This window comes from Nothobranchius furzeri, chromosome 17 (assembly GCF_043380555.1).
Source record: "Nothobranchius furzeri strain GRZ-AD chromosome 17, NfurGRZ-RIMD1, whole genome shotgun sequence".
NCBI lineage: Eukaryota > Metazoa > Chordata > Actinopteri > Cyprinodontiformes > Nothobranchiidae > Nothobranchius > Nothobranchius furzeri.
In genome coordinates this window covers 23,839,352-23,911,440 of record NC_091757.1, presented here as the reverse complement: position 1 = coordinate 23,911,440, position 72,089 = coordinate 23,839,352, and the positions used below count along the sequence as shown (strand labels likewise).

Below are 72,089 nucleotides of genomic sequence, written 5' to 3'. Positions count from 1 at the left end.
CAACATGTGCGGCCGAACAGGGCGGCAGTCTGCAGGGGGCGGCATTTAATTTCCTTTTTTTTTTTCCTAAAAAAATTTTTTTTTAGCATCAACCAATACATAAACAAAACATAGAAATCGCATGTTCTTAATAATAATAGTGATGATAATAATATTTCTGTAATAAAAGCACAACAAAGTGTAACCCATATCAACTACTCCCTGTCACATGACCCACGTCAGCTGATGTGAGGTCCCTCTCCTGATTGGCTCCTTCCAAGTTGCGGCAACCATGAAAGCTGCTCCTGCCGTAAGCTTGTTGCTTGTAGAACGGTGTTGGAAAACAAAGCGTTTTTTCCCCCTCAATTCATTTATACTCTCATTTTACCTCAGCGGTAAGTGTTCTTAACATCTACCAATAACACCCTTTTACTTGTCAGTGACCAGTCGATCGTTTTCGCTATAAAAAAATGACCTTGTTCGGCGGAGTTAGCAGAACTCCGGTTCGAAAACGCTGTTTTTGAAACACTTTTATTTACTTAAGCACTTTAATGGGCTTAACTTGAAACCAAGAGCAATCGAATGATTATTGTTATGTGTTGCCTTGAATTCGGCTATGCTGTCTGTCAGACAGTTGTTTTCCTTTATTGTTGTTTTTGTATTTGTTTGTAGCAAACGCTACTGGAATGCACAGATTGAGCTACGTAGCCAAGATGATTAATAATTGACCTGTTGTACATTCGTGATATGTTTACCGGTAAACTGAATAGAACTTGATGTGCTAATGAACGTTTCTCTGGCCTACAGGTCAGGTTTTTTTCCTCATGTTGAACTGATCTTCATATTGAAGTGGCGAGCTGGTAGGACCATTCTTTCTTCTTGGAATCGGGAAATTAGCTATTATTTACCCCATGAAAAACGGAGGGGCAGCGGGCCGCTGGAGGTGCCCTGCTAGTATGATCCCGTTTAAACTGTAAACTGCCATAAAATAAAAACTATAATAGCTAGAGCGGTCTTTTTTTAGCTGAAAGTTGAGACTCTCGCCTTTCAGCACATCTGTACTGTACAAGTCGATGATGCCGACATGTTGCGTTAAGTGTGTCTATTTCAGTAGAACTTTGACAAGTGGTGAGAAGGTGGCCAGGAGCTGGATGTTGTATTCAGTTAGCAAACGTTGTTATATATACACTCCACACAATCTGAAACAAAGTTGTAGGTGTACTGTTTTTTCGTGTGTGTGTGTGTGTGTGTGTGGGGGGGGGGTCACAGGGGTATCTCGCACAGGGCGCCATTTAGGCCAGCTCCGCCTCTGCCGCTCGTGGAGCTCTCGGACTCGGAGAGAGACCTGACTGCAGAAATACTGCAGCTTAGTGAGTTGGTTGATAGTGCTTGATGTTAGAAGTCTGTATGCCAACAGATCAACTCGCTCTTTTTTTTTTCTGGTGAGGTGCGCTCGAGTCCGTAAATTACAGTAAGTATTTTAAACCCATATGCTTAAGTAGTTCTTTGTATGAAGTTTTCCTCTAGGTGATCCAGAGAGGCTTGACCTTTGGGTAAGCAACCAAAGAAGAGAGTGCTGGACTCCCAATTCATTCTCCCGCTTGTGCAGTGAACACTTTGAGAGTCATCACTTCACCACGGACTCCAGGGTACAAACACATTACTTCATATTTTGGTTGAGATTTAAAAAATTGAAGCATTAGCTGTATAACATACCGACGTTACATTGCTGTGTAACTAGAAGAAAATCTTCCCCACCCTTGAATTGTCTGTGACTAAGGCTGTTTAGATGGGAAACAATCATGTTATTAATTTCCATCTAATTCTATGGTTAATTACTCAGAGAAACAAATTAATTTTTGGACAGTCTTTAATGTGTAACTTTATGTATTTGGGTGAATGACTAATATTCATGTTAAACTAAGACGTTAGGCATTTAAGGAGAAAAAACAAAATAATAAACATTCTACTGGTGTCAAATAAATCAAACTGTAATTAAACTATATATTTTCAAAGTCTCGATTCTGGATAAAATCCAACAACATATGCTTTATAAATAACAAACACTCCACATGCCTTTTACACACACACACACACACACACACACACACACACACACACACACACACACACACGCATGCACGCAAGCACATGCACACACACACACACACACACACACACACACACACACACACACACACGCATGTACGCAAGCACATGCACACACACACACACACACACACACACACACACGCATGTACGCAAGCACATGCACACACACACATACACACACACAGTGCTCTGGTGTACCAGTGTGTTTTTGAGATTCAGAAGCTGACCTTGTCTGATGTGTGTATATGTGAATCTCTTTTTTTAAAATTAAGTAATTATGTTTTTTTATTTTAGGGGAGCGTTTGCCTGAAGGACACAGCCGTACCTACAATCTTCTCGTCCTTTAAAGGAGACATAACATGAAAAACCCACTTTTTTATCCATTAACACAGCGTGTTTCACATTTTAAGTGTCTAAGAGAGCAAAAAGGCTTATATTATTCCCTGGAGTTGCTATTTAGATATTTAATAATTAAGTTTTGGGCATATTTGTCCACCCGTTCAGTTTTTCAAATTATCTATTACATCAGTAATTTATTTCGTCAGGATAACTACCAAATATGGTAATGGCCCTCGGCTAAACACAGAGCCAATCTGCCATTTTTTCTTCTCGCTAAGATTTTTTGTAGTCCTATTGGAAAAATGCAGAATATCTGGTTATTTTAGCCACACACAGCTCAAAACTGTTCCTCGTTTTAAGGAAGGGTGGTGTGGCAGTATTTAAACCCAGGAGCTGATGACACTACTGCTAAAAAAACACAGAAGAAAAAGTAGTGTGTGTGTTTGTGTTTGTGTGTGTGTGTGTGTGCGCGCTAGTGGTTCGTTCGTTCTGTCTCCAGGCTAGTGGCTAAGTACCGAGGGCTTCATCTATCTAAAAGGAGTCATTTCCATCTGAATGTGGCAGCACCGGGACACAGCAGCAGAGCGGTAAGCTTCATATCACTCTAAAATGTCGACAAACTTTACTTTAGATTTACGGGCATTAGCAGCACTAAAGCGTTAGCATCCGGCTTGCTATAGCTAGCACAGTATGCTAGTAAAGTTAGCACCCAGATTAATGTGGATTTGGCTGATTTTCGTGGAATAAAACGTGATTTCTGATCAACGCCTTCTTTTACACCAGATGATAACCTCCCACTGATTGTAACAGCAGAGAGCCTGTGTATTATTCTACGTGAGTGTGATGTAATCTTAGCATCCAGTAAATAAAGTCCCATATCAGCTAAAATGCAGCGTGACAAAGTCATTAAAGTGCGTCAACACAGTGGATTTAATAGTTTTAAAGAACAATCACTGAGTGAAGTGAGGTTAGTTTTTTGTCTCACTGCAGATATAAAAACTAACTCTGCATCAGTCAGACGCAGCGAAGCTCACCATCTGTATGAGCGTGAGCATCGGAAAGCTGATAAAATTGGCTGTAAAATAATTAAAACAAAAGTAAAAATGCTCCTTTGCTTTTTAGAGTCCACATCCAGAAGACTGGAGCCGTGTTTCACTGACAGGCTGTCAGACTAACGCCCTGATGAGCTCAGCTGGGACAAACTGGTCTGATGTTTAGGTAAGTGAAGATCTGCTTCTCCAAGTCCTTGAGATGCTAGTAAAAAATAATTTAGCCAGCTTGCAAATGTTACTTTTCTTCTCCTCTAAGGAACACAGAACGTTCAGATGTTGGAGCTTCACGTCACCTACTGAGGAAGGAGACCCACCAGTAAAGAGACGGTAGCTGGACCAGACCAAAGTGAGTGATGACACACCTCAGCCACCCTCATCATTAAGAACACCTCACCCCCTGAATCACTCCGTCTGATGACAGCAGAGTGATTTATTTGATGTTTTACTTGTTTATTCTGTTTAGAAATTATTGAATTACATTATTTTCTGTAATCGACCATCTGATCTGGATGTGTACAGAATAACTTTCCCCAATTTCAGCAGCAGCTGGCCTACAAAAACAGCTGCAGCATGTAGTAAGTCTGTCTGCACTGCTCTCTAATGAGTTTCCTTTCATAAGGAATCATTTGTATAATTTTAGTGTCACTATTTTATTACATTTGTAAGAATATGAAGTCACTGCAGCAAAGTGAACTTGTGAACAAACACAAACGTGACTATAAACATGAAAGCTAAAGAAACAACTTTCCTAAAGCTGCTTGTAAACAAAATATGTCATTAAAGTTATCGTCTATCATTGCAGAATATGACGATGACATCATGGAACTGGTCTTTGGAAAAGTTTTCCCTGAACCAACTCCGTTTCTAGATGAGGTAGAGAAGATCTGCATCTCACCAACCCTCTGGTCTCAGAGACAACGGAGGTCTCCCACTGTTGTCCAGGACCAGTTTGAAGCCCACATACTGCCCCTCCCTCATCATCAGGAAACATCAATCCGTATCCTGAGGACAACAGAAGACGGCAGGAGGACAGGAACTCTGAGACCTAGACACCACCAGCACCAAGACACAAAGCACCTGTGTGCACAACGCCTGTTTAACTACTAAAGCCTGTTTATTATATTGTTCTACTTATTTGCTGTGAGGTTAATACTTATTGTATATTAATGTAAACAATAAAAACATCACTGATTGTATGCTTTCTTTTAGATGTAATGGTCCAAACTCAGCCTTGTAGACATTTATTGCATCCTGTAGGTAAATACACAGAACAGGCTCAGGTCCAGGATGACCCAGCATGCTCTTCTTCCATTCTGGCTGTTAGGGATTGTATCAATAACTCAATGCCTACTGATGTTTCCACCTAACGGTATTTATTTAGAATGCAGGTAAGATTTAACTATATTTGTTAGCAAAGCAGACTGATCCTGGGAATTTCACTGCAGCACTGATGTCCACCTCTCTGTACACATTAGAGAGAATTACCACTTTACAGCTAAACACATATTTAATAAAGATATAGGCTACGCATTGCAGACAATAAAAACAAAGTTCTAAGCATTGGAATTTTAATGATCACATTAAAGAACATTTGGAGGATTGTTCTTTATTTTTGACTCGAATCTCAAATCTTTAAATTAAAATGTAACTGCTTTTTATCCATTTTCAGCCATTAAGACACCCAATATAAAATAAGACTACTTATAAAATTATTTATAATTATATGTATGTATATATATAGATAGATAGAGATCTTAATAAAATATATTCTTTTAATGGTGTTTTAATGAGCTGTATCATTTTTTAAAACATTTTTTATAGAAATAAATAAGCAAGCAGCATTCCTTGTGTGTGTGTGTGTGCGCGCGCGCGTGCCTGCTCGCTTGTCCTTCCGTCGACCGTGACGGATGTGTGTGTGTGTGTGCGTGCGCGCACGTGCCTGCTCGCTTGTCCCTCCGTCGGCCGTGACGGATGTGTGTGTGTGTGTGTGTGTGTGTGTGTGTGCGCGCACGTGCCTGCTCGCTTGTCCTTCCGTCGGCCGTGACGGATGTGTGTGTGTGTGTGTGCGTGCGCGCACGTGCCTGCTCGCTTGTCCCTCCGTCGGCCGTGACGGATGTGTGTGTGTGTGTGTGTGTGTGTGTGCGCGCACGTGCCTGCTCGCTTGTCCCTCCGTCGGCCGTGACGGGTGTGTGTGTGTGTGTGTGTGTGTGTGTGTGTGCGCGCACGTGCCTGCTCGCTTGTCCTTCCGTCGGCCGTGACGGATGTGTGTGTGTGTGTGTGCGTGCGCGCACGTGCCTGCTCGCTTGTCCCTCCGTCGGCCGTGACGGGTGTGTGTGAGTGACTACAGACAAATGCATGAGAGAGTTAGCAGCCATGAAACAGCTTGATGAACTACTCTCCCCACATGTTTTAAAAATGCTAATATGCTATGCTAAATCTGCTATGCTAAATAATGATTTCTCTATAGAACTACAAAGTCCGGCTGGGGGAGGAGAGTACAGGTCTGCTCTATGGAGGGGGGCGGAGTTTACAGCTCCTCCTCCAGTTTAAAGAGACAGTACCTGAAAACGGCTCGTTCTCAAGACTCTCCTCAGAACAGGGGTAGATGAGGGTCTGTAGAGCAACAATAATGAGGAAATCAGACCAAAGAACTGCAGTTCCACTGTATTTAGACCCCAACTGAAGGATTTAGATGTAAAAAGGAATAACTTAAAAGCATGTTATGTCTCCTTTAAGGTCAAAAAACCTGTTCCAAGAAGGGAAGAACAGGTAAGTAGGAATGACAAGGTAAGTTTTGAGAAGGCTGCAGATGTAGATGCAGGTGTACACAGTGCCATAAAAGTTGGTGTTGATCTGAGCAATATATTGATGTGTGGAGTCACCTCAAGAGGTCTTTGTTACTCCAAATGTAACACATGACGCCGTTCCTCTGCAAGCAGTTGAGTGTGATACTGCTCATTCTGGTCAAAGTGTTCAACACCAGAATGACTCAGACTCTGGTCAGTTTAACGCTGTGCCATTACAACCAAACAGCATCCTGAGTGACCATTGCTATCAGATCACAGAGTCTCCCAAATCACTTAAAAGGAGAGTTCTGTCAGCAAATGAAAAGGTACGTGTAGCTCAGAAAAAGCTTAGATTGCAGTCCCGGAAGACAAGGAGATTTAAGGAAAGAATTTGTTCTTTGAAAAGTGTCACCAAAATTCTTCAGAAGAAACTTCTAATATCAACTGAATGTGCCTCTCTTCTTGATGGTTTGGATGGTATTGTTTCAGAAAATGAATCAGAAGAAAAGATCATCTTTTTCTGAGAACTTGAAGCAATTTGCAACTACACTGCATTTTTACTCCCCTAAGGCTTATGAGTATGCTAGAGAACACTTTCACTTGGCTTTGCCTCATCCGCAGACCATTCGCAACTGGTACAGCAGTATCTCTGCAGATCCTGGGTTTACTCTTTCTTCATTTACAGCTTTAAAAGGTCATGTTCTTGAGAAGAACAAGGAAGGAAAAGAAACTGTTTGCTCTTTGGTGTTAGATTAAATGTATATTCAAAAGCAAACTGAGTTTGATGGGAACCAGACTCATGGCTATGTTGACATCGGAGCTGGTGAGATTGAAAATGTTGTTGCAACACAAGCATTGGTCATCATGGTTGTTGCCATCAACCAGTCTTGGAAGCTCCCGATTGCCTACTTTCTTATCAACAGCATGAATGGGAAAGAAAGAGCTAGCCTACTTCAAGAGAGTCTGTGTAGGCTTCATGACATCGGAGTTAGGGTTGTATCCTTGACATGTGATGGCCCCTCCCAAAACATGGCCATGATCAGGGAGCTTGGTGCCAATCTGGACATAATGGACATGAGATCATACTTTGTCCATCCAGCAGATCACACACAGAAAATCCATGTTCTCTTGGACCCATGCCACATGCTAGGGAAGATGGCCAGCTGATACGTTGGCAGTACAGTGAGGAGTTGCACAAGCTTCAGGAGAGGGAAGGCTTGCGTCTTGGCAACAAACTCAAAATGGCTCACATTCAGTGGCAAAATCAAAAAATGAAGGTTCATCTTGCGGCCCAAATCTTTAGCAGCAGCGTGGCTGCTGCTCTTGAGTACTGCGAGCAACAACTGGGGTATCCACAGTTCAGTGGATGTGCAGCCACAGTTGATTTCCTGCGCACAGTTGATGCTGCTTTTGATGTCCTAAATAGCCACAATCCACTGGGAAAAGGACACAAAGCACCCATCACACCAACAACTAAAGAACGTGTCATGGTCACTTTAAAAGAAACAGAGTCTCTCCTCAGAGGGCTCAAAATCATAGGGAAAGACAACGGAGTGGTACATTTGCATTCCACACAGAAAAGGACACCCATCTATGGTTTCATCACCTGCTTCAGAAGTGTGGTCGGCATCTACGAAGACCTTGTAGAGCATCCAGCTGCTCTTTGTCGATATCTTCTGACTTACAAACTCAGTCAGGACCACTTGGAGCTGTTCTTCTCTGCAATCAGAGCACATGGTGGTTACAACAACAACCCCAATGTGAGGCAGTTCAGAGGGGCATACAAGCGTCTTCTTGTAAGGCACCAGGTTAAAAGGGGAACAGGTAACTGTCTTCTTCGTGACAACACAGCCATCCTTGACTCTACCCCAGCAACTGTGAACATTGCACGCAGGTTGGATGTGGTGCCTGTCGAAGCACTTGTACTTGACGATGACTCCATCAGTGATTTTCCAGATGTCAACAACCTGTCTGAGTACACGGAAGCAGCGATTTCTTACATCACTGGTTTCATTGTCAAAAAGTTGAAGCAGAAGATTACATGTATGCCTTGCTCACAGGCACTGACATCGGACGAATCGGTGCATCCACTCTTGGCTTTGAAGGACAGAGGTGGATTACAGAAACCATCACAAGGCATCACTGCAGTTTGCCATGCAACAGAAAGATGCTTCCAGCGGATTCTTAAAGCCGATGAAGGAAAGGCTCCACGTGGAAGAGGAACGACAGCAGCCATTGTTGCCCAGGTTGTCACTGACTGCTCAGACAAAAATCTCTTCCCGCAGCTGCACAGCCACATGTGTGACATGTGTGCGGAAAGTAGTCATGTCCATGTTCTTGTAAAGATGGCTTCAGCGTGTTACTGAAACATTAGATTAAACCATGAAGCACGGCAGGAGACGGACCGGGTGAAAGAAGGCAAAACTGTCCGCAAGAAGCTCACAAAATGAATCCATTTTTAAGGAGATTGGAGAAAAGCTGTCCTCGTCATATCTTTTAGTCTGTCTGTACATTTTGTTATGTGCTTGTCAGAAGTTGTGACCATGAACATTTCTCTGATATTTGCAGACAGAACATAAATATGAAGAGGCTTGCTTTTATTGGACATCCATTTAAATGTTACTTAGAGCCTGCATGAACGGGGCCTAACCCTAACCCTACACTGACGAAGCTCTTTAGGGTTAGGGTTAGGTCCTTGAACTTTGACCCCAACATACAGGATGCTACACTAAGTTGTAAATGGACTTTAAACAGTCAGGCACGGTTTCATTTACTGTTACATGTATGTTACTATCTATCCCGTAGAGTCTGCATGAACGGGACCTATAAGGTGATATTCTAACATTTATGTAAGTGAACACTTGATAAAGTTCAGAGTAATAGTTACAACATGCTAAATGCAAATGCAACCTTCTCAGTTTTCTGAAATATATTTGATGACAAAATTCTTGATAGCTTGATGTTACATTGAAGAAAAACATAAAATATGTTAAAACTAAAATCATTTTGATATGTTGTTGCACAGATAAGCTGCACTGTTGAATCCCAGCAGTATGGGGGTTTCGGTTTGTTCTATTTTGTTCCTAGCAGGTACTCGTTTTCTCTCTGCGCTGGAGTTCCTGCCAGTTCACCCCCAGTTTCAGCTGCTGAACGTCATCAGCTTATCTGAAAGTACGATTTAAAAGACCCTATCATCTTTGGTGATCTCACGCCTACACAACATCCTTTGTTCTAATGGTGAAATTAATGTAAGCTGATCTCTAATTTCACTCTGGGATTAATAAAGTATCTTTGATTGATTGATTGATTGATTGAACTTTATTCTTGTTCCTACTTACAAAGAAACACCTGTGCAGAGGAGGTGTTTTGAAGGTGACAGTTTCTGCTTATCAACCAACAGTTGACAGCTACAATAAAGCCTGATTCATGCTTCTCTGTCAGCTCCAACAGGGAGAGACACGCACGCACGGATGGAGACGTTTAGCTCTCATACTTCTCTGTCTCCTGGGAAGTGTTGCAAAGCAATTCCCGGCCAGGACAGCAGAGGGCGGAGAGCTGTTCTGTGATATCCTGTCATGTATCGGTCCAAAATAGTGTGTTTATATTGTGTTTTTTGTACATAAGAGACTTTTTAACAGACAAATTTGTCTCTCATTCTCCTCCACCTCTTCTAAACCCATGATTCCTGTCATTTCCGTCTACAAATAAGTAATCACAATCACAAGCTTGCGCTGTCCGTCTCGTTAAACAGATGTTTAAAAAAGTGGGCTCGACTCCGTGCGTACTTGCGTGCCTGCTGGGGCCCTACGCAAGGACGGATAATGGAGTTGCGTGTCTCCGCACTGACGCAGGAGAAGCATGAATCAGGCTTAAGATCAACCCTCCTATATTCATGAAACCAAAGAAGTCCAGTTGCCTTCTTTAAAAATCCTTTTGATGTCATACTGAACAACTGTTGTATTTGATTCTAATTTTAATGATTCTGTTTCAGGTGGAAATGCTGTGTGATTCCTGTGTCCTGTGGCCCATGACCTGTGTCAGCCCGGTTCTGGATGTGGCCTTGCTGAGTTCTCTGTAGCAAGGAGCTCGGCTGTCTGGGAGGTGGTCTGAGTTGGTTCTGTGCTCTGTGCTGGCTGCTGGTTTCCTGGTGCTTGGGGCGGTTCCAGAGTGCACCTGATCCTTGGAGGTCTCACACTTCACAACCCAGCACACACACAAACACATGCTTGTTGATGTTTGTGGTTCATGGTTTACATGTTTATAGTTGTTCTTGATGACTCTTAGAAATGTTTCTTCACAGGTGCAGCTGCTGGTTGCTGTGTTTATGTTGGTTTCCTAGTTGTATTAATTTTTCTCTTATTTACTTGTTTATCCTCTATCAGCAGTCTTTATTCCAGATTGGTTCAGCATTTACGTGCTGATGTGGCGATACATAACCCAAAGCAACATCACTCAAGGGGAACCTCGTACACATCAAGGCTCCTCTTGATGGAGCAAATCTGTTCAGCACATTCTGACAGACAGACCACCTTTCTTCTGTCATGTTGCTGTACAGGACATTTTTAGAGTTTTTCTTTTTAAAGATGAATAGTATTACATTTAAAGAGTAATACTTTCACATTATCATCTTCCCACACTTTCTGTATACCTGTATTTTATTGTTTTTCAATAAAGAATTACAAATTATTTAAGTTTATGGTTTTTTTAGCACACAAATGTCTATCTGTAAAAAAATATCTCCAAAGCTAATATTTACATAACAAGCATGATTGGGTTTTGCAATACGGCAGCCTCTAAGGTTTATTTAGTAAGATTTTTAAACCAAGTAAAGTTAGTAAAGAACACATTTCTATTGGCTGCTAAGAAGCTGTTGGACTTAAAACAGGCCTGTTGTAGAAACAACTTGGCATTAATGATTCTTCCTTTTTTGTCTTAACCAAAGAAATTCCAGTAATTGAGCAAAAACATTTATTTTTTTACGTCACATTTTATAAAATAGCAGGACACAAAGTGTCGGCACATTTAAAAACAATGTATGAAATGGGCCCAGAGAGCTGCAGAGTGAGTGCAACATTGGGGTTTGAAGGAAGAACAGAGTTGTCAACAGTGTTATGGCTACAGATAAATTACATCATCAACACATTAGCTATAACAGTCAGGGATATGTTTATCCTGTTTGCCTGAAAATAAATCTGTCCTAAAGGCCAAATTCAAAAGCAGCGAGGCTCCCACCTGGAAGTCTTTCACTGCTTTTGGAGCTGGCCTTTAAGACAATCTGCAATATTAGTAAAAAATATATCATTTCCCCTATTAGTGAAATGAACTCTGTCTGACAAAATTATCCCTGGACTGTCATGTCTGATGTGAGGATGCACAACGGCACCATTTAAACTAGAAATAAAAGTAGCCATTACACTGATGACGAACCTCCGGGCATTCTCAATTTTAGCAGGTTTTACACCTGCCCTCCGTCTACGCCTTTGGGTGATGGACGACATGATGATGGTCATATGAGGGTGGAGAAGGTGAAGGCGGTGCAGGTCCTCCATCATGTTCACCAGCTTCACACTGCTGACCACCCCCATGTCATTGCCGCTGCAGTGGATGAGAAGGAATAATTAATGAGCATCAGACCCACGTGACCGCAGAGCTAGCGTACTTGCGCCTCAGCCTGAGCCTCGGCTTCGCCTGGAAGCTGTTCCGCCATTTTTAGTCTCTCAACTTGGACCATTAGTTGTAGCGTTTGTGCGTTCTTTTTTGGATATTATTTGTGCAATTGTTGGACAAAATGACTTGCTGTGGCATTAATTGCACTAATAGAGCGTCCAAGGAGTCTCCACTTCATGTTTTTCGGTAAGTAAAATTATATTTATGTATTTTAGGTCACTGCCGAGCTGAGCTTAGATTTTAACATGTACTGTTTAACCATTAAATTTAAATGTAATAGGGTAAAACCCAGTGCATTTAACATAATGCTGCACTTTAGAAAATGGGTTCAAATATAACATGTTGGTGGTGGAGCTGGGGTCCCACTATCGGTATGGTCCCCTCCCCGCAGCTCGGTGCATCTCTGATCGCTGGGGTGCCTTCTGCTGCGCGGGCTGCCGGCTTGTGGAGCTCTCTGTGTTCCACCCGGTTTTACGCAGCGGTCAGCCCGGCGTATCTCTGACTCAGAAGCTCTGGTGTTGTGCACAGTTAACTTCAGTTGTAGCTAGGTAGCTCCTCCTTTAGCTTAGCTCCCACCTCCGCGTTAGCTTGTAGCTACATTGCTTCAGTTCAACGGGTGTCGTCATTTGATCCCAGCGTTACAGCCCCACCCTCAGCTCCACCTCTCTTCCCTTTTGTGGAATTGTCTGGGCGTGATGGAACCTGTGACACGGTCAAAATGGCGGTGGTGGCCGCCTCCCATTTAGCTTAAAAACTTATAATTGGAGCCTATGGAAACAAATTGTCCAGTATATATGTCGATGAGTCAAACTCACGAGTGAGCCACCGTAGCTGCAATACTTTCTCTGAACTGCTTGGCGTTAGAGTCACATTTTTTCATCTTGATTTCAATGGATTTCACACATGGGCCTTTAAAGGTTATAAACCAAGTTTATCATTTTGTAGTAACTGCAGAGTGGACTGCTGAGTCAGGACCATGATCGGCCAGGACCGAATTCACCTGAGCTCATCAGCAGGTGGGCTGAGGACATTTTTGTACACATCATCTGTGTTTTGTTCAACTTCCTCACCCTGTTTGGCGCATGCTCAAGTGATTGAAATATGATATTATATCACAATAAAAAAACACAAGAGGATCAGCCATAGTCATGTGCTGTTTTAAACCACTAATATGTAGTTTAATGCAACATAAACTACAAAGGTGTTCAAGTAATTTCTCGGCCTCTTGGTAAACTTGGTCCCATACGGAGCCGACATATTGGATCTGCTGGACAGTCCTGCCCAGGGTTGCCAACTCAGCGACTTTGTCGCTGTTCCTAACGACTTTTTGACCCCCCTCAATGACTTTTTTTCCAAAAAGCGCCTAGCGACAAACCTAGCGACATTTCTCAGGACCCGTTGCTACTTTCTGTAGAACTTTCTTGTAGATATTCCCCACAGATTAGCAACAAAGAAACCGTTTGTACTCTGAACCGTTCTTCCGGGAGTTAGGAAAGAGAACGATAATCTGCACATGTGCACGACGACTGACCAATCATAAACCGTTTTCGGCCGGGCGAAGACAAAGGTACAGCTGCAGAGCTGGAGACCGCCGACATCTGCTGCTGCTGCAGGCTTGATGCTTTTGGAATTTATTGTACATATCAAAGCAATTTGGGCCATTTTAATCATAATAATTAATAACATTAACACATAACATAGTTTTTATTTTCCTCCCTTTTAGTCCTAAATATATATATCTTTTAGATGCTATGGGGAAAATGAACGCCAATGTGGCGTGATGACGTCATCAATATCTAAATGAGCATGTGACGTCATCTGGCGACATCTAGCGACTTTCGGGGGAACTTCAGCTACTTTCAGTCAGAAACTGTTGGCAACACTGTTTCTATCGGGGGGGGGGGGGGGGCGGGGGAAGAGCGTCAATGGCGGGTAGGCACAGCTGTGCTGTGAATGAGAAGGAGCGGGGCGATTCTGTAGAAAGTGGAAGTGATGTGGAAATGAGTCATGGACAGGAACAGGTAAAGAAAAAGAGAGCATGTCATGTTGAAGGAAGTGAAAGTAGAAAGCAAAGAAGAGTGGTGCATAGCGATGAGGAAAGAGGTACAGAAGAAAGGAAAGAATTTAAAGTTAGTTTGAGATTTCGAGAGGGAAATGGGGTTCAGGCTTTGAATCCGGTGAAGTTGACAACAATATTGAAAAATCAAGTAGGAGACATAAAACTTGCTAAAGTATTGAGAGATGGTAACTTGCTAATACTGTGTAAAAGTAAAGAGCAGAGTGAGAAAGCCTGCAAAATGAAGGAAGTGGGAAAATGTCAGGTAATTAGTGCTAGTAAGGTGGGACTGGGAGACAGAGGAGCAAAAGGGCTGATTTGGGAGATACCGCTGGAAATGTCAGCAGAAGAAATCAAAGCTAATATAAAAGGTGCTGAGATAAAAGAGGCAAAACGACTCACAGTGGTCAAAGATGGAGTAAGGAGAGAGACAGCGAGCATCCTGTTGGAGTTTGAGGGAGAAAATCTACCTGCAAAAGTGACGCTAAAAAAACAAGACATCATATGCTGAAGCAGTGAAAATGGTAACTCGAAGAACCGAGGATCGTAATGAAGGACTAAGGGAAGACTCTGACACTAGGAGGGTTGGAGAAGAGGACGGGAAAGTATTGGTGGATCTAAAGAAACTTGTTACCTTCATAGCTGGAGTGATAAATGTGACAATGGAGGCCAAATCAAAAACTGAAAGAATTCAAATCATCGTAAAAGCAGCAGTGAACCACCTAGATATCAGCGATCTAACATGGGAGGAGGTACAAAGTACTCTAAGTACGCAAGCCAGTCAGGACTTGGGAAATGCGGGGTGATAAATGTTGAGGGTTTTACAATGGAATGCACGGAGTTTAATAGCTAATGGACAGAAATTTAGAAGTTATATTGATAAATCAGAATTTAAGCCTGGTATTATATGTATTCAAGAACCATGGCTAAAAGTAGGGGTTGACTTTAAGATTCATCAGTATGTAGAAGTTAGGTGTGATAGATCAGGGTGGGTGTGTGACATTTATTAAAAATAATGTTCATTTTAGAACTGTAGAGAAAGGAAAAGAAGAAGAATTTGTAATAGTGGAGGTGTTTACTAATCAGGGGAAAGTTATTATAATCAATTATTATGATCCATGCAAAAGATTGGAAGTTGAGGGAATAAGATCACGAGTTGGGATTAATAGCAGACACTTAATTGTGTGCAGTGATTTTAATGCACATAGTACTGTGGGGGGGGGAGGGGGGGGGGCTAGGAAAACTGATTTCAATGGGGACATAATGGAACAAACTTTTCGAGACAAGAGGGATGATGGTGGAAAGAAGGGAAGGGAGGTGGATTTTTAAAAGGGCTAAATGGGATAAGTTTAGAAATAATTGTGAAAAATGGAGGTCAAAAGTAGTGATATCAGATAAAGTAGAGGAAATGGACGAAGTATTTAGAGGTGTGATAACTGAGGCTGCAGAGTTAGCGATACCAAAAACTAAAGGAAACACAAGGGAGAGGAAGGATGTACCATGGTGGTCTGAAGTCTGCGAGAAAGTACTTAAAGCAAGAAATAAAAGCCTAAAAATACTACGGAAAGCACATAATATGGAAAATTTACTGGAATATAAAAGGTTGCAAGCAGAGGTGAGAAGAGTTGTTAAAAAAGCAAAAAGAGAAAGTTGGAGAAATTTTTGTGGAAAAATAGGGAGAACTACGCCGATAAGTGATGTTTGGGGAACGATGAGAAAAATGAAAGGAATAAGGAAAGAATGGAGTTATCCGGTGTTAAAAGTAGGAGATGAGTTAGCTGTAACTAATGAGGAAAAAGTAGAAGTACTTGTTAAAACATTTGTTAAACTCCACAGTACTGACAATTTATCAGAAGAAAGAAGAGGAAGGAGAGAAGTAACTAGAGGAGAAAATGAAATACAAAGGGAGGAGGTGAGGAAGATAATATTAAAAGTACTATGGATATGCCTTTTTCTTTGTTTGAGTTGGAACGTGCATCAGCTACAACAGGTATGACAAGTCCAGGAAAAGATCAAATTTGCTATATAATGTTAAAACAATTAGGGAAACAAATGAAATTAAAATTATTGGAGATTTATAATATGATATGGGAAACAGGAACATTACCAAAAAATTGGAAAGAAGCAGTTATTTTACCAATAATTAGAGTAGGAAAGGAATCAAGTAGTCCAGCTAGTTATAGACCCGTTGCATTAACATCTCATATAGGAAAAATAATGGAAAGGATGGTGGTGGATAGACTAACACAGTGGTTAGGGTGTGAGGACAACGACCACATGGCAAAAAGGGCACTGAGTCCGTGTTGGGAAGCGGAGAAAATAAAGAAGGAATATGGTAGTTGGAAAGTACAAGATTGGGCAAAAGAGAGCAAGGTCCAAGATAAAGTACAAATTAAAAAGTTTTTATATACAGTTAATCCAAAATGGATATTTCTGGAAGTGTGTGTTGATTATAGTATTTATGATAAAATTAGGAGCAGTGGGGGAAAAGGAAATTGGGATAAAATTACAGAAGATAGGTTAAAAAGCTATGAGTCTTTTGTGCATGTATTTACAGATGGATCAAAGGACCTGGAAGGGGGAAAAACCGGTTTTGCATTCGTGATACCACACATAGGAGAGAGAGAATTATAAGATACCTTTCGTCAAACTTTTTGACAGGTCTATTGTTCTTTGACCTTTCTGACCTTTCAGTCCTATTGTTCATTTGACCCTTGACCTTGCCCCCCTTTCCTATCATTAATCAAATGGACAGGTGTATTGTTCAATCTTTGCCCCCCCTTCCGTATCATTAATCAAATGGACATGTGTATTGTTAATTGTCCAGATGGCCTAGACCCCCCACGCCGCATCATCAATGGCGTATTGTTGAACGTGTCCAGATGTCCATGATTCCCCACGTCATAGGCTAATGTGTGTAATGGCGTGTGAAGTTTCTTATTGTGTTACCCATCGGTTCCCACAGCCCCCCTCCCTTCTGAGTGTAATCCTATTGTGTATAACTCTTTAAAAGCTCAGATCTGTCCGAATGGTGAAAAGCCGAGCTCTAAGAAAAAATGATGAACCACGAGGAGATGCATGAAGCACCAAGCCACGAGGAAGAGGTGCCTACAGACATGGCTCACTGACAGTGGATGAGTGCGGCCTAACTGCTGTGAATGACAGCCCCACACGCTGGTCAAGTACTTATGAAATGGTTGTACGTCTCCTCAAAGTTAAAGAATCTGTTTGTGAAGTAGCAAACAAGATGGGATGGTCTGCTTGCTCTCGAGTGGGTGGCATAAGCTGAAGTCAATGCAAGAACTTTTGCAGCCTTTTGCTGAACACACACAAACTCTTCAGAGTGACACATTGTCTATGTCATTAATACTCTCTTTGATTTACTCAGCCATCTGGCATATGTTCACGTTGGATTTCGTATGTTCAGTCTTAAACTTTGTGTTTAAATGTGTTATTTACATGCAGCTCACTGACACTTTTTGACCAGAACTAAAACTATTGTGTAAAACTTTCTGTCTAGCAGCACCTCAAATAATGGATGAATCATCAGAGGCTGTAAACACACACACACACACACACACACACACACACACACACACACACACACACACACACACACACACACACACACACACACACACACACACACACACACACACATTTAAAGCACTTTCCCCTTTCAGAAAATGTCTGACTCTCTCTGTTACCAACTCTAAACACCATTCATACATTTCTCTCACTTCAGAAAAGCAATGGTTTGCCATCCTAAACCATTTATGGTTCTGTTGTAAACCACCCTGCATACTCAAGCCTATAAGAATAAAAGTTGATCCTTACCTCAGTGTGACGCTTTTAGTCGACAACTCACAAAGCAAATAACTCTGTATTGTTTTGCAGGTGGGCTGAATTGAAAGAGTGGCGGGAAGTTGGTTCAACAAAGATCTGTTGAGCTTTCTTAAAGTTCATTCTAAACAATTTTACACGGCCAGCGACTTCTGACAAAGCAAATGACTTCTCTTTTTTGCAGGTGGCGGGGAAGTTTTAAAACAAAGATTTGGTTCATTCTAACCTAGTCGGCATGGAAACAATTCACAAAAGCAAATGACTTGCTATTGTTTCAAAGAGCTATTTAGGTGAACAGCATCTTTGGTTCGTCATCATCAGCAGTGAAAGCTTAACCATCGCCTCCTGCCTTTAGTGTCACATTTTGTTTTCACTGTCTCACACACACACACACACACACACACACACACACACACACACACACACACACACACACACACACACACACACACACACACACACACATTGCTTCCTGCCTCAAAGAAAAGATTTGATCCTTTTTGTAGGACCTATAACAGCTGAAATAAATAAAAAGCTGTTTATGAGGTTTGTTTTTTGGGAGGGGTGGATTAGTAAAGTCTCAGAGCAGACGTACCTCTGGTCAAACCTTTAATGTCATACCTCTCAGAATAGTTAAACTAAGGCACATGCATGTCGTAAACGGATTTACACACGAGCGAAGAAGAAGAACCGATGGATACGTGTTTTGAATATAGCCTTCCTCTGCTAAAAACAACGTTCGAATTGAGACATGATGAGATTGGCTTGACAACGCAACAGATTTTTCATAAGCGATTTCAGGAAGAAATGTCCGGTACAAAACCGGTCCGGTATTATTTTCTTGGATCTGCACACACACACACGCACACACACACACACACACACACACACACACACACACACACACACACAACTCTAAACACCCATTCAGACATTTGTCTACCTATACAACAAAGCAAATGACTATGTATTGTTTATAAACATTTTTTTTCGACCAATCGCAACCGTTTTCTATTCAAGATTTTTTTAAACAGCTGTATAAAATGTAAAACCGCATTTTCGGAGTCGTGATTTGAGGTGTAACGAGCTAAGATGACGGGTAAGTTTTTAACTTAAGACGCAAATCTTTTTTTCTCTTTCTGGTTTAACATCTTTATTTTCAGACGCTATTGTCATATCGGACGGCGAGTGGGAAGAAATTCCTATTGAGGAATTAACTTGTAAAACACCGATCCCTCTCGATGATTTGTCTAAAATTAATCGTGCGGTCGAGAATCTGAGTGAGTGGATTTTATAAATATATACGTAACGTTCTTTTCTTCAGCTGAGAAATATCTCATTTTATAGAAAAGGAGGGGGTTCAACCTTACCCCGGAAGTGATAACTTTTACCCAACCACGCCTCCATCCACCAGCCGAACCGTCTTACATCCGTATCAGCCCAGCCATACCGTCAGATCACACGCGAATGCGAACGTGAAAGCTGTTCGTTACAGGAACATCACGCCACAGACGATCCTCGAAGCTGGTAAGTGATTACAAAATAGCGATTAATAAGTCAGAGATGTGTCGTTCATATTTATCGTTTTTATTCTCCAGAGCAACGGCCGACGGCCTACGCACCCCCAATATCTCAGCCCCCACCACCTCCAACCCCTTCTCATGCGCAGACGGATGGTAACGATAAAAAAAACAACTGATTAATAAGTCAAAGATGACTCGTTCACATTTACCGTTGTTTTTTATCCTTTCAGAACAACATCCGACAGCCGCTTCAATATCTCCGCCCACACCTCCTCCTCCTCCTCCCCCTTCTCCAGCACAGGGTAAGAGATTTATAAAAAGGAGGTTATTTACTTCAAAGATGATTCGTTCATATTTTTCCTTATTTTTATTCTTTCAGAACAATCCGACAGCGACTCTGAAACCGCTGAACGTGGTCCTGAGCAGCCAGCCGGTAAGCTGTTTCACAAAACCGCTCTGCAGAGGATATTACATTTTTGAAGTAAAAAAGATGATGTTTTTTATCCTTTCAGAACAACCCACGACGGACGAAGAGAACGCCCCACCTCCTGCACCTGTACAGAGTAAGTTAAATCTATATATAATTTATTAAAAGCTCGTTCATTTTATTTATTTTTATTTATTTTTTCATCAGAAAAACGGTTGAAGAAGAAGAAGCGGGGCAGATTTACGCCATTGCAGAGATTAAACAGGATGAAGCTTGGCTACCTGCTCCTGCAAGTCAATTCCGGCCTGGTGGATGTGATGCAACAAGTTCTGGCTCTGTAAAAGGACGACGCAGATTTTTTTCTTCATTTTTAGTAGGTTTTTAATGTCTTTTGTATCATGAGTGAAAATTGGTTTGATGACCTTTCAGATTTGTTTGAAGTAGATGATGAATTAAACGTAGTTGATGATGAATTAAACGTAGTTGATGATGAAATGTTAGATAGAATTTTAGCCAGCCAAAATCCCTCAGTGGAGGAGGCCGATAATTTGGTGTTAACTGACTGGTTTGATGTAAGCGGGCTGAGTGAAGTAGATGAATTAGCTTCAGATAGTGAGATCTTAGACGATATTTTAGCATCCCAAGCCGTTTCAAACGAGGTCGATCAAATACTAGCAAATTCAGATGAGCCTTCATCAGAAGCAATAAACGAAATTTTGAGACAAATAGAACACCAGCAGCGCGTAAACGAGATCGATCAAATACTAGCAAATTCAGATGACCCATCTCCACAAGCTGTAGATGAAATTTTGAGACAAATAGAACACCGACAGATCGGAGGGAGCGTAAACGCAGCTTTTAACCAGCGTGAAATTAGAGAGAGAGTGTCTTTTCAAGCAATCAACGACCCAGCCGAGTTTTATATTAATCTGATGGAAATATTAAACAGGTTTGCTGAAAGAGGAAGCCAGATCGCGCGTCCCAACGATAGAGTCCAGTTTGAAATTAATACTTTGCACACGACGCACCACGTTAATTTTAATTATGACGGATCAAATATGTTAAATCAGCTTCAGTATTTACTGGATCTGTTAGTCCAATCAAATGAAGCATTAGAGGCCGACAACGAATTTAATTTCAGACTGCAAGTGATAAATAATCCGTCCGGCGGTGGAAAACGAAAAATCGAAACCATTCTGGATCACGAATTAGTCAATAAAAAACGAAACCATCTCATTTGCCCTCCAGAGGCCAATCAGCCGTTGTGTTTTGCGCTAAGCATAGCCGGACTGTTAAATCCCTCAGCGAGAGATACAGAATTATTGAATGTGGCTAAAAATATTCATCAACAGGCAGGGCTTCAGGAGCAATCAACCGTTTCATTTAGCGACGTGATTCAATTTGAAAACATTGTTCAAAGAAAAATAATCATTTTTTACAGATCCGACAGAATCATTTCTAAATTTGAAACAGATTTTAGCGATCGGTCAAATCCGTTGTTCATTTTGCTACTGAATCAACATTATTACGGCATAAAAAATATTAAAGGTTTCTTAGGAGCCAAATATTTTTGTTCATGGTGCTTTTCTCCTTATAATAACGTGAACGGACATCATTGTAAATGGTTCTGTCGCGTATGTAATACCGATTTATGCAAACGAACAGAAACGTCTCTCATCACATGTTCTGATTGTAATCGAATATGCCAAAATGTAATATGTTTTCAAACTCACAAAACACCTGTTTTAAGGCCTCAAGCAAACAGGTTAGTTTCTCCTTGCGAAATGTTTAAAAAATGCACCATTTGTAAACAAACTTATTACATCGCCATGGGTGGAAATGGTTCACAGCACGTTTGCTCAGCGACCAAATGCATCGTTTGCAAACAGTCGGTGGTCACGGATGATCATCGCTGTTTTATTCAGCTTGAAAAAAAAGATGACGGTTTAACGGAAAAGGTTATTTATTACGACACTGAAACGTTTACGGATCAGAATGGTGTGCATACACCTTTTTTAATCTGTGCAAAATCCGATTCAGGCGACGTTTGGGAGAAATTTGGTTTAGATTGCATTAAAGATTTTATTATGCAGATGCGTCGTCCTAAATTCAGCAATTATACATTTGTTGCACACAATGCGCGTGGATTTGATGCTTATATAATTTTGAGCGCTATGTGTCAATTAAAAATTGTTCCCAAAAATATACTCATGCAAGGCTGTAAAATACTGAGTTTTCACGATCCAGACTTTGGGCTGAGATTCATTGATTCCTTAAGTTTCCTCATGATGAAATTAGCCAACCTTCCAGCTGCTTTGGGCTTTACAGATAAAACTAAAGGTTATTTTCCTCACAGATTTTCATCACTTGAACATCTGAATTATAAAGGACCTTACCCAGATGTCAGCCATTATGGGTTTGAACAAATGTCTCCGGAGCATAAAAAAATATTTTTAGAATGGTACACCGATGTGTCTAAACAGCAGCTGTTTGATTTCAGAAAGGAGGCCGTGTTTTATTGTAGAAACGATGTGGAAATTCTGCGTAAAGCATGCGGTATTTTCAGAGAGGAGTTTTTTAATGAAACAGGTATCGACCCGCTGAAATCTGTCACGATCGCTTCAGCTTGCATGCGTGTGTTTAGATCAAAATTCCTAAAACCAGACACATTGGCCATTCCTTGTCCGCTCGGCTATCGACCGCAACAAAAACCATTTTCAAGTTCAAGCATCGTGTGGTTGGAATGGGTTTCACGCAGTCAAAATGTAGACATTCAACACGCTTTAACGCCTTTGGGGGAGTATAAAGTGGGAGATTTTTATCTCGACGGATATGCTGTGATTTCAGGCGTCGAGCAAGGGTTTGAGTATATGGGTTGTTTTTTCCACGGCTGTCCAAAATGTTTCTTACAGTCATCCATATGTCCTCTGAGAAAAATCACTTTTGGTGAAATTTATGACAAAACCGTCGAAAAGCTTCAGTCGTTGGAAACTGTGCATCGATTAAAAATGAATGTCATTTGGGAACATGATTGGCAGGAGATGGTAAAAACTGATCCGGACGTGAAACAGTTTGTCTCAAGATTTGATCCACCGCCGGCTCCTCTTTTACCTCGTGAAGCCCTGTATGGAGGCAGAACTTGTCCGGTTCGGCTGAGGCATTCTGCTCAGAGCGGTGAAAAAATCCACTATGTGGATTTTACGAGCCTGTACCCTTATGTAAACGCCACACAGACTTACCCCATAGGCCATCCCAAAATTCATGTTAAAAATTTCAGAGATCCGAGTCACTATTTTGGTTTGATTAAAGCTGTCGTTTTGCCACCCAGAAAACTGTTTTTCCCTGTTCTGCCTTTTAAAACATCCAAAGGTAAACTCGTTTTTACACTGTGTCGCACATGCGCTGAAATGAATAATCAATCTGATTCTTGTTCACACAGCGCGTCTCAACGTGCTTTGACGGGCGTTTGGGTGAGTGTAGAGTTCAATTACGCTTTGGATTCAGGTTACAGTCTGGTGAAAATGATTGAAGTCTGGGATTTTGAGAAAAGCAGTAAAGATGTGTTCGCAGGTTACATTAACACGTTTTTGAAGCAGAAACAACAAGCGTCTGGTTTTCCTGAAGGATTGATTGACGATGAGTCGAAAAGAAAATACATTCAGGACTACCAACTTCGTCAGGGAATACTATTAGATGCGTCTAAGATTCAGCACAATCCTGCTAAGCGTGCCATTTCAAAATTATGTCTCAATTCACTCTGGGGAAAGTTTGGTCAAAGAGATGATCTTGTACAAACCACATTTGTTCAAAAACCTGATGAATTTTTTGACATTCTGTTTTCAGGGAGATACAATGTTAAATTCTTCAGTTTTCTCACTTCAGGAGCCGTTCTGGTGCAACACAGTTTGGCAGAAAAATGCCTAACGACTCCTGGCAGAAGCAACAACATTTTTATCGCTGCATTCACCACAACTTATGCCAGATTGAAATTATTAAATGCGTTGAACAAACTGGGAAATCGCGTCATTTATTACGATACAGATTCTATAATTTATTCTGTCAAAGAGAATGAGTGTGTTTTACCAACAGGACCGCTGCTGGGGGATTTAACCGATGAACTGCACGGCGATTCCATCACGGAATTTGCATCAGCCGGTCCAAAAACGTATGCTTACAAAACCCGGGACCGCCAGCAGGTGGTGCTAAAGGCTAAGGGTATCACACAGTCATTCATTTCATCTGATCACATCAATTTTGACAGCTTAGCGCTGCTGGTTGAGGGGTACGTGTCTGGAGAAAGGGGAAGATTTTTGCAAACTCGGCAGGAGATCGTCAAGAGGGATAAAAAAGGTCTCACTCTCTCAAATGTTTCATTTGTGAAAAGGTTTCGTGTGATTTTTGATAAGCGGAGGTTATTTGCTGACGGCAGTACAGAACCATTTGGGTATTAAAAATGGAAACTGATTTTGACGCTAGACTAAAATTTCCATTCAGTGTACAAATTGCTGGTCCGTCAGGCTGTGGAAAAACCTTTTTTGTAAAAAGTCTTTTGGAAAATTGTATGCAATGTTTAACTGAAATGCCTGAAAACATCGTGTGGTTTTTTACATCTTATCAACCTATGTATGATGATCTTTGTAATAAAAGTATTCGATTCGTTCAAGGTCTCCCGCTTTCATTCGAGGATGATGATTTATTTCCATCGGGTCATAATCACTTGGTGATCTTGGATGACATGATGTCTCAAACGTCCAGCCATCCTGGAGTGCTAAAATTATTTACGCAGCTGAGACATCACAGAAATATGAGCGTCATTTTAATCACTCAAAATGTTTTTCATCAAGGAAAACATAGTCGTTCCATCAGCTTAAACACCAATTATTTGATTTTGTTTAAAAACCCTCGAGACAAATTGCAAATCAATGTTTTAGCAAATCAAATATATCCTACCCAAAAAAGATATTTCATGGAGAGTTTTCAAGACGCTACGTCAGAACCGTACGGTTATTTAATTGTGGATTTAAAAGCGGAAACGCCAGAATCTTTCCGTCTCCGTACGGGTTTACTTCCGGATCAGCTCACTGCGGTGTATTTGTCTAAAACAGAGCCATGTCAGCCCGGATAAAACGCAACGCCAAGATTCTACGTGCTTTGTCACGTATGAAGCCTCGCCAACGTCGGGAGTTTTTAAAAGGGTGCTCCGAGGACGTTCTGAAGGCTTTGTGCGAGATAGCTTTAAACGTGATCAAAGGAAATATACGTCTGTCGCCGCGTCAATTTCAAAAGTTGTCTAAAAGCAGAACGGTGCTCAGACAGTTGACTCATAACAAAACTAGCCTTTTTAAAAAAAAGAAGCTTTTAGTCGGCCAGAAAGGCGGATTTCTACCCATACTCTTAGCAGCCGCTGCGCCTCTGATCGGCGAACTGATAGGTGGCTTAATAAGGAAATAAACGATGGCTTCTCAAAAAATGTTTATGGTGACCCCCCAACAATTACGTCAGCTTGTTAATCCTACGATACGGGACGTGGCTGAAGAGAATCTTGACTCTGAAATGAAATTAATTATGCAGGAGACGGGATTAACGCCGTATGAGAAAATTAAAAAATACAATGCGCTGCTTCAGCGTTATTTAAAGTTGATGAGAAGCGGATTACACGAAAGCGCACCTCCCACTGAACCGCCCACTGTGACGGCTGAGCCTACGTCAGCTGTAGAAACAGCGGCTGACACACTCATTAATGAAACGCTACAGAATCTTCCTGTACGCGGAAGAAAAAACGCCGAGTACCTGCTGAAAATGACACGATTAAACTGGACTCCGACGGGGGAATTTAAATATAAAGGCGATGTGCAGAAAGGATCGCACATCCTTGACTTGATTAAAAGCATCAGCAACCCGTTAAAAAAACATCCGCAATCAGAACCGACGGGTTGGACTCCTTTCCTAAAAACTCTAGTAGAAAAAAATGTGCCCTTATCTATCGTGTCCAATCCGCTAGCGAAACGTCAGATTACGCAACTCAGGAACGGAGGGATTGTGCTTCCGGATTCTGAAGACAGTGTTTTGAAGAAAAAAAAGAAAAAACCGAGGAGAAATATCATTTTATCACCAAGCTGGAGCGATGTCCCCACTATGAAGAAATGGATCAGCTTTACACCTTAACTCTCTTGTTTGTTCAATAAAACTTTATTCAAAACAAATTTCACAGTCCGTGACATTCTTTAAACATTTCAAGAGTACAATTCACCTGTGTGAAGTATACATCATGACGTTTGATGCAATTTGAAAAATTTTTAACAAAATGATAAACCATAGCATCATTTTTATCTACATTTTTATGATATTTAGACAGAATTTGTTTCAGAGAAAGTCCACAAGCCTAATGACACAGGAAAAAAACACAATGCTGGCCACAACGGTCGGATGCAAAACTCTGTAGCTGACGATCCTGATATTGTATTCTTGAACAACGTTCTGTTAGAAAATTCAGGATGTTTTCAGGGTAATATTTAAATTCAGGCGATAGACCGTAAGAGTCAAAAAATGTTCCGAGGCCATTTTGTTCCACAGCTAGCGCCAACCAGTGTTCACCGGGTAAATGGTCAGGATGAGTGTTTACCACAAAGTAGGCCGGTAGTCGAATGTTTTTTGGGACGGTAGACAGCTGATCAGACGCGTACACGCCACCAAAATAATCTCCCAGCAGGTTCGATAATATGCCGTCCAATTCGTGATTATCCATTAATAATAATCCACCAATACCTCTCTCTTTGAGTTTATCTCCAGAATGGAGTCGTAACACGCATACACAATGAGTGTAGCCGTGGCTCTCAGAGGTTCTCCAAAGCGCATCTCCATCCTCAGGTTGCCGGTGGAAACGGTTGAAAGCGCCTCCGAGTCATCCGCTGTGTTCAGATTAAAGGCAAAGAGTGTATACCCCTGTTGATATTCCAACCTATTAATCGATAGAGGCAAATCTTTCAATTGTCTTGAAGTGGCTGTAAACAGATTATAAAATTCTCTGACCGATGTTCCCTGGTAAAAAGTAGGTTGGAAGGCTTTCGATGGAATCTGTTTTCCGTCTCTGGACAACGCCAGATATTCCACATTCATGTGGCGAAAATTAAAAGGCGAAAGATCTCGACGTCCTGTGTAAGCTTCGTGATCCACTAATCCTAAGACGATATATTTAGGAATGGCGCCGAGAAAGAGGTTCTCCAGATTACATATCCTCGAATTTTGTGGAATGGAATAAGTTTTGACGGTCACGCGTGAGAGCGGGTACATGGCGTTTGCTTTTAGTAAAGCAGACTCGTGACCCAAATGTACGGCGGGTGAAATATTAACTTTCTTCACAAAAAGCGATGCACCCAGCAGTTTCAGCTTGTAGGTGGAATCACGCGCCCCCATCAGGCAAAAAGCATCACACGCGCGTGTCAGTTTAATTCTGAGATCGACAGAATTTAAAAGAAGTCTTTCACAGAAAAATATATCAGAATGCAGGGGTCCTATCAGATCCACTTCTCTGGAGTTTTCTGTAAAAGTCGCTCGTTGATTAAGGCCTAAATTGCGTCCGTTAATTACAACGGTGGAATCGTGCGCGCCTGCGGTGTCTTTGAAGAACAATCCCGCGCTGAATTGAGAATTCAAACTCGCTTCAGAAAAGTTCAGCAGGGTTTCGATGATCGCTCTGTAGGGGTGCGTGGCGCTGGATTGTGAAATCAGACGATCGCCGAGAACCACGTCACATTGTGAGAAAATCGTGTTTATCGGGTAATTAATCAGACCGGTGGCAGCACCATCATCTAGCGGGCTGCCGTCATCGTTTGTAATTTTCACCCGCAAAAATAGAAGAGTGTCGTTTAAATCCAAATATTTTTCTCCATCTCCGGGGACAAAAAATTCTACAGGCCCGCCGTCCGTCAGGGCCGCTATGGGTAAAATTTCGCTGTAGATCTTATCTTCGATAGACAACTGCGTCATGGGTACGGTGAAGAGATCCAGTTCACTCAGCGTACATTCTGACGATTTGTTGTGGAGCAGTGACATGATTAAAAAATATCAGAGCCTGTCTGACGAGACTTCTTCCTCTTTTGCTTGCGTTTTGTAACTGGAGCTTTGATGCGTCGGTCGCTTCGTGATGTAGATGTCTTTAAACGCCTGCCGGGGGGTCTTTTGCGAACACGCCTCGACAGAACCATGAGGCCTGACCCCTCTTGGGCATTAGGGTCATTGATTTTACCGACGGCTCTCGTCAACACATCTGACACGATTCCTGTAGCGGCCTTTTTGAGATGCGGTTTAGCCAGAGCAAATCCTTTTTTAACAAAAGGTGATATGAATCGAAACAGTCTTGAAAATATCGATCCAAAGCCACGTCCGTACATATAAGGAACACCGCTAAAACCTGGTAAACCATGACCGGCCTGAGTGACGTAATAATTGATAAAACGGTTGGGATCGTTTCTCTGCAGGTGATAAATCATGTCTGCAAGACGTACGAGCGTAACTGACTCTCTCACCCTGTTTCACGAGCATTATATTATTGTATTTCTCTGATGTGCGGGCCTGAAATGAAGCCTCACCGTTGTTTTTCCGTATAAGAAGTGAATCGGCTCATTCTGATCAGATTTTATTTCGATATGAATGCTTTCTATATGATTCGTAGAAACGCTGATGTAATCCACAGGATTAAACACATGAGTGACCGTGTGACCGAAGGTCCCTTCAACTTTCACCGTACGTAATAAAGGCGCAAAGACGTCCCCGACCAACTGCTCGGTCACGACATCTGTGTAGCAGTAAAACTGATATAGACCGCCTGTTAAATCGGGTGGGTGAGGCGCCGATTTGATCGGTTCATCGAGGCCTGAAGTACCTTCAGGCGTCAACCACTCACCCGCGTTGAAACCTAACAGATAGGCCAGAGGCGCTAAAAATCTAAATTCTATTTCATCACCGATCTGATATTTGAGAATGGGGTCGGGGAATCTGTGAATGAGATAGAAATCAGGATCAATCTTTCTCATAGCAGTCTCACATTCCATTCTAAGTGTTTGGATAGCTTTATAATATCCGGGAGTAATCGGAGCTCTGTTGATTTTCTTAGGTTCTTTCACTCGTCGCCATTCAACAAACGCACGATCGTTCGGTAAATTAAACCACGAGTGCACGTAAGTGATTTCAGACAGTCCCACTTGCCACCTGCCATTGAGATTGATGTGACGGGCTAGATCGGTTCTGTAACTGGCAATCGTGTTATTTTTAAACACTTCGTTACTGGCGTTAGAGGGCAATGTGATATAAAAACCCTCCTCTTGTCTCAGATCCATTTTTTTATTGTATCTGTTTTTTTAAACGTCGTGCAGGTCTGAGGCTTTAATCCAACTGGAAAATTTTTGAGGCCAGCCAAGCCATTTAACAAAAACTTGCTTCTGGCCTCTGTAAGTTCTGCGCTTTAAAATTTTTTCAACGTGGAAGGATCGTTCGGTCGATAAGTTTACTTTCTGCAATTCGGGTTCATAAAATGACCCTTCAATTTTTTCCCCATCAAAATCTTTGAGTTTATAAACCGGCGGTGCTCGATGAAGACACTGGTCCACTGTGAACAGCTCGTGCGTGAAACTCTGCTCATATTTTTTATCAAAAACACCTCTGAGTTTGGAAATTCTCACAACGTCACCCCTGTTAAACTTCATTTTCTTTGCAGGCTTCGGTGCGGTGGTCCCGTAAAGGTTGCGAAACACTTGCCATTGATTTTCCGTGTTAACTTCAAAGGGGGCCATTTTGATAGAAGTGTGGTAGCTATGATTATAACCTTTCACCAAATCTTGAATCACATCTATGTAGCGATGGGTGTTTTTGGCTGTGAAATATCTCCACATTCTACCTTTTAGAGTCCTGTTAAATCTCTCCACAACGCTGGCCTTTACGCTGCTGGCTGTGGCAAAATGCACAATTTCGTGTTTCTTCATGAGGGCTTCAAATTTCTTATTAAAAAATTCTTTACCGGAATCCGTTTGCAATTTTTTAGGGACACCGCTGTCTTTCAAAACTGAAGCAAAAGCTTCTGTAACATCTTTCCCCGATTTGTTTTTCAGGGCTCGTACATAGGCTTTCTTTGAAAATACATCTATGACGGTTAATAGGTAATTAAAGCCGTCGTTTGATTTTGACAAGGCCTGCATGTCGCATAAGTCAGCTTGAAACTGTTTTAGCGGCCCTGAGACAAAAACCTTATTTCTCGGAAAATGAACTCTTGCAGGTTTGTGAAGTGTATAGGCGTCTTGTTCTGAGAGAAAATCGCGAGCCTTATCTGATGAAACTTTCTCCCCAATATCTTGTTGTAAACCGGTTCTAAACCTTTCCACACCACCGTAACTACCCTGATGTTCTGGTGTAAAATAAACCTTTTTCATTACCTCCTCCATCTCTGATGAATGGTTGGCAAAAATGATGCATAATTGTTTTCATTAGTTCTTTTTATTTCATAAATTGTACACACAATCTAATCAGAACTAAAATCTAATGACGCTACCGTCAGAAATAAAATCTAATCATACTGTAAAAAACAGCAGTCATCAAATATAATCACACAGTCTAAACATACTGTAAAAACAGCAGTCATCAAATATAATGAATAAAATCACACAGTCTAATCTAAACACTAGTCAGAACTAAAATCTAATCATACTGTCGTCAAATATAATAATAAAGTTGTAGAAGAGACCCTCCGCAGCTCGCTCACTCCATCACCACCCCGGACAGCGCGTCCAGGTCAGCTTTGGACAGGCGATCGTACACCGGAAAAATGTCTTTGTGAATGGGCATCACAGCCCTGAATCCGTGCAGCTGCGTCACAGCCATGGTGAACAGAATCTCAGTGTCCAGAGGCTGGAAGCCGTGCAGACTGAGAAAACTTTGAAGAGCCGGAATCAGTTTAGGTGTTAAAACCCTGCGAATAATGTCCGTAAAGTGAAAATCGTAAAATAATTCATTTTCAGCTACGTAAAGACATTCGTGTTGCCGTTGACTGGGATGATCGATCTTGCATCCGTGGCAGATGGTTGGTAAGTGAGCTTTGATCGCCATGTTGACCAAGTGAAGAAGACCCATTTTCACACGGTCTACTTTGTCTTCTGAAAACACCCAGTCAGGCAGACGGTGAGGCTCCTCATCGGTGCTCTGGATGTCGAGGGGTTGCACATCCTCCTCCTCCTCCTCATGACCTGGCGGCGGCTCTGGGTTTGATGTCACCAAAGGTGGATCAGCCCCATCGACCCAGGGCCTGAATGGTACGTTCTCCGGAACCTCCATGATGGTGGGGAGTCGTGGTAGGTTATCCTCTGGAAAACACGATGGTGCCGATGCGGGCCTCGGACTGCCGTTGTATCTCGGCTGTGGTAGTGATGGTAGCGATCTGGACCTCGGACTGGTGTTGTATCTCGGTGGTGATGAATCCGTTAGTACCCAGCTCGGTGGTGGGCTCCAAAGGTCTTTAAGGGTCGTCTGATTGTAGAACCCCGTCATGCTGATGCCTTAGATCGTCTGGATGAAATGGTTTCTAACTGTAAGCTCTTTATAACTAGTGCTGGGTGGGGGGCGTGGTATGATGATGCAACCTCCTCCTCCTCCTCCTAAGGCAGGTCTTAGAACTCCAGCTTTTTTCGCACTGTCAGAATGTCGTTCCAACAGCGGCTGGTACGAAAAAATGAAGTAATACGATCCTCCACTTCATTTATTTTTTCACACCAGGCTTCGAAAGGTACAACCTGTAGAAGGCGGTAAATTCCGCATACAGAATGCACATTCTCCAGCACAAAAAAGAGCTCAAATCCTCTCACACGGACCGAGGCCTTGAACATCCACTCTCCATCAGCATCCTCTTCCCCCTCCCATGAAGCGCTGAATGCTGTCACAGCGTTCTGGATTTCATCCAACGTTGGAAGAGCTTGCGGCCCGCTGCGATTGACAGGCGGACGAGGTCTCTCAGGATCATCTCTGTGCACCTTGCGTGGAACAGCCAGCCTGAGCACAGCCCAATCGTTGTAGGAGAGAACCGCTGGTGAGTTTGATAAATAGGATTTAAGAGGTTCCCCCTCAGCCACATCTTGGATTAAACACAGTTCCTTAGTGTCGTAGCTGAACCGGTACCCAAAACTACCGGTATAGCCGTAAGGTTCCAACTGCCATATTTGCTCCAAGATCTCTTTACCGCCGAAAGGAGGAACCTGCACTCTGCAGATGTAAAATGTAGATTTGCGGGGGGCACCAATTCCAGCCGGCATCTGATGTATAGCGATGGATTTTTCACAAAGCATGGTTTTTGACAGCGGCGTATCCACGCTCTCTTCTTTCACTTTTTGAGTTGAAGTTGAAGCGTCGGATGTAGTAGGCACCTCTTCCTCGTGGCTTGGTGCTTCATGCATCTCCTCGTGGTTCATCATTTTTTCTTAGAGCTCGGCTTTTCACCATTCGGACAGATCTGAGCTTTTAAAGAGTTATACACAATAGGATTACACTCAGAAGGGAGGGGGGCTGTGGGAACCGATGGGTAACACAATAAGAAACTTCACACGCCATTACACACATTAGCCTATGACGTGGGGAATCATGGACATCTGGACACGTTCAACAATACGCCATTGATGATGCGGCGTGGGGGGTCTAGGCCATCTGGACAATTAACAATACACATGTCCATTTGATTAATGATACGGAAGGGGGGGCAAAGATTGAACAATACACCTGTCCATTTGATTAATGATAGGAAAGGGGGGCAAGGTCAAGGGTCAAATGAACAATAGGACTGAAAGGTCAGAAAGGTCAAAGAACAATAGACCTGTCAAAAAGTTTGACGAAAGGTATCTTATAATTCTCTCTTAGGAGTAGTAGTTAGGGAAAGAACTCCAGATCATTTATCTGTGTACACAGTGGAGATGATAGCTATATTATTTAGTCTTCAATGGATGGAACAAAATAGAAGTAAAAAGGAATTATATGTACTGACTCGTTATCTGTATTAGTGTCAGCTTGTCATGTGTCTTCCCTCATGTGTTCTCCCTCCTCTAGGTTCCCATTTTGGGTCTCATGAGCGCCCTCATGTGTCCTTTGTCTGCATCTCATTTATGTGTCTTCTCTTGTAGCTCCAGCCTTTTAGTCCCCAGCTCTGTGTGTGTGTGTGTGTGTGTGCGTGCGTGCGTGCGTGTGTGTGTGTGCGTGCGTGCGTGCGTGCGTGCGTGTGTGTGTGTGTGTGTGTGTGTGTGTCCTCCTCTCCTCATTAGTGCTTGCACCTGTGGCTGTTCCCCACACACCTGCTCCTCGTCTCCTATCGCTCCAGCCCCAGTGTATAAAGCCTCTCCTTGTCTCGTTGTTCTTGTCGGTCCATTGTTTGTGGTTCTGTCAGTCGTGTTTCTCTGTGTATGAACCAGAGTTTTTGGATTTTGGCTCACAGCCTTGGATTTACTTTGTTTTTGGCTCTTCTTTTAAATAAAGGGTTTTACTTAACCTTCATCCCTGCCTAGTGTCATCCTGGGTACTGCATATTTGGGTCCTCCAACACCATATCATGACACAGTTAAATTAATGTCTACCAAAAGTCGAATAGATATATTATATGAGATATATGAGACAAGATTTAGATTAAGGAATTTGGGTACAGAAGTAAAATTTTCATGGGTACCGGCACATAGAGGAGTAGAAGGAAATGAAATGGCAGATTATTTTGCAAAAAAGGCAATAAGAGAGAGAAATAATAAATATTGCATATAGTGCCGCTGAAATTAAATCTATCATCAAAGCACATATGATGGAAGAGTGGCAAAGAATGTGGGAAAGGGAAGAGAAAGGAAGACATTTATTTCAGATACAAGGGAAAGTAGGAAAATGGAAAAATATAAGAATGAATAGTAGAGATGAAAGAATAATATCAAGATTAAGATTGGGACATACTGGGCTTAATAATATGATGCATCTGATGGGGAAACATCCCACAGGTGTGTGTGGATGGGGGGGGGGGGGGGAACGGTGGAACATGTTTTATGTAACTGTATAAAGTATGAGGGAAGTAGAGGACAACTCAGGGAGGCATTAAAAACACAGGAGGTGGAGTGGTAAGTGTGAAGAATTTGTTAAACGGTGAAGAAAGGACATATAAGTTGGTTACTGAGTATCTAACACACATGGTTGGTTCAATAGAATTTAGATGTTTTTACGCTCTCACACTCCAGCACAGTAGGTGGCGGAAATGCACCCAGAAGTTGGATGCCACCCGCCAATGAACACGAAGAAGAAGAAGAAGAAGTTTCTATCAGGGGGAGTTGGCAACACTGGTCCTGCCCGAACCGAGAGTCGCTCTCCGGATGGTGAGGGCGCTCCAGCTCCAGCTTTGGATTTAAAACACTCTCACCGACTCCCGCATGACCGCCGCGTTATTGCGTTAAAGTCTAGGCAGAGCAGTCCGTGGCTGGACGGTTTCGCCGTGGTTGAGCTATGACTTCCCTGACTCAGAGAAGTTCGGGCCTGGTGCAGAGGCGGACCGAAGCATCGCGCAGCGCCGCCGACAAAGACCGTACGCTGGGTGAGGAGGACCACGATGAACCCCGGCGAGGAGACGAGATGGATGGGGACGAGACCGGAGACTCCAAAGAGACGCGGCTCACCCTGATGGAAGAAGTGTTGCTGCTGGGGCTGAAAGACAGAGAGGTAATGGCTGATGACCAAAGGGCTAGCCTTGGCAATAGCATAGCGACAGTAACGGGAGCATGTTTAGCTAACAGCAAGACGGGCCTCGTTCTCTTGCTCAGCCTGGTTAGCGTGTTTCACCCAAGTGGTTTTATATAAACGCCGCCATGCAGCAGCAGAGGAGGAGGAGGCTCCCTTCTGTTAGCGACGGCTCTCCGCGGTTGTGTCTAAAGAGAGCTGGCTAGGCTAGGCTAATGGTGCTTGTTCAGCTAAGATGGAGACAGGCTTGCTAAAGTTCCCGGCAGGTTTAATAAAACCCAGCCTGATGGTGGAGAATAACCTCCTCCATCATTTAACGAAGTGGTTTAAATGTGCTGCTAAAAGGAAGAATCGAAAGTTGACTCTGGTCCTGCTCGGCTAACTAAGATAAACATGTCGCGCTGATTGTGAGAGCTTCCGCCTCTAACGTTAGTTTGGACCACTGAGGTTGTGGGAATCAAACGTGTAAAGTTTTGACAGTTCCTTTAAAACTAGCTGTTGACTGGACCAGTGCATTTGGGAATGGTTCTGTGGGTTTGGGTAAGTGGTTTAGCATGAGGGTTTTAAAACAAGAGATGTATTTTGAAAAGCAACTCTGGGTTTCTACAGATTCTCGAATCACTGGAAAACGCTTGGATTTGACTGAATTGACGGGATCTTGATGTAGCCTAAAACATTTATGTGAAGTAACATATATATTAAGCGTACGTGCAGTATGTGTAGTTGTGAGAGCCATGTTAACTAAAGGTGTAGTTATTGGGTTTGACACTAGATGGAGGAAAACCCTCTGAAGTTCTGAACAGGTCACTGTCTCCACCTCTAATCATGGTGCCAATGGGCGCAGGTGTGTTGGATGGAGACGGGCTAAAGCAGGCTGAATTATGTTGGACCTTAAAGGATTTCTTGACTGTTGGAACAAGTGGACTCTGAAAACTTCTGGATGGAGCTGTAAGAAAATAAAGGATCAACGTTTTATTTCACCCCATTCCCACGCGTCATATGGTCTGTCCTTTTCCATCACGTGTGGTGGATGGGTTTCGTTTGGAGAAACTTTGGCCCCACATTCTAAGTCATAAACTGCCTTTTTAAGTCAAAGGCCAGGAGGAAACGGGTTCCACTGGAAAACTGGATCGGGCTCTGTTCAGGGTTCCCACACGTCCTGGAAAACCTGGAAAATGGTAGACCAATTTTCCAGTCATGGAAAACACGTGGAAAATGTGAAATAAAGGAAAATGTTTGAGTTGTCCTGGAAAAAGATTTTCCCTCCTTGTGAATAAATACAAACGGGTAAACATTTTACGCATGAATTTCTGTTTTCAGCTGCGTGCAGTGGGCATCGGGCTGTAGCGCTTGTCTGCTTTCATTTCTGCATCCAGCCGGCACAGTGCCCATGTGACACTACCAACCAATCAAATAGATTAGAACAGTTCTGCTTCCCAGTGCGTCCATTTGTCTTTGCTGCTAGAGTTACCAATGTTTCATACTCAAGTAAAGGTTTATTTATCCAAGAAGGGCCAAGCTAGCAACTTTCAGTTTAACCCTCTCAGGCTCAAAATAAGTTTTGATAAAAGGTCGAACAACTGAGTCCTCCAGGGGTTCTTCTGAGTTAAATGCTCATGAAACACGTGTGGAGTAAGCAGGTAGGCAGGTTTTAACATCGCTGATCTGCCACGCCCGCCTCCAGAGGGTTAAAAGTGCTGCTGTAGCGCAGTAGATGGAGTCAGAGGTTTTTCTCCCTCTCTCTCTGACAGAAGAGCAAAGGGAGAGCTGTAGTGTGTGTCGTCACTATGGTAACCATAGCGGGAGAATCCTGCATTCTTATGACTTCTCTTACATCCCCTAGATTGAAACTCACGTCCCGCATTATTGACAGAATCCTGTTTCGAGTTGTCTTGCATAAACTTTGTGGAGAAAGCTCTCCTTTGCTGTCAATCAAACAAGGAGGCGGGACTTTTACGCAGGTCTGGAAATTTCTATCCGTTTCAGCAATATAACTGACAAACAATAAATAGTTAAAGATTTGTTCAGTCAAAATAATTCAGTCCAAAACTCATTATTCAATTATGTAAACTGTGCATCTGGATATGAGCAAATGCAATTCATTAGAAAGTTTGGTCATAAGTTTTAAACTTAGGGACTGATGCAGCTTGACTGTGGGAGTTTGGACTTTTACACTGATATCAGTATGTAAAATAGCAGTGTATGAACTAGGGCCCGACCGATAGAAAACTTTTAACAAGGCCGATAGCCGATATAATGGCCGATAAATCTCCCTCATAAAAAATAAATAAATACTAATGTTCTTAAGATTAAACCCTTCATTCTCTGCCTTTTTGATGCTAACTTATTTCTCTATTACACACCAAAGAACGGTCTCAATAACTCACTGGGGGGTTTCCAAGTAATGCAAATAAGATTTATTTAGCAATCTCAAAAACAACAGAACACACAAACTACTACAGAAGATGAGCAGATGCTGCAGATGACATTACCGGATGGATGTTTAGTGAAGTAGGCCCACACCTTACTACGACCCTCTTTTTCCATCTGTAATAAAATAATCAGCATAAAAGTACAGTTATATATCTGTTGATGCCAAGACAAAGTCAAATACATTAAATGTGGCATTTTTATACTTAAAAGTTTAAAAATGATCATGTAAATAAATGATATCAGACATTGTGGCTCAAAACCAATGGCTCTGTTTTTGTTTGGTTCCCCAGCTGTTCAGGGTTTCTCATTTAGTATTCAAGTCTTTTTATTCCTTCCACTGAGTTTTCTACTCGTTTGATGTCAGGTTTTTATTTCTAGTTATTCTTCTTTCCCTTTTAGGATTCTTTCTTCTTTAAACATATTTTCATTAATAGTTCCTCCCATGTTCCCCTGCTGTCCTCTGCTCCCACTCCCAGCTCCTCCTCATAACTAGTCCTCTGTCATCTCTCACTCCTCAGTGCATACGCTTCAGTTTCAGTCATACTCTGCTGGTTTCAGCGTCCTAGCTACCTGGTTTTATTTCTGTCACCTGATTTTTGGCATTAAAATACTTTTGAGTTTTACACTTTTGTGTTTTGATCCTTTCCAAAGCCGACAGTATTAGGAACATATGACCGCCCCCCCCTCCTCTCCCAGCTACGGAGAGGGGGGGGGGGGGGGGCTCCCTGCACAGCGTTTCATAGGTTTGTTGCCAACCCCCCCTCGCCCGTCCTCAGCTGCGACAACGGTCGTGTGCCGCCGAAGCGCCGCGAAACGGGGACCGCCATTCGTCGCCCTGGTTATCCTATTCTATAGGCCACATGGGCCGCTGAAGCGCTGCACGTCTGCGCTCCAGCCCACGCCGTGCAGCGCTAGTTTCGGCGTCTGCACTATTTTTTTCGCGAGCCGCGAGTGAACCGCGTGAGTTTGAAAAGACTGCTGAAGGGCGGAGGAAATAGTCTGAGAATATTCCAGAATGTCTACCAGAAAAAGGCCGATGTTACCTACTTACTGCCCTGCATGACTACAGGGGAAGCAGCGTGAGCTCTGCGTAGAGCGTAATGCTGTGGCAGCTTTATTTTATTTTTTCAGGTTAACTTTTCAGTACGAGGCCACGAGGCACACAATAAACTTAGGAAGCATGTTGAGGGGAAACAGACTTTTGTCATTGCTTATTTTACCGTTCAACTTACCACTGACACAACAAATATGCTTAAAACTGAAGACTTACCTCCTACTTCCTCATCACCGTCGTCTCTGCTTGACTGAATTGCTTCTGCTGCTCCGCTGCATGTGTGCTGTGACGGTGGCTCCACCCCCCGAGTGGAGCCACACAACATGAGTTCATAAAGCTGGCGCCATCTGCTGGATAGGTAGCGCAACTTTTGGCCGATAGTGTTAATGACCCCTATATCGGCCGATAATATCGGTCGGGCCCTAGTATGAACCAAGCCCCCACAATGCGGCTCAGAAAATGGTCTCAACCCGGAAGTAAGAAAAATTGCAGTTCCACCCTCATCCACTAGGGGCTGGTGTCAGAAGCGAGCAAATCCTCATTGCCTCCCATGTTAAAAATACCAATTTCACAGCAGAAATAAACATGTTTACAGCCTGGTACCAGAACATGTTTTTGGTTTAAATGATCTAGTTTACACTCATGACAACTCTGAGGGGGGTGAATGTTTTTCTCACTCTTCTGTTTAAGTGTATTAAAAGCCTAAAATTCTGTATAATTAATGAGCATCAGACCCACGTGACCACAGAGCTAGCTCCGTGGAAAGGCCTCAGTAGAGCCTCGGTCTGGCCTGGAAACTGCTCCGGGATTTTGAGTCTCTGTGTTTGTGTATTCTTGTTTGGATATTATTTGTGCTTTACGAAATTGACGTCATCGAGGTTGGGGTTAGTTAGATTATGTGGCGATGTCACATATGACGTGCCGATTTCTGGTGTGTAGTTAAGCTAATTACGAACTTTTACAACCTGATAAATCTCAAAGTACGTGACGGGCGTGGTCGAAACACCCACCATTACTTTTCATTTAAATTGCAGTACAACATGTGTGAGCCAAGACGTAAGGCAAAGCGGATTAGAAAATAGCTTTTAGCCCGAGGACCCGTAAGCCGACTGGAACGGGAGGAGACTTGGGCTCCCTTTAGTGAAAGACAACAATCTTTGCACAACTCTAAAATCGATATAATGGTGCAGGTACAGTATCATATCTGTTTCTAAATACATCCTGATATGAAAAAAATATCATCCAGCCCTAGCTGTAATAACTTGAGCCGTACTGCAGCAGCTGAAAATGTCCTGGAAAAATTCTGGAAAATCAAGTCAAAAAAAGAGTGGGAACCCTGCCTGTTGGAGGTGCTGCTGGATCGGGCCCTGTTGGAGGTGCTGCTGGATCGGGCCCTGTTGGAGGTGCTGCTGGATCGGGCCCTGTTGGAGGTGCTGCTGGATCGGGCCCTGTTGGAGGTGCTGCTGGATCGGGCCCTGTTGGAGGTGCTGCTGGATCGGGCCCTGTTGGAGGTGCTGCTGGATCGGGCCCTGTTGGCGGTGCTGCTGGATCGGGCCCTGTTGGAGACAACGCGGTATTTGGGTCTTGAACGTGCCGCTTGGGCCTTGTTGGATACAGCTTTTGGTTCACGCTGTTCTGGCCGTTCACCGGCTGGAGCGTTGCGTCATAGAAGAAATATACAGGGCAATAAAGATGTATGTGTAGCGCTTCCAAATGAATGGATTTACTGATGAGCGTTAACAAATTAAAGCTTTTGTAAAGCTGAGTTTGCTTAACATCAATGGATTCTGATCCAGCCCTCTCAGAAATCCGATCTCAACGTTGAGTCTTCAGAGCAAATCCAGACTGTGGTGAAACGTACGTATTTTGTTATTTTTAAGTTCAGTCGGACTCCGACTGTCGGAGAAACAAGCGTTACTGCGATCTGTGTTGTTACTGCCCTTTGATCTGCATTCAGTAAAGTGTTATTAAAGAAGGCACGGCAATTTTTAACCTTTTTTAAATGTGCAAACATTATGTTTAGATAGTACTGCAATAAAAAGAAAATGTCGCAATAATATCGCACACCGCAATATTAAGCCACCCTGAATCACCGCAGGGGGAATTCCTCAACCGCGACAGCCCTAGCTGAGAAAGATCTCCAAACTAAGAGACAGTCGTGGGTTTGATGGATGATGTTTCATTTGTTAATGAGGTAAAGGTAACACTTGAAAAATATGTTTTTGTTAATGATGCTAAAACCCAACATGAGACTTTGAGGGGCTATGTACCCACGGATGAGTTTGAACAGGATGAAAGGTGGTTTAAGGTAAACATGATGGGTGTCTCTGAACTTAATGATTTGGTCAATAAATGGGTGGTTGAGAATGAAGGAAATGTTAGAGGTTGTTTCAACAGATGTGTGGGATTTAAAAAATGAGCCAATTAACATAGAACCCCATGACAGCATTTCTAATGTTGAGAGTAATAGGGCAAGCAAATCTAGCAGGTCCTCAAGATCTGCATTTCTGCAAGCCAAGGCGGAAAGGGCTGCACTTGATGCTCGTGCAGCTGCATTAAAAGGAAACGTGCTGTAGAGGAAAGGGCCGACAAACTGAGACGGCAAATGGAAAATCTAGAAATGGAATTGGAAATGGCTGCAAAACTTGCCGTCTTGAATACTACAAGTTGTAGCATCTCTTCAAAGCATCAGTCCGATGGAATGGAATCGTACATGAAAAAGGGATCAGCAGAGCAACAATTGGACTTGGAGGAACCTGATAAAAGGTGTTACAGCAAGAAACCGTTTAACAGACAGGAACCCTTTAACTACCTCTCGATCAAACACACATGAATCTGGAGATGATTTTCAACTTCTGCAAAAACAAAATGAAATCATGACGCTGCTGTTGAAGCTCAAATATCACACTTTCTACCAACTCGTGAGATTCCTGTGTACAATGGAGACACCTTACAATTCCAAACATTCATTAAAGCATTTGAACAAGGTGTGGACTCAAACATAGAAAATCAAGATGACCGTCTACACTATCTTGAGCAATTCACTTCAGGCCAGCCTAAAGAGCTAGTCAGGAGTTGTCAGCGTTTGCCGTCAGAAAGAAAATACAGTAAAGCCAAGGAACTTCTCAAGGAGCATTTTAAAAATGAATTAAAGATAACTGCTGCTTATGTGGACAAGATGACTGCATGGCCTGCTATCACACCTGAAGATGTTAAAGGCCTTTCTGCTTATACCATGTTTCTGCAGAGTTGTTGTAATGCAATGGAGGAACTAAGTTATTTGGAGGAACTCAACATGCCAGCTAATATGAAAACCATTGTACAAAGGCTTCCATACAAAGTCAGAGAAAAATGGAGACTTGTGGCATGTGACAATTATGAAAACAATCAGCATCAAGCTGAGTTCAAAGATATTGTTCACTTTCTTAAGCATCAAGTGTAAGCAATGTCAGATCCTGTTTTTGGTGACATCCAAGACATAAAAAATAAAGAAAGGTCACAACCTACAGCTCAGCTGAGGAGAAGCAGCTTTGCAACCACTGTTCTTAATTCTGCTAGACCCTCAATTAAAACAAGAACGATTGACACCCAAACTCAAGCACCAGCACGTGCACTAGTATCTTGTTTGAAGTGTGCACAACAGCACACACTAGAGGAGTGACCAAAGATGAAAGAGCTGATGCAAAAGGAAAAGCTAAACTTCTTAAGGAACAGTGGAGTTTGTTTTGGCTGCCTACGTGTTGGACACATCAGTAAGGACTGTAAAAATCGCATGTCATGTAAAATATGCAACCAAAAGCATCCAAGCATTCTTCATATTAACCGGACAGAAGATACAAATGAGCACAACAAAGAAGGGGTTATCTCTGCATGCAGTCAAACGGGGGCCAGAGCTAGTCATGGGTTTCTTCCAATGTTGCCTGTAAAAATCAAAAGTGCAAAAGGAGATAAAACGATTGAAACCTATGCATTTCTTGATGCTGGAAGTACTGACAGTTTTTGTTCTGAAACTTTAATGGATGAGCTAAATATCACTGGACAAAGGACAAAGATTCATTTATACACTATGGGTCAAAACAGAACCGTGTCAAGCTACGCTGTAAAAGACCTAGAAGTCTCTGGACTCCTGGAAAATCAGTTCTTGCAACTTCCAAGCGTGCTCACTCAAAAAAGGATGCCAGTGTCAGGCAACAATATATCCTGAGTATGCCATTGCAAAGTTACCGCACCTCAAACACATACAAATACCTCCCATCGATGCCAGTGTTGATTTGTTACCTGGAACAAATGCCTCCAGGTTAATGGAACCATGGGAGGTGATCAACAGCAGCGGTGAAGGTCCATATGCAATAAGAACCCTACTGGGATGGGTTATCAATGGAACTTTAGATGGAAACAATATTGAGCAGTGTGACAGTGGCAACATTAGAGTGCATGTTAACCACATTGAAGTTAGGTCACTGGAGGAAATCTTAACGAATCAATACAGACACGACTTCAACGAAAGTTTCTCTAATGAAAAGGAGGAAATGTCTAAGAGGTTTATGACCATCATGGAAAAATCTATTCATTTGGATGATGGACATTACAAACTTCACCTGCCTTTCAAAAATGAAAATCCGAACCTGCCCAATAACCTCACGATGGCAACCCAACGCATGATTTTTTTTTGTAAAAGATTCCAAAAGGTCAAAGCTTTCCAGGAAGAATACACAAACTTCCTTTCTGATGTCTTAGCAAAGGGCTATGCAAAAAGGGTACCTGAACATCAGCTAAAAGGATGTGATGGAAAGGTTTGGTACTTATCTCATCATGGAGTGTTTCATCCACAAAAGAAAACACTACGAGTTGTGTTTGATTGTAGTGCTGAGTTTAAAGGAATTTCTCTTAACAGTCAACTGCAACACAGACCAAAGTTGACAAGCACTTTATTAGGAGTTCTAACCAGATTCAGACAAGAAACAATCACTATAATGGCAGATACTCAAGCAATGTTTCATCAAGTCAAGGCGGCTGATGACCATTTGGATTTTCTAGGATTTTTGTGGTGGCCAGATGGAGATGTAAACCAGGAACCAGTACCCTATCGTATGACTGTTCATATATTTGGTGATGTCTCTTCTCCAAGCTGTGCCTGTTACGCATTGAGAAAGATTGCTGAAGATAATCAGCAGAACTTCTCAGCTGAGGTGATAGAAACTGTCAAAAGCAACTTTAACATGGACAATCTCTTAAAAGGTGTACCCAAAGAAGAAGATGGTTGCTTCATGATAACCAACCTGTCAGATATCTGCAGATTAGGAGGGTTTAACCCATCGACATATATACTGGACAATGGGTTTCCATAGGCTCCAATAACACGTTTTTGTGCTAAAATGGGAGGTGGCCACCACCGCCATTTTGACCGTGTCACAGGTTCCGTCAAGCCCAGACAATTACCAAAAAAGGGAAGAGAGGAGGAGCTGAGGGTGGGGCTGTAAGGCTGGGATCAGCTGACGACACCCGGTCGAACTAGCTACAAGCTAACCTGAAGCTAACCCAAAGCTAATGCGGAGGTGGGAGCTAAGCTAACGGAGGTAGCAACCTAGCTACAACCGGAGTTAACTGTGCACAACACCAGAGCGTCTGAGTCAGAGATACGCCGGGCTGACTGCTGGGTAAAACCGGGTGGAACACAGAGGTCTCCGAGAGCTCCACAAGCCGGCAGCCGCACAACAGACAAGCGCCGCTGCGATCTGAGATGCACAGAGCTGCCGCTGGGGAGAACTGGGTGGAAAGGTTTCCATCCCAGAGCTCCACAAGCCGGCAGCCCGCCCAGCACACAGAAGCTGCGATCAGACCGATGCGCCGAGCTGCGGGAAGAACCAGCAGTCAGCCCGCGCAGCAAACAGAAGCTGCGATCAGACCGATGCGCCGAGCTGCGGGAAGAACCAGCAGTCAGCCCGCGCAGCAAACAGAAGCTGCGATCAGACAGAGATGCGCCGAGCTGCGGTGAGGGGAGAACCGGGTGGAACACAGAGGTCTCCGAGAGCTCCACAAGCCGATAGTGGGAACCCAGCTCCACCAACATGTTATATTTCAACCCATTTTCTAAAGTGCAGCATTATGTTAAATGCACTGGGTTTTACCCTATTACATTTAAATTTCATGGTTAAACAGTACATGTTAAAATCTAAGCTCAGCTCGGCAGTGACCTAAAATACATAAATATAATTTTACTTACCGAAAAAAGACTCTTGATGCTTTTATAACTTTCACACAGAGCTGCTACGTAGTACTCTACTGGTTTACGTAGTATCTTTCTCTTTAGCCATTGGCTAAAGTGTATTCAAAATGACTCAAATTCTATGTTTTAAGCGGAAGGTGGCGCTATACTGTGGTATTTAGGCAGAATTAATTATTTTTAAAGAAAATGCACCAAAATGCTAAAATAATGAATACACACATTTAAAACACTATTAGACACTCATTTATACAGTTTATCAGCAAAAAAAGGTTAATTTAGACGTTACTTGCTCTTTAAGCCATATTTTGAAAATGATAAAGTGGGCGTGGCTTATAGGCTTTAAACATGTTCGCCCTTTTACTCATGAAAAATATATATTCTATACAGAAAGTTACAGTTCATATCAGTCATAGTGACATCTACAATCACAGAAAACAAATTTGAATTTTTTCCAATAGGTGGCGCTGTTTTACCCCAAAAATTATTTTGGCATATTTCTCCCCATTTATTTAGTAAAACAAACAAACAAATGATCTCATCCCGTATGTTCATTGAGTCAGTCAAATTTAGATGAGTTTTTAAAAACCTGTTTTAAACATACAAATTAGTAGAAATTTGCATAGGAAGTCAAACGTACTTTCGTTAACTCCTCCCGGCCGCCAAACACAATCAAAACTTTGCCTGACAAGAGAGGAGGAGCGGCTGTCCAAACGGATGTGGACAGATTTAGGATAATGTGCTTATTTTTTGAAATATGACTTTTAAAAAAAAAATTTGAATGAAAAAGGTTTTTTTAGTATAACTTCAAAACATTTTGACATTTTTCAAAGCTGTTCATAACCACATTATCTAAGGTCAATTCAAGTGTATATCTTGATTTTCAGCTTGATTCTACAACAGGGGGCGCTATAAATACGAAGAAATTATACTGCTGAACTGGCTAAATGGATCTGCGCGAACCTTAGTGGTTGTCGTCATTATAGAGTCTTAAGACGACATTATCAATATGGTAATGATCCATCAAAGTTGGAGTGTTTTATAATCATTTCAAATTTGAGAAATTTCTTAATCATTATTTGCATGTAAGAGGCTAAGATTTTTAGGTTGTGTTAACAGGGTAGCTTTAAGTTCATATCACGAAATTCACAGCTCCACGGACAGGTTTGCTTTTTATATTTGCGAAAATACATTTTTAGGCTAGCACTTATAGCGCAAATTCTGCTAAGACAATCTTCTTGAAATTTGGCACAAAGTTCACTCCTAAATTGTTTATGAAACACATATTATGTAGTCTTGATGTGAGCACCCCCTTGTGTTTATTATTAGGACTTATTTTTATTGACAACCACTAATGCAAATATTATTTTATTGTAAGAAAAGTTTAACATTTATGATCCCTACAAAAATATAAGCAGAAGTCTCTCATCACAAAGGTAACCTGGCAATATTTAGAGATTTTTGTACAAAAGCATAGATTTTTAATGAATTAACTTTTTGCCAGTTTTTCTGTATAGTTGGACAAAAAAGTAAATAATTTTTGCTTAAAAAGTTTTTTAGGTATACAGTAAATATAAACCATTTATAACATTCCACATGTACCTATGGTGATCCGAGATTTTTCTACTAATTTTAGAAAGTAGCACCATTTTTTTATGAATATTTTAATTTTGGCCGTGACCCGTAGAATTATATTTACCAATTTTTCTTCAAAAAATCTTTGAATCTACTGATTTAAAAACGACAGCATATTATTCCGCATGTTAACATTGCCATGTGAGAATATTTTGGTAATTTTATGATGATTTATGTGTTTTTCAGGATTTTTAAAAATCATTTGAGTCACGGAATGAAACTCATAGTTTTTGTTAAACCTATCAAATCAAATCACTTTTATTGTCACGTCACATGTGCAGGTACACTGGTACAGTACATGCGAGTGAAATTCTTGTGTAGGGACATTATCGAGTATTTGTGTTATTTGTAATATTCTGTTGATGTATAGATTATTGTTTGATAATCTTTAGATCAAATATGGATTTTATAGTGAAGTTTTTGTATCGGTCCGTTTAATTGTACATCTTTTTGAAAAAGCATTTAATTTAGAAACAATAAAATGACAACCTGGTTTCTCAGGACCCCATGATGATCCAAGAATATTTTGGAAATTTATTTAACAAAAAACATTTTTAATGAAATGGTAAATAGCCTGTATTTCTATAGTGCTTTGTAGGGTTCTACAATCCTCAAGGCGCTTACAACACAATCAGTCCGTCACCATTCACACACACACACTCACACACTGGTGGGCATGACCTTCACTGTAGCCACAGCGGCCCTGGGGAGCACTGACGGATGAGGCAGCATTCTCTGGTCAGTCGGGATCGAGCACACAACCTTCCGATTACTGGAAAACCCACTCCATCTCCTGAGCTACTGCTGTCCCATACAACACATGACTTGGTTAACTAAATCTCCACGATCTTTAAAAGTAAAATGAGAAAAATGGGTTGTAATGGAGACTGAGATGTTATCGATGCCTATGAAAGATTTTCCTGTAGGTTGTGCAAAAGGTTCAAGGAGATGTCCTGTGTTCGCTTCATTCTGCCGGTGTAGAGAGCTGACACGACACCAGCAGGAGTCCATCCAAACACCCAGCCACACGCCGGTGGGAATGAGCTACACTGTAGCCACTCCTTCCCTGGGGTGCACTGAGAGGCGAGGCAGCGTTTTCTGGTCAGAGTTGGGATCAATCCTTCAACCTGTCGATTACTGCACAAGCCGCTCCACTTCCTGAGCTGATGCCGTCCCATGCAGCACATGACTTCACTCGTTAAATCTTCCCGTTCTTTAACAGGAAACTGTGGAGTTCCTTTGTAATCGGGATTGAGAAGTCAGCCATGCCTGTGAAAGACGTGTGTATAGGCTGTGCTAGAGGTGTAATGACGTGTCCTGAGTGTTACTGTCATTGCGCCGGTCGAAGTGAGCTGACTGGACGCCAGCTGCAGAAGGTGTTTTTGGGGCGGGGCCACGTGAGGAATGGCGAAGGTGAGGGCGGGGCCGGTTGGGAGACTGGCGCTGGTTGGCTTGAAACCCGTTGATAACTGCTTGCAGTTCTAGTTTTATTTATTTTTTTCACAAGTATTTCTGCAGTTTCTATGGTACTTGTTTGTACTCTGACACGGTGTTTACTCGATGCAGGGCTACACCTCGTTCTGGAATGACTGCATATCATCAGGGCTGCGAGGGTGCATGCTGATTGAATTAGCCCTCCGGGGACGCCTTCAGCTGGAAACGGGTGGTTTTAGGAGGAAGAGTTTGCTGGCCAGGAAGGTAAACACTTTTTGTTGACGACCCAGTAAATAGTTGACTAAAGTAAACATTTTGAGTCCAGCTGCTGTTTAATTATAAAAACAGTGTCTGTTGTAGCAGCTCCGGTCAGCAGAGTCCTCCTGTAACTGTGTCTGTGTGTGACTGTTGCAGGTGATTTGTAAGTCAGATGCTCCAACAGGTGATGTTCTTCTGGATGAGGCTTTAAAGCACATCAAAGACACCCAGCCACCGGAGACGGTGCAGAGCTGGGTAGAATTGCTGAGTGGTGAGTTTCAGATTCATTTCACCACATGCAGGTGAAACTGCTGCAAAAGTTCATTTATGTCAGTAATTCATACTAAAAGGTGAAACTAACTTATGAGACACTCATCCCATGCAGCCAGATATTCTGGATTTATCTGCTGTAATTGTGATGATTATGGCGTACAGCTCAGGGCTGGACAGTGTGACATATGTGTGGCACGTGCGATGAAAAAACTCTGCAATAAACAATTTTTAGACGTAGCATTGGTGCAACATCTTTTCAAGTTATTTTTCCCTCTTTATTGAACAAGGTAAGTTGCTTGTTATTGAATAAGGAAGATGCTTTTTATGGGCGCACAATGTGCTAATCTAGGTGCTGAGGAGGAAAACAGAGAAACCAGCAAATAAGACAAAAAGGCAGAAACGATCCAAAGTTTAGGCAATTAGCTAATGCTAGCGAGTAGCACGCAAGCTCACGATAAAGCAAGGTTCCGAACAAACATGAAGATTGTGAAACTAAGAATATCTGAACTCTACAAGCAGAAGAAAAGTTCCCATCATCCTGTTTATTCTTAGCTGTCTGCAGCGCCATGCAGCAGAACCGCAGTCCGGTTGCTGCTTCGTGTCTACTCCACACACTGCAGCAGGAGTATGGCAAACCACTGTAGCATTTAATTCACAAACGTGTCTGTTAGGGATTTTATCAATATATTTATCAATAAACCCATTTCCTGCAGTCGAAGAGAAAGGAGAGACAGTAAAGGAGACACACACAACCAACTTGCAATCTGGCAGAAGCAACGAGGCAACTGCCCCAAGTTCAGCTCTGCAAGTTTAGTTTATAACATGAGATAAGGAAAGAACACAGGTGTGTGTGTGTGTGTGTGTGTGTGTGTGTGTGTGTGTGTGTGTGTGTGTGTGTGTGTGTGTGTGTGTGTGTGTGTGTGTGTGTGTGTGTGTGTGTGTGTGTGTGTGTGTGTGTGTGTGTGTGTGTGTGTGTGTGTGTGTGTGTGTGTGTGTGTGTGTGTGTGTGTGAATGCTTTCAGACATAAGGTGATGCATTTGTTAATAGGATTAAAATAATGAAATATAAAATTTCTGTAACGTAATCCCTCCTGTTTATCTGAATATGATAACCAAACAAAACAAAGAACAAATAAGTAAAATAATTAAGAACAAATAAAATAATAAAACATGATAAGGCAAACACAACTGACAAGAACATCAAACAGCAGTTTAGAGATACAAGTGAGATAATGGAAATCAGCTAAATCAACACCATCATAAGCTTAAAGAGCAAGTAACGTCTAAATTAACTTGTTTTTGCTGATGAACTGTGTAAATGAGTGTCTAATAGTGTTTTAAATGTGTGTATTCATTATTTTAGCATTTTGGTGCATTTTCTTTAAAAATTAAAAATTCTGCCTAAATACCACAGTATAGCGCCACCTTCAGCTTAAAACATAGAATTTGAGTCATTTTGAATAAATTTTAGCCAATGGCTAAAGAGTAAGATACTACGTAAACCAGTAGAGTACTACGTAGCAGCTCTGTGTCAAAGTTATAAAAGCAACGAGCGTCTCGGCCACGCCTTGTGGCGAGTTGGGAGTTGGATTTGCAAGCGAGTGTAGGAGGTTAGCCGTAGTTCAGCATTAGCATATAGCATTAGCATTTCCTAGTCTTTAGCGTAGCCTTTAGTGTTATACATACTTATTTAGTGTTAGCTTGGCTTTTGGATAGTGTACAGGGTTTCCCTTACATAGGCGGGCCGCCACGGCTGAAATCACACCGCCACGCCTACAACATCCCAAGTTTTATTGATGTTTTTTTTTTTTTGCGCCGTTTCCCAAAGAAGCAGCAGGAACTACTGTGTTGTTGCTTGTGATCACAGCCGGCAGGTAGCAAGGAGGAGGAGGCTCGGCAGGGTGGTTACAGCTATGAGCGTACGGATAAAGCATTTTTGACGAATACGAGCAAGAAACGAGTGTATAACTCGAAAATATCTGTAATCGTGCTGAATGAAATTCTCATTGGGTGACTGACGGTCTTCACGCTCTGTGATTGGCCAGTCAGATACAGCGCCCGCCCCTCCCTACACACAAAACTGCAGCCGGGAGCTCAGTCAGCTCGGCCCAGGCATCAACGCACACACACAGACAGTAAAGCCGGGCGTACACTGTGCGACTTTTTCACTTTTTTGAGCCGATTTTCCACTCGTGCGAGAATCCACGAGATCGGAGCGAGTTTTGCGCTGAGCGTCGTGTACAGGGGGTTACGAGAGGCGATTAACACCACGTGACCAGCTACCGATCAGCAATCGTGAGCTCGCACGGACTTCTGGAGTGTTTAATATTTATCTCGTTCCTCATGAGGGTTGAAGCGGCGCTGCGAGCAGCTGCGACCCAAAAAGTATCAGAACCGCTCACGGTGCAATCCTGCATCAACTCCGCTCACCCGCTATTTCCCTAATAACACACGCTGTTCGTTTTTGTTTCTACACGTTTTTTTACTCACAAAGATCGTCAAGAAAGTGTGTTTGTCGTGTTCATGTCAAATTAAACTGATCACAAAACACAGATTTACTTTCTTTATGTCGTTTCCTCATCCAACCCCCATAAATCCCTGTGTGTCCTCCTGCAGCACTCCCGAAGGACAACAGGCAAAACAAGACAAAAGTCTGACGTGTCGTGTAAAAACTGCTATTTTTAGCATATTTTAGGTCCGACGTGTTGCTACCAGACGTACAGTGAGCACATGACTCGTGAGATCTACCCTGCGCTGAAGTCGTACAGTTTGAGCTGAAGCTGTGTTACGAGTGAAAAAGTCGCACAGTGTCTGCCCAGTTTATTATAATGTTCACTGTAATGCATCTTGATGTTCTTAACAAATAAATTAAATCAAAAATATTGGTCAATAATGCCAAATATGTAAATTTGTGTTTCAGTCATTTTTATACTGGCTTAAAAATACTTCATTAAGTCTACTAAGCAGGGGTGAAGAATGTTTTTAATAAGGCCAGCCCAGTAATGATCTTGGACCAAAATAAAGGGGGCAGAAAGTCAAATAAAGGGGGCAAAAGAAGATGTTTTTCCAGACGCCAAGAAAAATTAAATGCCAAATCCACCCTGCAAAGTGTGTCACTGAGAGTTTAAAACAGAAATTATTACTGTGCAAATATTGGTGTATTCACCTTTAATACTAGTTATTTTCCACCCTGATTTACAAAAAAATTCTTTAAAAATCCTGCCATGTGAATTCATGGATTTTTTTTCACATTCTGTCTCTCACAGTTGAAGTGTACCTATGATGTAAATTACTGACCTCTGTCATCATTTTAAGTGGGAGAACTTGCACAATCGGTGGCTGACTAAATACTTTTTTGCCCCACTGTACATGGAATATTGAGAAACTGTTAAGAGCAATGCACTTTCTTTTTCACAATGTCCCTGCAAGAAGAGAAGATTTTACATAACTTACAGGCTCATCTCTTTTTCCACTCCCATTCTGTGGACACAAATGGGTGGAAAATATTCCTGTTGGAGAGAGAGCTATTGAAGTATGGCCAAAACTTAAAGAGAGTATGTTAAAGAGAGAGGGTGCCAGGCATGGACTTAAGAGAAAAGCATTGGAAGATGAGCTAGAACAGCTGAAAAAGAAAAAGGAGATATTAAGGGTGGTGTGTGTCAGCCTTCAGAAAGATGCTGATCAACTAGCTGAACAGGCAGCAAATAAACCGTGCGCGCTCATGGCTCAAATGATAACAAAATCTAATACTCTAAGGAAGAGATACAGGGACAAATGCAGTGAACTGACAAATGTTGAGTCAGAGCTGGAATCAAAAACTAGTGAGCTAAGGCACATGCATTAATCCTGTTGTGTGTGAAAAAAATGCTGTAGCATGTTCAATAACATTTAACATTCCATGCAACTATGTATTTGCTATGTTCCAGGCATACATTTTTTTGTTGTTTATCTCAGGGTACATTATAATACATTGAGTTCTCAGAGGATTTTTTTATGTACATATATATCCGTGGATTCTCACGTGTGTTTGTTTATGGCATTAAAAAGGTTAAAAATGGCATTAAAATGGCATTAAAAAGCATTAAATTTGTTTTGCTGATTTCTGCAGAAACCCTGAGTACGTTTCAGTGGTTTTCCTGCTTTAACAGGTTAGATTAGCTGTTAAGCAGCTCAGCTATTTGTTGCTGATTAAAACCAGGTGTGTTGAAGCAGATAAACCTCTAAAACATGCTGAATACTAGCTCTCTAGGGCCGTGGAGCCAAACCCTGCAGCTAATCCAATGCTATGGCTAACGGCTACATACCATTCAGAGCTGGTTCTGTTGGGTCGGTTCTGCTAGTTTCAGGCAACTCACAAGCTCATAACAATAAGGCTCAGGTCCGCTTGTCTCCTCCAAATAGACTTGGTCCCTTTCTTCTCGAGTGTCTGGGTAAGGAGGGGGAGAAACGTCCTCCACTTCTAATAACTGCTCAGAGTGAAGGGAGCTAGCATCGTCTAGTTAGCCATCGTCTTCGTCACTGCCGCGGCTCCGCCCTCTCGGTCCTCCAGGCAACGCCTACTAATGTTGCATTTTTTAAAATTGATACGTGGGTGGAGAAGGACTCCGAGGCACACTTTACCTGCTCTTTAAGAGGTATCATATATATTGATGTGAATTTACTGTGATGCAACAATTCTACAATTTATCAGTTCCTGTAAAGAGATTGAGAAGGGTTAGCAAAACCATATAATATACAGAAAACATCAGTAGTTTATTGAAACATCAGATGCACCGTTTTTGACTTGCTTTGAGCAAAAATTCTTATCATCCAATATTTATAGTATTTTCATCCAGGCAAGTATAATAATGTGAGGAAATCGTTATCAGCCATCCCTCCTCTTGAGGCATGAGAACTCATAGCTAACCAGAGCAAAAGTGGCATAAAAGGATATAAACAAAACCGGTCCGATACCGGCAAGCATTGCATTGCATCAAACAGATGCAAAAGTTGGATCCTGCATAACATGTTTCCTCTAAAGGCTAAAAGTACCCATCCCAAGGAACTTGGACCAGTTTACATCAGCAGGGGGCAGAGTCATCCAGCGTAGTGTGCACCAATCAAACAAAACAAGCCAACAAAAATGCCTTAATCTGTGTAAAGAAAATCGAAAATAAACACAAAAGGTGATCCACATCACCCATAAGTGACAGTAGAAACTTGCTGTAGAACAGCTGTCGCAGAAGATTGTAATCTAATGAAATCAAAAAGAATCAACCCATCTGGGGAAAAAAGGAAGCTCGTCAGCACCCACAAGCTCATATCACAAAATAATAATGTCATAGACTCCATGCGTTTTGCTCTCCTTATGCCAGAAACGTTCACCTTTATTTATATCATCAGAGCTAAATTAGGGAATATGTCCTAGACCAAGTGACTTTTTTAATTTTATCTCATTGCCTCAAACACTGGAGTTAACTAACAAAGAAACCAGTCCTAATCATAAAATTAATTTCTCAACTTCAGATAGATTTAGTAAAATAAGGGTGTTTCAATCAACAATGTACTATGTCATTCAAATAATGCGTAAAATCTGTCAACAGGAGATAAATACTGCTAAATTAAAACTCTAAGTGAAATTGAACAGCAGATTTATTTAAGGAGAATTAAACTCATTTGTCACATAGACGGTGAACGTGCAAACAACAACTGATGGTGTTCTTAGATACACTCAACCCTAAAAGTGTTTGAGAAGATGATAATTTTTTCAGGAAAGGAAAAGACATTGTAAGCAAGAGAAGTAATTTGTAAAAAATGTCCAATATGGTCATACTTCAGGGTACAAGCTATGCTGAGGAAGAGCCCTAATTAGATTAAAAATCAAGCAGAGGAATGTAACCTAAGTGTGATAATGAACAACTGAAGTATTTATATTCAGAGAACAGCAAGAAATAAATGACTGACGGACTTAAAAACTACTAGATGCATATGTAATTAGGTTATTCTTAAAATAATGTGACCATCAAAGAACATTTGCTAGACCATAGTGTGTTTACATCTAAAGGTCATGTAGGAAAAGTGTCATCTTATAATGCTCGTCTAGCAAATAATAACAACAAACAATGTTGAGCCAAGGGCAAGGGCTGCTCTGTTGAATAAAGGACATCAGAAAGTGAGAGCTGATAGTAGAGGCAGAATAAAGACTGAGCAAACCCTAACCCATTAACCAACTAGGAAGGACTTCAGCATTAATTACATAAACCGTTAGTTGAGATAGATTAACTAACACAAAGTAGATATTTTCCATGACTTAAAGGACAAGATTCTTCAACTAGTCAGTTAGTTTAACATCTTCATATAGAAGATCATAAATTAGACGTTACTGAAATCATGAACACTAAATCAAGGTTCAGGTTAACTTCTATCATAAATGAGATTTGTTTATAAGGTTCATTTGTTAGGGAAGTTTTAAGGTTAAAAATGGACTTGACAAATGATTCGAGTAGTAGCCTTTGACCTTTAAGATGTCTAATGTCATATGATAGCAGCATAGTGGATAAAACCATGGTATCTAGAAATCTATATCTCCAATAGATAATGTTTCTGATGATATTGGATAATCTCTAATGACATTGATTGATTAATGATAGTGTTTAAGAGTCTGCTCAAGGGAGCGTACCAGGTCATTCACAGATGATAACTTAAAAAGGCACAATCAGTACTTTTGAACGTTTAGGACACCACACAATAATACCTTATTCCTAATGATGGTGTAATTTAGGCTTATAACCAAAACATCAACGTCAGTCCTATTAGGGGTAACTTTGTACATTCTACTTAAATATTATTATAGTTTACTCTTATGGTCAAGGTATTATTGTTAGTCAGCAGACACAATAGCGTCAGATAGTCTGCAGATTATCAAGAGGAATCAGCTAACTATCTTACTTTGGAAAAGTGTCAGGAAGGGCTGGGGTAAACGATAATTTTTAAAACGATTATTCTGACGATTATTTTATCGAATAGTCGACTATTCTAATGACTAGACAATTAATCTAATGATTATTTTTCTATTGCACATTTAATAAAAACCAAAAAAACCTCTTAAATTCCTCAAAAAATTGATACATTGTTACTGTAAGAGAATAAATACTACTGGCCTTCCATTTTGTATAACACTGCTTTTATTGTGTTGGTTGGTTATGTTCTGGTGACTGTAGAACTTGGGAGTGCAGGCTGCTGCCTGAGAGGTGGTTGGAGACGGAGTGTCTCCATGCTGCTTTGATTTGGTCACTTATGTGCGTGAGGCGAGTGGTGTTACGACTCTTCCTGGGGAGTTTGGCTCGTGTGCAAAAAGGAAGGGACAATAACGGGATTTAAAAGTTAAAATGATGATCAGGTTTATTTACAACAAAAAACATAAATCTTTCCATCCACAGGTTGGGAATAATAAAACTAATTCTGCCTGTGGGGAATTAAAACAAAAGTACAAATAACCTGGGATGTCCCACTGGGCAAAGATTACAGGGTTCTGGATCAAAATAAGGATCTCCAAAAGTCCAAACTCTAAACTGGGCGGTTAAACCAAACTCAAGGTGATATTTTATACTAAACTGAAAACCCACAACACTCTAAAGCCCTTTTCAGACAGACATTCTGGAACATTTGTGGACAATTCAATCCGGTTTTTAACCGGAACTGTGTTTTCAGAAACACCACTTTTGTACCGGAACTTGTCCTTTCGGCTGCGTTCACACAGCAGGGAAAAGTTCCAGATGTCTGACGGCGGCGGGGGGTGGGGTGGGGGGGAATTGGACTTATGTTAAGAAGAAGAAGAAGAAAATATCATTTCTATAGCGCCTCTCAAGATAAAAAATCACGAGGCGCTTAAGCTTAATTCTGCGCACACGAAGACGCATAAGAGACCTGGATGATGAAGCTCAATGGTTAAAGGAATCACTGAAGCGGTGTGAAGCGCTCCGTCGCGCGTCTAGGCGGTACCGTAGGAGGCGAGCTGCCATGGTTCGCCGCAAGCTACAATGAGCGAGCTATCTAGGTGCACACAGCGTCCCCCGGTCCCCTCCTCCTCCCCCTCCCTCTTGTCCGGAACTTTACCTCACCAGTCTGAAGCAGCCACCCTGTCAGTAACAAGTCCGGACCTGTTACTAGGGGCTTCGTCCGGATAAATTCCGGAACACGTTATCCGGATGTTTGTATTCAGACAGAAAGGTCTTACGGACAGAGTCCGGAACATTTCCGTTTTTCATGGCCTGTCTGAAGGGGGCTTGAATGTAATAAAAGGGAGATCTGCACCACAAAAAAGATGAACTCTAAACCAAAACGTAACAGCTTATCCCAACGCAAGAAGCTGTTAGCGAAAATGCTAACAGTAGCATTACCAACGTTAAGTTCAAGTTACCAAGTTTAAATAAACCAAAAACACCCAGCAGCAAACAGACCAGCACGGAGGAGAGACTGCTACCACCAAAACAGCTCTCCTAATGTCTGAAAGAAGCTCCTTTATGAAGGGAGAAACGCTCCCGGTGATGTTCTACATCTGCGGTAGAGACGAAGCAGCGCACCTCACCCCGGAAGTTGTTGTCCGTTGCCGGGAGACGAAGGCGGGCAAAACAGGAAAGGAATCTAGTAGCGGACGGACGTTGTTCCGGGTCTTCGGTATTTGGTGGAGATGTTAGTGAAGGCGGAGAAGAGGGCGAACTAGAGGAAAAACAGGCAGATTCCTCCTCTATTTACAAACTCCTGGGGATGCAACAAGTGGGCGCGGTGCGTCGACTTCCGGATCTGACGTCAACAAATTTTTAGGATCGAGCCGTCGACGTCGTCGAGGCTTCGCTACAGCCCTAGTTGCAACCTTAGGCTTTACAAAAAACAGGCATAGCTGCTTACTCTGCGTTGACCCCACTTGGGTTTGGAAAATGAGGATACTCGCTCCAATATGGCGGTGACTATTATGCTCTCCAGCGTCTAATGGGGTGTCTACGTATTCATGTCCAGGACTGTAGGTTCACATTTTTAACACTGGTGTTACAAAGGTCTCAGGTTTTGTAGCACAGAACAAAAGGTTGTAGCACCAGCATAAAAAATGTGTTGCAATCTTTCAAAACCAAACGTAGTTCTTATAATTAAACACAATAACAACCACCAGAGCAGATTCCTGGTAGCGTGAGTCTAACTCACATACTTGACAATAAAGCTGATCCTGACATATCTTCAGACATCCTTGTCAGTGTACATTTTCTTTTATTGTTTGAGATCTGGACCTCTCAAACTGTGGTAGTGTCGTTCATAAACCCGTTCACACACGCCAGAATGAGAGCTCACTTTATTACTCATCAGGAAAAGATACATGAGTTTGGTTTATGTTCACCAAAAATAAAATAAAATAAAAACAAGTTCACGAATGATCGTTCCATGAATTTTTTCGGACACAACTCCACCGTGTTTTATTAAACTTTTACCTTCTGGTTTGGTGCAGCTTGTTTTTGTGTCTTCTTGTTCGTTTGTGTTTCTGTTAAAGGATGAAAATAGGACTGCAGCTATTGGATATGTTAGTATTTGTATATTCTATTGAATCTTCTGATTAATCGACTATTCCATTTGACAATGTTTCAGGTGAAACGAGACCGTGGTCTGCTGCTAAAAAATGAAATAAAACAGAATTATGTCAGACTCTTGTTATTAAAGGCTCTATAATATGTATTAAATCAGTGATGTCTAGTTCCCTGTTTCCCATCTGATATTTTTAGTTAGATATTTTGTAGGAAAAATTACCTACATTTCAGTAACATTTTAGGTTTGTAGTAATATCACCCATCTTAGTCAAAATAACATCTAAATACATCCACAGCTAAACTATGATCAGTAACGTATTTCATTAGCGTGTTCAGTAGTACGCTACTGGAAGTGATGACTTCTACTAATAAAAATGTAACGGTGACATATCTATTTTGTTCGGGTTAGCAATAATCCGGTTTAAATTATGTTTGAAGATGGACACGTTTGTGATTAAATGCTACAGTGGATTGCCATACTCCTGCTGCAGTGTGTGGAGCAGACGCGAAGCAGCAACCTGACTGCGGTTCTGCTGCATAGCGCTGCAGACAGCTAAGAATAAACAGGATGATGGGAACTTTTCTTCCTCTTGTAGAGTTTAAATATTCTTAGTTTCACAATCATCGTGTTTTATCGGACGATCGCGAGCCTGCGTGCTACTCGCTAGCATTAGCTAATCTGCCCAAACTGGATCGTTTCTGCCTGTTTGTCTTATTTGCTGGTTTCTCTGTTTTGCTCCTCAGCACCTAGATTAGCACAAGGTGCGCCCATAAAAAGCATCTTCCTTATTCAATAACAAGCAACTGACCTTGTTCAACAAAGGGGGAAAGGTGTTGCACCAGTGCTACGTCTAAAAATAGTTTATCGCACAGTTTTTTTAATCGCACGTGCCACGTGGCTGAGTGTTTTTCTACTAGCTAAGGGTTACCAGAAATGTTTCTAGGTTGTTCATTAGTTTGCGTCTCCGATATTCTGAGATTGTTTTCACAGCTAATGTCTTAATATCTTGTTTGTTTGTTTGTTTGTTTGAATGCTACTCTTCAGGAGAGACGTGGAACCCCTTAAAGCTGCATTACCAGCTGAGGAACGTCCGAGAACGTTTGGCCAAGAACTTGGTGGAAAAAGGAGTCCTCACAACAGAGAAACAGAATTTCCTGCTCTTTGATATGACCACACATCCTCTGACCAACAACAACATTAAGCAGCGGCTCATCAAAAAGGTTCAGGAGGCTGTTCTAGACAAGTGGGTGAATGACCCTCAGCGGATGGACAAGAGGCTGCTTGCACTAATTTTCTTAGCCCATTCCTCTGATGTTCTGGAGAACGCGTTTGCCCCCCTGCTAGATGACCAGTATGACCTGGCCATGAAGAGAGTACGGCAGCTGCTGGATCTTGAGCCGGAGGGGGAGAGCATAAAGGCCAACGCTAATGAGCTTTTATGGGCCGTCATCGCTGCTTTTACTAAGTGAGACTACAGAACCCAGCAGCAGCCACTTTGGTGGGACTTTAAACGTACTATGGTGCAGGAACCAGAGAGCCAAGTCCAGTATGACTCCTGCCTGGATGTGTGAAATGGCCCACTCTATATTTTTATTATTACTTTTGCCTTTACTCGTTTCTTTTGCTTCAACATAAGTCCTCATCGACCATGACTGGCTCACTTGATTCGGTTTTATTGTTCACTGTTGGATTTCTGTCAGCTCCTGAAAGCTGGACTGAAACCAGACAAGAAATTGAGATGTTTGCTTTTTTGTTTGTCTTTGAAACCGTTGCTTACTGCCACATGTGTCAGTGTTGGTCTACATATCTAAAAGAGCAATTATCAATGTGCATTAACGTGCAAGTGCAGTGATCTTGTGAGGGAGGGAAAGCTGAATGCAGATGAGACCAAATGTGATTGGCACCACAAACATTTACAGTTCAATCGGTGAATTCCTGAAACACGGAGGAAACTTGTGTGATGAAATCCAAAGGTCTGAGTGCTACAGCTGTGAGCCAACACGAGGAACTAATGTTCATGTTTTAGCCCCCATAACAGACTATGCATACATGTTGCTGCTCGTCCTGTGAGGCAACACAGGAACGGCTCCGAGGAAGCCTGGACGTCACCTATAAACGAGTCGTTTCACCCACAGGCGTAGAGCTGCTTCTGCTCCCCTGCAGATAGGAAGCAGAACTCAAAAAGATTTTGTAGAGAAACGTTATTTTTTACCTTTGAATTCAGGATAACTTTACATGTACATAAAAGCTGTACACAGTTCTGAGGAGGACGGGGTTATAACGACCATAATTAAGAGCAAGTTGCTGTGTGTGAAGGTTTATAGATTTTGTGCTGAGAGGAAAAGGTGTTCCGTGGTCTAGTTGTGGAAGGACTGGTGAAAGGGTGTGTGTGTGTGTGTGTGTGTGTGTGTGTGTAGTCTAGCTCGAATCTAAACAAAGTGATGGAAGAAAGTGGACATGTGTTCCTGACCAGGATAGGTCCTACGAAGCGGTCACAGACAGCCCATTCTTTAGGACGTGACTGTTGTTCACATACATTAAGGCTGGCACTGCGGGACCACAGGAGGCGGGGCTTATTCCTCAGCGGCTCTGGCGTTTGATGCACCACTAAAGTGTGTCACACAGTTGCTGTTTTCCATTCTTCAGCCAGCTCTCGAGCTTACACACACTGACCCTTACAGCTCTGTGACTACCTCTGGGGCGACGGTGGCACAGGAGTTAAGTGCTCGCCCCGTAATCGGAAGGTTGCTGGTTCGAGTCCCGCTCAGTCTGTCGCTGTCGTTGTGTCCTTGGGCAAGACACTTAACCCACGTTGCCTGCTGGTGGTGGTCGGAGGGACTGGTGGCGCCAGTGCTCGGCAGCCTCGCCTCTGTCAGTGCGCCCCAGGGCAGCTGTGGCTACATTGTAGCTCATCCCCACCAGTGTGTGAATGGGTGAATGACTGATTGTGTTGTAAAGCGCCTTGGGGGGTTTCAGGACTCTAGAAGGCGCTATATCAAATACAGGCCATTTACCATTTACCATTTACCTCGCTTGTTGGCTCAGTAGCGTGAACAGCATCAGGTTAGCTTCAACCCACCGAGTCGCCTTGGCTTTTACATGAATCACTTCAGGTGGCTGTGCGCGTGTGTGTTGAAATCCAAACACTTTGAGTTGATGAATGAGATGTTTGCCTTCCTCAGGGTTGGAAAGCAGACTGAAAAAAGTTGCCCATAGTCAACACTGACTGTGACAAAATTCAAGCTGCTTTTTAAATCGTTTCTGTGTGATCCATTCCTAACTTGTACGATTTTCTTTGGCTGTAATTCACATGAGCAAAATAAATTAATAACAGCTTAGGTGAGAGAAGGAAAATGTAATTCAGTTCATTCTGTTATGTTTTTGTGCAGATTTCTGAACCATAATAAAATATTAATTTCAAAGGAATTTCTACTCTAAATAATGTCTCTGATCTAAACCAGAGGGCTGTTCCATTAAGTGAGCTTCTCATAAACCAAATTTTGCGAGAACTCCAGACAAATTTCCCCAAATTCAGTTCCACGCACGAGGCTAACCTAAAGCCCCGGTCACACTATGGTGACATGCTTGTGGACAAGCCTGCTGTGTGGCATGCTAGCTAGCTGCAATGGCTTAAAACATTGCAGCTAGCATGCTGCCCCAGAATTGATGTCTGAATGCTGGTGACAAGCCTTGCAAATGTACTCAGGTGGAGCATCAAAGCTTCTGCTTCAATGTCATTAATGTTTTTATTGTTTTGAGTGCTTTGTAATTCCAACCAGACACGGAGGCAGAGGTGAAAGAGAAAGGATGGGGGTAGGCTCAGTTACTGGGATTTTCACACACAACAAGTGATCACTTGTTTAGGAAAAAAATCACAATTACAATATTAAAGTTTGGCCTGAACAGGTCACCAGAATTCCATGGAAAAACTACAATATTCCAGCAAGAACATGACTGAAATCAAACTTACCCAACCCACATCAGTCTCTTTGATCGTTGGGGCCCTTTTGTCTTCCAACATGTGGATTGATCAGTGCATTAGTTGTCTCTTGTCCTACCACAAAGAAGAATATAGGTAACTATCAGCTGTCCGACTGGCTCGCCACCCAGCTCGCACTGGGAATCTTCTAAGGGTTCAAGTTGTCTGCATCTGATGAGGATCCAACTGGAATGCTCAGCCGACCACACTCACAGTTCCTCACCATCTTAGACCCTGACCGCTGAGTAAAAGGTGTGATTCAGCTAGCATCACCACCGACTGGGTGCCAATAACGGAGCTCCCGTGGATGGTGAAGGATTAAAAGCTTACAGTTCTAGCGATTTCCATGCTGTTCTTTTTTCTAACAGGACGTTTTACCGGAAGTGAATGGGACGTGATAACCCAAGACCATTTGAGCTCTGTAATTGGTCAGATTCTCGCTAGGGATTGTAGCGTCCAGCAATGGTCAGTTTAGGTATAGCCTGACCTTCCACCATCTATTCAACATCTGGTCATTAAGGAGACACAACATCGCTTGTGTTCCCTTTAAACAAGTCTGCCTTCACACCAGCTGGGATTCAGACTCCACAAGTCCAAATCATAACATTAACTTACTTTCCTCAAGGTCTCCGCTCCAGAAGAAAGAAGACCCAGCTCGGATCAGTTGCTAAACACAAGAGTTATAATAAATCATTAATAACTTCTATGACTTTTGATCTATTTAATCATTAAATAAACATTTGCTTATTATTACTTGTGGTAAAATAGTATAATGACATGAAATGCTTCATTAATCTAACTCACTGAGTGGATGTTATGTTTATCTACTAGACCGTGTTCATGTTTTGACGACAAGGTCCTTACACCTGCTTCACAATAACAAGTACGGCTAAGTTAAATTCATTCCACATAGCTAGACCTTTCACACAGATCAGAGTCTCCATATTGAAGAAGGCGTGTTTCTGTGTTGCCTTGGTAACATCAACTTTCCTGTCAGCCTCTGATTGGCTGCCCAAATCATAACAGCTAAACTTTAAAACTACAACAGACTGAGAATTCTTCAGTTCGAGAGAGAGTACTGAAGAGTTCGCTCAGACTGGCCATCTGTTGCAATACCCTAGAAACATCCAAGATTTTTACACGTAAAAAAAAAAAACAACTTTTTTTTCTCCTGCAAAGCTGATGAGAAACACTTCCTGCAGAACAAAGCTGAGTTGTTCAACTCCTTAAGAGAATCCCTGAGACGCAAGCTGATTCCATCCTGTATTGCCTGTTGACATCTTTTGGACCGGGGAAAGTCGCTACCGTGTGGTCAAAATACTGGACCTGGGTACCCCAAGGTCATCTGACCTCCCTGACCTCCGGATCCTGACAAGGGTCAGCAAAAGGGCAAGTAGAACACAGAGATTGCATCTGGATGCATTTTGTTGATAACTTCATAAGCTTAACGCACTCCAAATTAATTTCACCAGAATGCAGCTTGATTTGATAAGGAAGCTCTGATCGATATCACATTTACACATTGGTTACTTCAGCACCTCAGTTCCACTCATTCACCTCAAGTGCTTAATTTATTAGTCATGTTTTAAATTGTTTGTAAAATAAATTGTTTTATAAACTTGACTCTTTCTTGAAGTAACACGAAGCGTGGTTGATCACTGAACAAGCAAAGAACCTAGATCTTCTGAATTAAATCCTAGAATCTTCCGATTATCCTAGACTCCTCCTTGAACCGTCACCTTATCGTGGTGGAGGAGTTTGAGTGCCCTAATGATCCTAGGAGCTATGTTGTCTGGAGCACTTTGTGCCCCTGGTAGGGTCTCCCATGACAAATTGGTCTTAGGTGAAGGGTGAGACAAAGAATGGTTCAGAGAATCTTTTATGGATGTAATTTCAAAGAGTCGGCGTACCCGGCCCGGAGGGTTACTGGGGTCCCACCCTGGAGCCAGGCCTGGGGTTGGGGCCTGTGAGCGAGCGCCTGGTGGCCGGGCTTTCACCCATGGGGCCCGGCCGGGCCCAGCCCGAACTGGATAGATGGGCTCATCCAACTGTGGACCCACCACCCGCAGGAGGAACTTGAAGGGTCCGGTACAGTGTGGATCGGGTGGCAGACCAAGGCGGGAGCCTTGGCGGTCCGATCCCCGGACAAGAAAACTGGCTTTTGGGACATGGAACGTCACCTCGCTGGCGGGGAAGAAGAGGAGCTTGTGGCAGAGGTTGAGCGGTACCTGCTAGATATAGTCGGACTCACCTCGACACATAGCATTGGCTCTGGAACCCAAGTCCCTGAGAGGGGTTGGACACTCTCTTTTGCTGGAGTTGCTCTGGGTGAGAGGCAGAGGGCTGGGGTTGGCTTTTTGTTAGCCCCAAGACTGTGTGTCGGGGTTTACGAGAGGGTAGCTTCCCTGCGCCTTCGGTTCGGGGAACGGGTCCTGACTGTTGTTTGTGCTTATGGGCCAAATATCAGTTCAGAGTACCCACCCTTTTTGGAGTCCCTGGGATGAGTGCTAGATAGTGCTCCATCAGGGGACTCCATTGTCCTGCTGGGAGACTTCAATGCTCACGTGGGCAATGACAGCTTGACCTGGAGGGGTGTGATTGGGAGGAACGGCCCGCCTGATCTGAACTCGAGTGGTGCTTCGTTATTGGACTTCTGTGCAAGCCACAGTTTGGCCATAACGAACACCATGTTCGAACATAAGGATGTCCATCGGTACACTTGGTACCAGGGCAGTCTAGGTTGCAGGTCGATGATAGACTTTGTAGTCGTATCATCTGACCTGTGGCCGTATGTTTTGGACACCCGAGTGAAGAGAGGAGCGGAGCTGTCAACTGATAACCACCTGGTGGTGAGTTGGATCAGATGGTAGGGGAAGATGCTGCGTAGACCTGGCAGACCCAAACGCATAGTGAGGGTCTGCTGGGAATGCCTGGCAGAAGAACCTGTTAAGACAGTCTTCAACTCCCACCTCCGGCAGAGCTTTGACCACGTCCCGAGAGCAGTGGGGGCCATTGACTCCGAGTGGGCCTTGTTCCACTCTGCGATTGTTGAGGTGGCTGTTGCTAGCTGTGGTCGCAAGGTGGCCGGTGCCAGTCGTGGTGGTAACCCCCGTACCCGCTGGTGGACACCAGACGGAGGCCTACAGGGCGTGGCTGGTCTGTGGGTCTCCGGAGGCAGCAGACAGGTACCGGATAGCCAAGCGGGGTGCAGCAGTGGCAGTTGCCGAGGCAAAATCTCGGGCGTGGGAGCAGTTTGGTGAGGCCATGGAGAAAGACTTTCAATCGACTCCAAAGAGGTTCTGGCAAACTGCCCGGCATCTCAGGAGAGGAAGGCAGCAACTCGCTCACACTGTTTATAGTGGGGATGGGGAGCTGCTGACGTCAACTGGGGCTATAGTCGGACGGTGGAAGGAATTCTTTGAGTAGCTTCTCAATCCCACCTACACGTATTCCGAGGAGGAACCAGAGCCGGGAGACCTGGGAATGGCAGAAGTTGCTGAGGTAGTCAAACAACTACACAGCAGCGGAGCCCCGGGGGCGGATGAGATTCGTCCTGGGTATCTCAAGACTATGGATGTTGTAGGGCTATTGTGGTTGACACGTCTCTGCAACATTGCGTGGTCATCGGGGGCAGTTCCTAGGGAGTGGCAGACCGGGGTGGTGGTCCCCATCTTTAAGAAGGGTGACCTGAGGGTGTGTTCCAACTATAGGGGGATCACACTCCTCAGCCTCCCTGGAAAGGTCTACTCCAAGGTACTGGAGAGGGTCTGATCGATAGCTGAATCTCAGATTGAGGAGTAGCAATGTGGTTTTTGTCCTGGCCGTGGAACTGTGGACCAGCTCTATACCCTTGCAAGGGTGATGGAGGGGGCATGGGAGTTTGCCCAACCAATCCACGTGTTTTGTGGATTTGGAGAAGGCTTATGACTGTGTCCCCAGGGGCACCCTGTGGGGGACGCTCCAGGAGTATGGGGTGGGTGGCTTTCTGTTAAGGGCCATTCAGTCCCTTTACCAGAGGAGCGTGAGTTTGGTCCGCATAGCCGGTAGTAAGTCGGACCTGTTCCCGGTGAGGGTTGGACTCCGCCAGGGCTGCCCTTTGTCACCGGTTCTGTTCATCACTTTTATGGACAGAATTTCTAGGCGCAGCCGTGGTGTGGAGTGTGTCGAGTTTGGTTGCAGGAGAATCTCGTCTCTGCTTTTTGCGGATGATGTGGTCTTCCTAGCTTCATCCAGCTCTGACCTTCAGCACTTGTTGGGTAGGTTCGCGGCCGAATGTGAAGCGGCTGGGATGAGGATCAGCACCTCCAAATCTGAGACCATGGTTCTCGACTGGAAAAGGTTGGCTTGCCAACTCCGGGTCGGGGGAGAGGTCCTACCTCAAGTGAAGGAGTTTAAGTATCTCGGGGTCTTGTTCACGAATGAGGGTAGGAGGGATCGGGAGATCGACAGTGATGCGGACGCTGAGCCGATCTGTCGTGGTGAAGAGGGAGCTGAGCCAGAAAGCCAGGCTCTCGATTTACTGGTTTGTCTACGTCCCAATCCTCACCTATGGTCAGTGTTGGGCAAGTTACTTCAAAACTGTAATGTATTATTTATTACTTGTTACCCTCATTTTAATGTAATTAATTACATTACAATATTACTGATTTTAAAATGTAAGGCATTACACTACTTTTGCATTACTTTAAGTTACATTTACCAAAACAATTTCAATATGAATTAGGTCATGTGATGCTCAGTGAACTCATGACACATCCAGAGGAAGGGGATGTGGTGTCTGAGCATTGCTGTTAAAAACTGTCAGATATAATAACAGTTCTTTATTAAATGAAAGCAACAACAATCTGTACTCTCAGCACGCTGCCATCTTAGATTGAGCAGGATGTGAGGTGATGGGGCTCCAAGCCTATTTTGCCTTGGTCCCCAAATGCCTTGATACGGCCCTGGATGTGGGACTGACTTCTGGGGTGATCTCATTCTATCACATGTATAAATATTAAATGCTTATATTTTATTGCTTTTCACTGGTAAAAATGTGTACTGGGGACAAATCTACCTACTTATATTTTCTTTTCAAGCACTTTGTTTTGTTTTCTTGATTTTATTTGAATAATTCCTGGCCCTTTCTCTCCCTAGCCTTCCTGCATGCTGCATGTTTTCTCCGTCTTCCAGAAAAACTGTTTCCTAGATTTCCTACTTTCTAACTAATCAGCCAAAGGGATCTACCGAACGCAAAAAAAAAAAAAAAAAAAAAGCTTCATATGCGCTGCGCTCCAGCAGCAATGAGTTGAAATCACCGGGCGAGGGCACAGATTATGAACTCAGCTGAGGCAAAGCACGTCAGTAAAGTACAGAAGTACAGAGAATATGGGCTGATATGAACGATCGCAAGTGAATTATTTTGTTGGAGCGATTTTGTGAATATAACAGCGGCCGCGCGCAGGACGCAGCTGGAGTATTTGAGCCGTCACCGCTGCGTCCTCTCTGCTCATAGAATGCCCGCAAAGCGGAGTCCATAAATGACGTCATATATGAAGATACCGGATCTTTATTTAGAGCTTTCCGCAATTTTAATTTTTAGGAAAACCACATCTTGATTCTGGGTTTAAAAATGCGTTGTAATTACCGCATTACTGACAATTGTACCGAGTAAATATTACCATTTTCTTTCCCTGTAATGCCTTACATTACCACATTACAGCAAAAAGCAATGCATTACAGTAGTTAATTACTTTTGTACCGCGTTACTCCCAACACTGCCTATGGTCATGTGCTTTGGGTAATGACCGAAAGAACGAGATCGCGGATACAAGCGGCCGAAAGGAGTTTCCTCCGTAGGGTGGCCGGGCTCAGCCTTAGAGATAGGGTGAGGAGCTCGGACATTCGGGAGGGACTTGGAGTAGAACCGCTGCTCCTCCAGATCGAAAAGGAGTTCGTTGGGGTGGTTTGGACATTTGGTCAGGACGTTGGAGAGGTTACATCTCCAATCTGGTCCGGGAACGCCATGGGGTCCTGCCGGAGGAGCTGGTGGAGATGGCCGGGGAGAGGAAGGTCTGGAGCTCCCTAGTTGGGATGCTGCCCCCGCGACCCGGACCCGGATAAGCGGAGGAAGACGATGACAACGAATCTTCTGAATAATTACAATAAAGACCTTGCAGGTTAATATTTTATATTTATATAGAATATTACATCTTTGTGGTCATAAGAGATAAAATCATCAGTTTGTAAACGCTACAGGATTATGGGAGATGTAGTGATATTATGTTTCAATGGGAATTCTTTTTAACTAACCATTTCTATTTTTAATCAATGAAGTCTTATTTATTTGACAGTTTTTTTAGTTCATTTCAAATATTAATACTAATTTATACTTTAATGAAATCTTATTTTATTTAATTTTTTAGAATGGATAACAGGGATTTCTAAGAGATTCTTGGGAAAGCTTGGTTCCACCTGGGTCTTCCTTTATGCCTTCTCCTGGTTTGGACGTGCCCGGAAAACCTCACCAGGGAGTTGTCCAGGAGGCATCCTTACCAGATGCCCGAGCCACCTCAACTGGCTCCTTTTGATTTGGAGGAGCAGAAGGTCTTTTCCAAGCTCCTCCCGGATGACCAAGCTTCTCACCCTATCTCTAAGGGAGAGCCCAGCCACCCTGCGGAGAAAACTCATTTTGGCCGCTGGTACTCGCGGTCTCATCTTTTCTTTCACTACCCAAAGCTTGTGACCATAGGTGAGGGTAGGAACTTAGATCGACCGGTAAATAGAGCCTTCTGGCTCAGCTCTCTCTTCACCACGATAAACCGGTACAACGCCCGCAGTACTGCAGACGTAGCACCAATCCACCTATCCCCCATCTTGCCCTCACTCGTGAACAAGACCCGGGATATTTTAACTCCTCCACCTGGGGCAGGACCTGGTCCCTAACCTGGAGACAGGGCCAGATTAAGACTTTGTTGTACCCTGGGCAACAATATTCAAGGGCCCCATCATCACGACCCAAGGATCACCATAATGTGGTCACATACAGAATATATTACTGTAATATGCAGTAAATATACTCAGTACTTGAATGCCTGACATCACGTAACCCGCTCAGGGTAACCTTTGACCCACCTCGTGTGGACTGACCAATGAGGAGAGGGTATTAACTTGAGGCCCTCTCTTCATTGGTCAGTCTGCATGAGACTGACTCTCAACTGACGTTCAGTCGTAGGCAGCGAAGCGTCTCTGTGCAGCGCAAAAGCCCGGGTGGACAGTTTGTTTAATATAGGGTGACCATATTTCCATTTCCAAACAAGAGGACAGGGGATCTGTGCCTATGACATCACACTATGGCAACGCCACCCAAACCATGTTGGGACCCATTTTTTGTAAGAACTAAATTTATATCAGATTCTGCCAATTAAAGGGCTCTAAAACAATTCATATGTAAATATTTAGCATATTTATTGCAAAATCTCATTTTTCTGCTTTAGTGCTGCAACAAGGTTTTATTAGTAATAAATTATTATTCCTTTTGTTTTACTACAGCATCGGTACGCTTCCTGTGCACAGATTATTAAGGATGCTTGTTTCAGCTGTGAGATTAGACGATAGGATCAATGAAAAAATAAGTTGTCACACACTCCATGGAAACTTTCAGAGAATCCACAAATAGTGGCTTTCAAATGGTTTTGTTACTTTTTACAAGTTTAGAAAAGCAGCAGATGAGACAGCATGTCTGATAATTTAGTTTTTCATCTGATAATATTAGAACATGTCAGTAATGTCTGAGGGGCTTTTATAAACACCGTATAACTAACACTACTGGAGAGGGCATGAATTACACAGAGGCTTCTGGGGAGCCCAGTAATGGGGGGGGGGGGGGGGGGGGGGGGGCATTTTGCCTTGGCCGCCAAAATGTCTTGAAACGGCCCTGGGTGTGTGACTGAGTTTTGAAGGTGATCTGAATTGTATCTGATGTATAAATATGACATGTGTATAACTTAATGTTTTATACAGGTAAAAACGTGTAGTGGAGATAAATCTACCTACATTTTACTTTGTTTTGTTTTCTTGTTTTTATTTAACTATTTCCTGTCCTGTCTGTCTCTCATCTTCCTGCATCTCCTCTAAACTCTCCAGAAAATCTGCTGCCTGGATTCTTACTTTTTCACCTCATCAGTTACTTCTGAGCAGATCAAAGATCTCCTGACCGCAAAGCGGAGAGCGCGTTTCGATGCTGCCTCAGTGAGGTGACATCACCGCAGCACAGGTGATGAGCTCCGCAGTGGCAGAGAGCTTCAGGCACAAATAAGACAGAAAGTAGAGAGCAAGTGCGGACATGAACGATCGTGTGCTAATTATAGTTTTTTGGTTGCACCACTTTGAGAATGGACCGTGCGCTGGAAGCAGCAGCCTGGATCGCTGCGCAACAACGCGCTGTGCCGCTCTCTGTGCTCTCTGCTCAGAAGAGTCCATAAATGACGTAATATAGCTAGAAAACGTTTTTTCCGACTCCCCTGGATGTGTAGGATATACAGCTCCCCCATAATTCGATCCCTGCTCCTGGATGAAAAGCCGGACATTTTCATCAATACAAGAACCCCCAGTCCGGACGCCCGGACAGAGAGTGAAAAGTGGACATGTCCGGGGAAAACCGGACATACGGTCACCCTAGTTTAATATAATGCGGCAGATTAGATATGCCTACAGTATTTTGCTCGTGCCCTTGCTGCCCTGGGTCCCTTAGAGTTTGTGGGCCCTGGGCAATTGCCCAGTTGCCCATATGGTTAATCCGGCCTTGCCTGGAGATGGCATTATACCTTTTTCCAACTCAAGACCAAGGTAACAGACGTGTTGTCTATTAATACTGAGAACCTTGATGCCTTCACTATTGCAGATTTTGTGCCCCTAAGAAGCACCTCAGTTTTATTGAAGTTCAACTGCCAGAAGTTAGAAGAGAACCAGGACTTAATCTCAGCAAGGCTATCAGTAAGTGAGGATGGTGGAAGCGATGCAGATGGTGAAGTTGAAATGTATAACTGGGTGTCGTCAGAATAAATATTCCATTTACAAAAAATGGCACCCAAAAGGAGCAGAAAAATGATAAACAGCAGGGGCCAAAGACAGAACCTTGAGGAACCCCAGATACTACAGGAGTGGGAGTGGAGGTACATCCGTCCAGCTGAATGAATTTAGTTCTGTCTGTAAGGTATGACTTAAACCCGGTTAACAGAATGAGAGAAATACCTAGTGCGGATAACCTTTTCAGAAGGGTGAAGTGAGAGACTGTCAAATGCAGCACTAAGGTCAAGGAGAACAAGGATTTTGATTAGCTCCGAGTCTGCATCCACTAAAAGACCACTGGTGGTCTTAATTAGTACTGTCTCAGTGCTGTGGAAACATCTGAAGCCAGACTGGAATGTTTCATATAATATGTTAGCAGATAAATGCTGTTGTAGTCGGGAAGCCACGGTTTTTTCAAGAACCTTTGAGATAAATGAAAGATTAGAAATTAGTCAAAAACTACTGAAGTCCTTTGGGTAGGGCTGTCATGGTAACCACAAAAATGAAATATCACAATATGAAGAAACCCACCGCGCTGCCTCATGGGCCACCGCGATTACTGAACTTGGTTCAACTCAATGATGCATGTTGAGAAGGATGGCTGCACTGGTATCAAAACGAAACGTTACTTCGCTCCTTTGGGAGCACTTTGGTTTTCAGTACGTCAGCTGCTGCGCAGCCAGAGTCCTTGGCCGAGACAGAGCTGCCACCAGCGGCAAAAATAAATAAAAATAAATGCTCGGAGACCTGCTGAAGTCCCGGACAAGTACTGCTTCTGCAACCGTCCCGAAGAGAGTTTGAGCCGAGCTGGAGCTCACTCGCTACCTGCAGGAGGAATGCATCCACCCTAAAGAAACCCCCCTGACATCGTGGAGCAACAACCGGGAGAGATTCTCTTTACTCGCACGCAGGTACGTGTGCGTTAGTGCAACGAGCGCACCATCCGAGAGGGTTTTCAGTGTTGCTGCAAATGTTGCCCCCCCTCTCAGATCCTCTCTCAAACCGTATATGGTTAACATGCTGGTTTTCCTTGTGGGTAACAAGGACGTGACCGAGCTATAAAGCACCGTCATTCGTGTGTGTGAAAGTGAAATGATAGTGCCCCGCGCCCGGTACATGTAATTTTTTATGCTTGATTTTAAACAACTAAACAAAATGGGGACTTGTTTCTTATTAGTTAGATGCTGCAGCCAAATTTGCATTTAAAAGTTTAACCTCCTGAATGTTGTTGTTTTTAAGTTCAGTCGGACTCCAACTGTCGGAGAAACAAACGTTACTGCGATCTGTGTTGTTACTGCCCTTTGATCTGCATTCAGTAAAGTGTTATAAAAGAAGGCACGGCAATTTTTAACCTTTTTTAAATGTGTAAACATTATGTTTAGATAGTACTGCAATAAAAAGAAAGTGCTGCAATAATATCGCACACAGCAGTATTAAGCCACCCTGAATCACCGCAGGGGGAATTCCTCAACCGCGACAGCCCTACCTTTGGGTCAACTCCAGGTTTTTTCAGTAAGGGTTAAAAAGCCCAAAACGTATCCCTCACAAGTTTTACTCGTTTAATGCTCGTATTCGTCAAAAATGCTTTATCTGTACCGGATACTTGTCTGAAACGAGTATACGGCTCATCCCTACAAACCACATAACCACCCTCCTCAAGCCACTGCAACTTCACCTGCACATCTCAATCAC

The 72,089-nt window shown here is 42.7% G+C and overlaps 1 protein-coding gene across 1 annotated transcript; it reads left to right on the top strand.

Moving 5' to 3' along the window:
- The first annotated feature begins 34,065 nt into the window (after positions 1–34,065).
- golph3a (golgi phosphoprotein 3a) lies at positions 34,066–60,796 on the top strand. Its single transcript, XM_015977158.3, has 4 exons — positions 34,066–34,490; positions 47,420–47,551; positions 47,702–47,816; positions 58,415–60,796. The coding sequence occupies exons 1-4, from the start codon at positions 34,278–34,280 to the stop codon at positions 58,837–58,839; spliced, it is 885 nt and encodes a 294-aa protein (XP_015832644.1). The 5' UTR covers positions 34,066–34,277; the 3' UTR covers positions 58,840–60,796.
- Positions 60,797–72,089: the final 11,293 nt, after the last annotated feature.

Excerpts from the sequence above, each read along its gene's own strand:
- golph3a (XM_015977158.3), top strand. The coding sequence starts at position 34,278 with ATGACTTCCCTGACTCAGAGAAGTTCGGGCCTGGTGCAGAGGCGGACC. Across the intron at positions 34,491-47,419 it reads TGGGGCTGAAAGACAGAGAG|GGCTACACCTCGTTCTGGAA; the intron begins GTAATGGCTGAT and ends TACTCGATGCAG. Across the intron at positions 47,552-47,701 it reads AGAGTTTGCTGGCCAGGAAG|GTGATTTGTAAGTCAGATGC; the intron begins GTAAACACTTTT and ends TGACTGTTGCAG.